This window comes from Typha angustifolia, chromosome 7, assembly GCF_048772165.1.
Source record: "Typha angustifolia cultivar Huaian chromosome 7, ASM4877216v1, whole genome shotgun sequence".
In the NCBI taxonomy this organism is placed as follows: domain Eukaryota; kingdom Viridiplantae; phylum Streptophyta; class Magnoliopsida; order Poales; family Typhaceae; genus Typha; species Typha angustifolia.
In genome coordinates this window covers 10,348,666-10,420,754 of record NC_133245.1, presented here as the reverse complement: position 1 = coordinate 10,420,754, position 72,089 = coordinate 10,348,666, and the positions used below count along the sequence as shown (strand labels likewise).

General features: G+C 35.3%; 2 protein-coding genes across 2 annotated transcripts; one reads left to right on the top strand and one right to left on the bottom strand.

Moving 5' to 3' along the window:
- Window positions 1-38,076: 38,076 nt before the first annotated feature.
- On the top strand, window positions 38,077-47,102 carry LOC140764058 (uncharacterized). Its single transcript, XM_073102507.1, has 6 exons — window positions 38,077-38,461; window positions 43,778-43,912; window positions 44,078-44,153; window positions 44,596-44,690; window positions 46,428-46,595; window positions 46,690-47,102. Exons 1-6 carry the CDS (start codon window positions 38,146-38,148, stop codon window positions 46,848-46,850), a joined length of 951 nt encoding a protein of 316 aa, XP_072958608.1. The 5' UTR covers window positions 38,077-38,145; the 3' UTR covers window positions 46,851-47,102.
- Window positions 47,103-48,643: 1,541 nt separating this feature from the next.
- LOC140763142 (heavy metal-associated isoprenylated plant protein 27-like) lies at window positions 48,644-49,654 on the bottom strand. Its single transcript, XM_073101203.1, has 3 exons — window positions 49,504-49,654; window positions 49,333-49,408; window positions 48,644-49,237 (listed from the first exon to the last, which is right to left on the bottom strand). Exons 1-3 carry the CDS (start codon window positions 49,582-49,584, stop codon window positions 48,927-48,929), a joined length of 468 nt encoding a protein of 155 aa, XP_072957304.1. The 5' UTR covers window positions 49,585-49,654; the 3' UTR covers window positions 48,644-48,926.
- Between the last annotated feature and the right edge of the window lie 22,435 nt (window positions 49,655-72,089).

The following is a 72,089-nucleotide window of genomic DNA, read 5'->3' as shown; positions in this document are numbered from 1 at the left end:
CGGATGGGTTCACCTGCAACGGAACCTGGTGTAACCATCATTGCTTGCCTCTGCCCATAGGGTGGTAGTAGCAGCAACTCTTGTGGTTGCAAAGGCTGAACATGTGGCAGTGGGTTCAAGGGTAAGGACTCGCGACGTGAGGTTGAGGGTGCGTTCTTGTTCGCCATTGCTTCCCTTGTCGCTCGTAGTTCCCGTATCATCTCTATCATCATTTGATTATTGATGGCTATTTGCTCGGAAAGAGACCCCAACACGGCTTGAACGCTAGATTCTTCCGTATTCCGATTAGATCGGGCGATTCCGTGGATGGAAGTCCCTGCAATCGTTTCCCCCTCCTCTATTGGCAGAATCTCTTCTTCATCATCTCGCTGTGCAGCCATGGTTCTGGTGGTCATCATAGGAAGTGCTTGTCCGAGGAACGGTGGCTCTGATACCAAGTTTGATACAATCTCGCCTCTGGCTGTGGAGCTTTGATACTAAGTTTGATACGATCTCGCCTCTGGCTATGGAGCTCTGATACTAAGATTGATACGATCTCCCCTTAGGCTAAGGTTTGATCTCTTTCGATCCTCAGATCTAGACTAGATCTAGCATGGAACTTTAAAATAAGATCCCGAAATATACCGTTGTTGGATCAATGTGAAATTTTGATATGTTGTAGCCCCCGAAAAGAGCTTTCCAAAAAATCTAGTTTTAGGTGAATCGGATATGGGGATCGCAAGATATTGTCCGATTAATAGACAAAGGTCAGGGTGGTCTATTTTGGATCCGTGGATGGAGGCACGTGATCGTAGGTGATGGTGGTTGAAGGTGGACCAGTGTTAATGGGGTGGCACCGATAAAAAGTGGTGGTGGAAGAGTTATGGTTGATGGAAGGGTTAGGGCAAGTGTTGGATAGATTGGAAGAAAGGGGAGGAGATGGCCACCTCTAAGGGACTAGGGTGATTGGCCGATCGAGGGAGGTTAGAAGTGGCGTCGCCGAGGATTGAGAGAATGGGAGCGAAGAAGACGAAGGAGGCAAGGCAAACTCAATCTCAATAATTAATAATCACTTTGGTTGCCATCCACATCCTTTTAGAGGCTAACCAACAACTCAAATTAACCCTAACAATACAATTTTCGCCGACCGCATTCGAACTCGCCCGACCGCATTCGAACGCACCGAGTTCGCTCCTCTGGATTTACGAACACGATGCAGGCGTTCAAACGCGTCTGTCGGTATTTTCGAATGCAATGCAGGCGTTCATAGTGCGTTCGAACGCACATTGCACTCTCTTCACCCACGTTCACAACCCCGTTCACAAACCGCGTTTGACCTCACTCCACCCGCGTTTGAACGCGACTTACAGAAAACTTATTTTAATGGAAATTAAACACTAAAACATGAAACAAAAATACTCCTAAAGTGAATCCATGCTTAAGACGACGGCGGTGAAGTCCGAATCGTATCACAATAACATCATTCATCAAACCTTGGAAGGTGGAGGGGGCATTAGTGAGTCCAAAAGGCATGACCTTAAACTCATAATGCCCATCATAGTGCGGAATGCAGTCTTATGCACATTCTCGGGCCTCATGCAGATTTGGTGGTAGCTAGTTTGCAAGTCTAGCTTACTGAAATAAGAGGTCCCTAAGAGCTTATCCAAGAGTTCTTCAATGACTATTATGTGATACCTATCCTTCACTATGATGGCATTGAGTACATAGTAATCCACGTAGAAACGCCATGTCTCATCCTTCTTCCACACTAGGAGCGTCGGTGAGGAGTAAGAGCTTCGACTTGGTTGGATGATTCCGTTGGCCAACATCTCCTTGACAAGTCTTGTGATCTTCTCATTTTGCACAAATGGTACCAATAGGGCCACACATTAGTTGGTTCCACTCCAGGAGTAATCTTAATGCGGTGGTCTTGGGGTCGAGCCTATGACATGCCACATGACTCCTCAAACACCTCGCTGAATTCTTTCAATAAGGCGGACAATTTAGTGGATACTTCTTCCTTTGTATGGCCTACTTGACTCTGGATTAGCTGCATTAAAAGTCCATGGCATTTGGCCTTTGATAGTCCCACTATTGATTGAAGTTGCGCTTTGAGCTGTAGTTGAATTACGTCTAATCGCACTCGCTTACCACTTTGTTTGAAGTCCATCCATATCTCCAAGAAGTCAGAGGTCACTGAGCCCAAACTTTGCACCTATTGCATCTCCAATACAATGTCAGCCCCTCGTAAGGTCAATAGGTGAAGATCCAAGGTGAAGAATCACCTTGAATCTTTAAAAGAACCCCTTGGCAAATGCCATTTGCCTAGATGATATGATCTCCCCTTAGGCTAAGATTCGATTTCTTCCAATTCTCTGGTTATTCCTCCAAAATCTCAATGTGAGGCTTGTAAAGTCAAATGTCACGGGCCCCAAGCTTCGAAGCCATTGAGTCCCCAAAACAATATTGGCATTACACCTTCAATTCCACACCTCCACAAATAAAATCCGCTCGCAATGTGGTGCCATCTCCAATCGTCACATCGAACCCTTCCATGGGTTCCGACTCGAGCACAATCTTCCTAAGAAGCCTCTTGTCAATGAAGTTGTGGGTGGACCCAGTGTCAATCAAGATTCTCACTGTGGTTTTCTTAACTACACCGTTCACCTGCAAAGTCTTTGGCATAGCTGTTCCCGAATAGGCGTGAAGGGAGATTTCGGCTATCATGTCCTCCACGGGTTGCTCCTCAGCTTCTTCTCCTTGATGTCCAGCCACACCTTCATTTTTAGCTACAAACTCATCCTCAGCCTCCTCCAATCCATCGATTAGCATCACCAATCCCATCGGTTTAGCGTAGCGATGCCCGGGTACAAACTTCTCATCACAACGGAAGCATAGGCCTTTGGCTCTTCGTTCCTCCACTTGAACAGGTGTGAGTGCTGGCAGCAGCGGCTCTTGTGATTGCAAATTCTGAACCGGCGGTGGTGGGTTCATGGAAGTGGACTCACATCGCGGGGTCGATGGTGCATTCCCGTTCGCCATGGCTTCCCTCGTCGCCCGTAATTTCCGCATCATCTCCATCATCATCTGGCTGTTGATGGCCATTTGTTCAAAAAGAGACCCCAACATGGCTTGAACACTAGGTTCTTCCGTATTTCGATTAGATCGGGCGGTTCCACAGGTGGAAGTCCCTGTAATCATTTCCCCCTCCTCTATTGGGAGAATCTCTTCTTCTTCATCTCACCGGGCAACCATGGATCTGGTTGTCGTCATAGGAAGTATGTGTCCGAGGAACGGTGGCTCTGATACCAAAGTTTGATACGATCTCCCCTTAGGCTAAGGTTTGATCTCTTCCAATTCTTTGATTTGGACTAGATCTTGCATGGAACTTTATAATAAGATCCTAAAATATGCCTCCGTCGGATTTATATGAAATTTGGATATGTTATAGCCCCAGAAAAGAGCTTTTCAACAAATTAAGTTTTAAGTGAATCGGATATGGGGACCTTGAGATATCGTCCGATTAGTGGATAAACATCAGGATGGTATATTTAGGATCCGTGGATGGAGGCACGAGATCCTAGGTGATGGTGGTTGGAGGTGGACCGGCATTTGTGGGGTGGCACCGATGAAAAGTGGTGGTGGAATGGTTATGGTTGATGGAGGGGTTAAGGCAAGTGTTGGATAGATTGAAAGAAGGGGAGGAGAGGGTCGCCCCTGAGGGTCTAGGATAATTGGTCTAGGGTAATTGGCCAGTCGAGGGAGGTTAGAAGCGGCATTGCCGGGAATTAAGAGAATGAGAGTGAAGAAGACGAAGGAGGCAAGGCAAAACTCAATTCTTCAATAATTACTTTTGGTTGCCATCCACATCCCTTTTAGAGACTAACCAAACAACTCAAAATTAACCCTAAATAATACAATTTCGCCGACCGTATTTGAACGCACCCGACCGCGTTTGAACGCACCGAGTTTGCTCTTCTCTAAATTTGCGAACGCGATGCAGGTGTTTGCACACTCTCACAACCGCGTTCACAATCGTGTTCAAACCAAGCCCTTTTGCTCTTCTCTCTTCAACTTGGGCTAGAGTAAGTCTCCTCATGGTAGTTCGGGAAGGTCCCTTCACTTTTGGTTGTGGTCATGGAGGTATTCTTGCACCCATTGCTCCTGGTTGAGGCGCCGACACATGATGCGTGGCTTTTGTTTGTCGAGGCACTCCTCTAGACTCCGTGGTGCTCCAGCCCCCTTTTGCCGCTATCTGCAACTCTCTAAGCTTCTCTTCCATCAATTGAATTGTTGCAAAAGCCTCCAACAATGTGGTTGGTCAGGTGGCCTTCACTTCGGCTTGAATGTCCCATCGAAAGCCACTAATGAAGGTGTTCTTGAATTGAGAATCTAACCAAGCCCGCACTCGATTGCTAACTCACTCGAACTCCTCTTGATATGCTCTCACCATAGTCCTTTGAGTTAGCTTGGTAAGAGCAGTCTAAAAATCCTCATAGCTAGAGGGTCCAAATTGAACGCAAATCGCATCAACAAACTCCTCCCATGATCGATAGGGTTGAGTTCAATTTGTGACCTAGTACTATCGAATGAAGGTGTCTTCGAGATGGAAAGAAGCCAGCAATACCTTTTGGGCATTAGGTGTTCTTTGGTATTCGAAGAACTGCTTTGCTCGGTAAACCCAATCAAGTGGGTCCATTGAAAGGTGGAAAGTTAAGGCAAATAGTCCCTACACGAACGCCTCGTTCTTCTTCTTCATATTGGTTGGACCTCCTTTCTCTTATGGTGTATAAGGGATAAGGATGAGGGGGAAGAAGGGGTTGAGATCCTAAAAAGAATGGAGGACTTGACAAATGAGAGACGTCAGAGGATCACCTACGTCAAGATGGCGCACGGCTAGGACTTGAAGGAAGGGGACGAAGATTAGGATAGGGAGGAAGATTAGGGTAGAGAGGAAGAAAATGGGACAGAACTCAATATTCATTCAACATAATATTTTTGGTTATCATCCACACCTTAAGAGGCTAAACAGACAAGTCAAAAAATAACAAATAATAACCCTTGAAATATTAGATTCTCATCGATCACATTCGAACGGGGTTGAGTGCGTTCGAACGCGCATTTCGTGTTCCTTGCCGATGCAAACGTATGCAGGCATTCACACGCGTGCGTTTGAATAGGGTTTGTGCATTCAAATACACAAATTGCATTCTCTACTGATGTGAACGCCTGTAGGCATTTGCAAGGGGCGTTCGAACACCACCCCCCCCCCCCCCCCCCCCCCCCCTCCTTCCTGTGTTCGTGACTTATAGAATCCTTATTTTTCTAAAATAATCAACTAAGCACAATAAGATCCCATAGGGTGTATCCATGCTCGAGACGACTTGGTGAGGTCCTTATCACATCACGATGGCAACGATGATGGTGTCAGATGACGTGGATGCAGATGATGTTGCTTAACTAGAGAAAGAGGTTTTAGATGAAAAGATTGTTGTCCAAAGACTTCTAAAAAGCAACAAGGAAGTCTAAGCCGAAATATCATTCCATGTTTATGCCAAATCCACCACAACGATTACTCTCCGGGTCAATGGCACCATTAAGGGCTATGTTGTGCGGATACTCATCGACACCGAAACACACCCGTTATTTTGTGGATGAGAGACTAGACCAAAGGATGGGCTTGACACCAAAGCCAATCTTATGCTTTAACGTGATGATTGGAGACAGCACGGCCTTTCGAGCAAATAGCATGTTAGGTATTCAATGGCTCTATGGCTTGGATCCCGTTATATTTGACTTCAAGGATATGTGGCTCAAATTCAAGTTTAAAGGGCAATATGTGCGGTGGAATGAGATTTGACAAGGTACGAGCGCGAATTTACAATCGATGGTTAGGCTGCCTCAAATCAAGTGTCATGAAGACTTATTACAGATGTTTGGGTTGTCAAAACCTCCTTGAGATGAGGAAGACACTCAGACTTGCCTCGGTCACTAGCAGTTCTACCTAAGACCAAGGTGTTACTCACAACATTATAGCGAGTCAAGTCAAATTCGTGTCAAATCGGGTTGGCCAACTTAGCCCCTCTTCCGAGTCCAAATCCTCCCAATAAATCAAAGTTTAAGGGAGCTTTTTATGATGGACGGATATCCTGAATTTGCACTTTGAGAATAAAGTGAGCGAAAGCATGGTGGAATGATGTGATTCGGACCACACTGAGTCATCTCGAGTATGGATACAACTTATGAGGATCTACTCTTATTTTATTCTAGTTGTTTCCTTAAGAAAAATAAAGATTCTATATGTCGTATTTGAACGCCCCGTTCAAATGTCTCCATACGTTGGCATCAACAGAGACCGCAAATTGTGCGTTCGAACACGCTTAACCTTGTTCGAACACTATCGATGAGAATTCATTATTTCTAGGGTTATTTTTTATTATTTTGTCTTGTTAGGTTAACCTCTTAACATATGGATGGCAACCTAAATAAGGATTATGAATGAATATTGATTTCTATACCTTCCCTTTCTCTCTACCCTAATCTTCCTTCCTCTTCATTCAAGCCCTAACTATTCGCCATCTCAAAGCCGGTGATCCTCTAATCTCTCTCGTCTGTCGAGTCCTCCCTCCTCCTTGAGATCTCAACCACTTTTCCCCCCTCATCCTTATCCCCTTAACAGCACAATCCATCCATCCCATCACTATTACCATCATCCGTTACCCTCACCATCACCTCCACTTTTGTATATTTTTGTCCCAATTGCAGTCAAAATCTGTGAAGGGTGTAATTACCAAAAATGTAGATTAGGAAGTTTCGAATTGACCACCTTTAGTTTTTTAATTTTTCATCTATAGTAGAACATTTAATGATTATTTTCATTTAATTACGCGGGCTGCTTTCTGCATTTAATCTTGATCGGGTAGCGGACGCTCGGTTCATAACAAAATGCCAAGATTTTTACTTAGAAAAACCTAAACAGGAAAAAAAAAACTACGAATTCAGACTCAGATTAAAACCAATCACTAATCTTGTAGTAGTTAAATATTAACTTATAAAATAATCCGTCAATCCCCACGACTTTGTTTCTCTCAGTTTTGCTCGCAAAAACCTACGATTTATCACTTCCCGTGATTGATCTCCAATCTCAATTGCCCTCGAGATTGATCCTTCATTTAAATGACCCTTAAGACGAAAAGCTTGGTGTGTTGTAGAAAAGTCGGATCTTGTTGGTGAAAGAATGTTGTAGCTCTAAAAAATTCTTTTTAAAAACAATCACCCACTCCTCTAAAGTTAGGGCATCCCAACCCTTATATAAATTAACAAGATATGGCCAAATCTAAGTCAAAATAGAACTCTTGAAAGTCCAAAAAGTTGCATGTTACATGGGTGAATTCTAACACGGCCCAAGTGTATTCAAATGACCAAAACGCGTCATTTGTATGTGTGTTTCCGAACGTACTATAGGGTACGTTCGAATGTGGCCCAAGTGCATTCGAACGCTCAGTTCAAAAAGCATACTAGACAGTTGAATGTAGAGTATCTGTTCCTTTGCCTTTAGGTAAAATTTCATACAATTTTAACCATCATGAGACCGGTTAATCACTTCAATAACGATTCTAAAATTGTTTCGAATACTTTGACTTTAAAATTAATCTTTCACTTTAATATTTTTTATCAAATATTTCATAATTTGTCATAACTTGTGTATATGCTCATACATAAAATTTAGACATATTACATAAAAAAAAAAAATATTTTGAAACATAATTACTAATTATATTAGTACAAATAAAACCTAACAGCATAGATTACTTTTATTGACTTGTGGTTTTCTTGGTGGGTTTGAGTGACCAACTTTTAAATTATTTGACCTTGAGATTTTTGTTCGTTGATTTTTTCACCTGGTCATGATCTCTACATAGACTTTGGATTTTGTGGTTTATATGAGATTTTGATAGCATGCCTTTTCCAATGTTAATATTTTCGTTTTCACCAGAATTCTTTTTCAAATTCCTTCAAATAAATATAGATATATAATCATCATATTCATCTAGTTGATAACTTTTGGAATTACATGGGATGTATATTTAATTGATCTACATGTCTTAACTTGTTGCTGTGTACCTCATGACATATCAATTAGACATGCTTATTACATGACTTTGATACATATTGATTTGTATTATGTTTGACTCGCTATTCATGATTTTGTACTCACTTATTGACTTATATTATGCAAGCATGAGATGTCTAAATTGTTTGTAGTTTGTATGTGAACCTGAAATTTATTAACACATATAGCTGAGATTTACATTTGCAAAAATTCTTGAAAATTCTAAAATCTGAATTTTATTTACTGAAATATGAATTTAATCATTGATGGAATTTTGTTCTTCTGAAATTATTATCTGCTTAGTTACTGATTTTTGAAATCAAATATCCTTTGGTGAATTAAAAGCTAGAAATTGCAAAAAATTGATGTGTTGAATTTCTGAAAATTTGAACTTAATTTTATTTCTAAAAGTAGAAAATATCTAAAAAGTATGAAATATAAAAATACTTGGATTTGGAATGGCAATGAGATTAAAAATTACATTTTGAGTCATATTACATATACACCTCTTTGATCATTATATTTTGTCTTGAATATATTATATTTGGACTTTTTGAAAAAAATGTTATCATGTTTCTGTCTCTGCATATAGGATTGAAAGTGCATATCTTAGATTTTTTTATTCGATTCAACCACTAGGGTATAGTCAGTTAAATTGAGTCAGCTTGACTCTAGTTTGTCACTTTTGTTTATTGCTTTTAAATTTAAATTAAAGCTAATAATCTATATAAGCTTAGTTTGGCGAGTTGGATTCAACCCACTATATCTCCAAATAAGAGTGGTCATTGTTTATTAGGAGGATCATGATGAAAGAATATCAGTTTAGTCAATTTCTTATTTTGATTTAACTCTTTAATTATAGTTGTTTATTTTTCTAGAAGTAAATCTAATTTAGAACCCTAATTCTACCTCTAAATCTTAGCCATCCTCTACCTCCACAAGACACCAACTTATATGGCCAACCTCTACCAACTCATGGCCATCCGCTATCCTTCGACAACCATTACAACGTCGAATTACCAATTTTGTCCCTTCTCCACTATTTCCTTCATAACCTTCTATCCCAATCTCGAAATCACTTCATCCAAAGCCATTAGATCCTAGACTCACAAGGCTACTTACACTAGAGCAGATCTAGTTCGTATCAACTAGTATTAGAGCCACCGTTCTTAGGTTGATGTTGAACACGCAATCTAAAGCAAACCTAAAAGAGATTGCAACCATGGAGGATTAAGAACTCATTTCTGTCACTAAGGAAGCTTCCCCAACGCCACTAACACTACCACCAACCACAATTATTGATGGACCACCCTTATGAGCGAAGGTGATATCAAATCCTTAAAGACTTTGTAGGATCTAACGAAGGAAGCCACAAATTTCACATAGAGAACAATCTCTCCCATGGTAAATAACACCAAATGGAGAAGGTGAGAGGGAGAAGCACCAAACTACAGCCAAGGTACCTTCTCTAATAGCGGTGCAGTCCCTCCAACCTCTACAAACTCACCTTGCTAGTGTAGCAATGCAAAGCAAGGCCCAGCAATAACCCTATCATTAACTTCCTTAGTCGCGGTGGAAAATAGTGCGTAAAAGCCAAGATCTCCACCTACACTGTTTCACAAACTTCTAGCCCAAACCATCACCACCAACATCTTCCTTGAGTCCTCCAAACCCAAGCCGTGGATGTTTGCACCAGTGCAAGCTGAAAGACCGGCATTGACGACCTTCCATGCTATAGCAAACTCCTAGCTAATGGCTTTGGGTTTGTCCCTTTTGTGATCACCAACAACAACGGCTGGCTTCCCCTATCCAATTACTAGCAAATGGTGGTCGTCATAGCCGTTGGTAACTGTCCGGTGGCAAAACCCAATGGCCACCTTTGCTACAAGATATCCCCTTATTACGGTGGTTTCTTTAGGCCTCTCCACCACTGTGGCTCCACTACGGTGGGGCCCTGTATACCAACCGCAGCAACCAAGGTTCGATAGGATCGTCGAAGATGTGTTATAGCTACCTATGCAGCAATTTGTGCTCGAGCTAGATAATTTTCTTAAACTACCAATTGCCGCCGTTTCACTGTTGTAAGTACCCCCCAGGCACCGACTAGCACTAGTGGAGACCCGGCTTAGCCACCACTGAGGCTATAGTGTCTTGTGGCAGTCCCCTAGGCAAAAATAATTATTTGGCTCTAAGTTTACGATTACCATAAATAACTAGAAGGGATGAAGTGCATACTTCTCGAGGCAAGTTTAATTTTTGCAAACTAGCTTGACCACCTTGCTTGACTCAGTTTTAGACTCATGAGCATGACTTTGGGTCTGAGTACGATCTCGAGAATGACTAGTGGAACGACTTGGTTGGCTAGTGTCAACTATTTGAGCACAACCTAAATGTGTCTCGAGCATGACGTGAACCAAACCCATGGGTCTATGACCCATGTGATTGGCATCGACCAAGAGGTTGTCCTTCTCACAAGAACATACTATATTTGGGAACTCAAGTTCGAATTGTGAAGCTAGATTTTCCAAAATTCTCAATAGGAGACATGCTAGGCTGTATGTACCTAGTGGAGTAGTTTTTTGTGTACCATGGCGCGCCTAACCTCTAAAAGGTCTAGTTCGCCTTGTTTCAGTTGTAGGTCATGGCAATCACATGATACTAGCTTGTAGAGCGAACTCGACCCTTTAAGTGTTGGCAATCATTTGTGGACATGATTTGTGCTCAATTCGATCTCACCCGATACAAAGACTTCTAGGTGATGTTGACTAAGCTGACTCAGTCAACAATTATTTGGGCTTATAGGGAGGAGTTCGAACTAATTTACAACTGGGTCACCAACTGGTATGACTCAGCGATAAAGAGCACGCTCATTAGTAGGCTCAAGTTTAGTATTCAATTTGAGGTCAAAGCCTTGAGGCCCTTCTAAGGGGGCCTTTTCACTAGTGATTCTAATGGAATCTAAATTGAATTAGTTGAACCAATTCTATAAGAAAGAGAAGACAAAGACAATCCAAGCCTAGAGCATACTAAAGGTTGTACTTAGCTAGCCCACCCTATATAGATGGCCTAGAAGAATCACCAACAATTGATCACATGCCATTTTTTGCCTAATGAGTTGGAAGATCAAAGGAAGAAGGGCTTGTGTTTCTACTATGATGATCATATTACTTCTGAACATAAGTGCAAACGTCAGTCGGCTCACGTCAGTTGGCGAATGAGAGAGATTAGAAGTTGGACAATACGTTCCAACGAGAAAGGCAGCAATGGTTGGTAAAGAGGGAGGAGGGAGATTGAGCCCGGCAGCCAAGTTGAGATGAGAGATAATAAGATGCAAAATAAAAGCCAATTAATCTTTCATTCATGCATATCTAAGATATAAGCTACAATGCCTTATTTATAGAGATTAAATCTCAACAGTCCTAAACAACTTAAAGAAACTAATCTTCCTTATTTATCTCGGATTAGTCTTTCATTTTGACGTAAATAGATTTCGAATCTGGAGAAGTTGTGAATACCGAAGTTTGATATTACTTGGACATCTGTGGAATATCGAATATTTTTCCAAAATTGCGTAAAGTTAGATTTAGCTAATTAAATAAACTTCTAGTCTACTAAAACTCTAATTAAACTAAATAAGCAAATAAGATAACTAGACTTAGTCCATTGAGCCCAATGTCCCTTTGATGTGATTTGATCTAACCTGATTCATATCAAATATAGTCTCTAATCATATATCTTTCATATGTATATTCATGCTAGAGATTAACTTGACATAAAGACATGATAACATAGTCATCTTTAATCACTTCTATATCATCGGCATACATATATCCAAAATCATTCTAATCAAATGAATAATAAAATATGCTTAATTATAATCATCTTTATATAAAATCATATAATCATGCTAATAGACAAAATAGAATGCAAACATATATTATATAATAAATCATAATATGAGAAAACTCTCTAGAAAATAAGAGTACTCATTGCCTTATTCGAAGAAAAAAATATGTATCCCTTTTGTCCATCAATCAAGCCTCAATTTGATCGCTAGTAGGATCTATAGGGTCTCAAATTAAGAGCTTGGGGTCTGAAAATATTTAGATGGTTTAGTTAGCCAGTTATCCAATTAAACTCTATTAGTGTAAAATATGATTATTTATTAAGTTCAAAATTATTTCTTTTATTTTTATTAAATAACTAGATCTATATTATAGATATAATACTGACACGATACTATTATATTATCATAAAATGTTAGTTAAAAAAAAGAGAATTATTATCTTTTATATAGAAAGATAAAAGGCTCAATATATATAAATAAAAATATAAGTATAGACAAAAATCTAGTAATAACTAATTTGTGATTCTTATTCTATTTTATTTATATAGGAAATATAGTCTTTCATTAATTATATTAAATAACAAATAAATAAATAAGCCTAGATATAATTCCTACCCATTTACTACTTTTGCTGCCGTACATAACCAATAATAAGAACTAAATACCCATATCAAGGTGAGTCAAGTAATCGTACTATCGTCTAGAGAAATCAATCCTAGAAATATTTTTATAAACCTAGAAATATTGGTAGGATAGAAACCTTATTGCATATATAGCAATTGGGTATACTGATTATATAATATGAAAAGTATGTCATTTGTCAATTGTATTATGTTATGTTCCAAAATATCTCAATTTTTTCAAATCTATCATTTCTTATATTAACTACAACCTCATTTATAACATAATTTCATAGTTACTTATGATAATATAATGGAAATTATTTAAATAAGTTATCTCCAACATCCGGTGATTATATACTCCAGTGTCCAAATATGTTTAATAGATCATCCTTCAATACTATCACTAATACGAGGTAGAACAGTAGATATATATTATATAATAGAATACTCGAAATACTAAATTCTTATTTAGTTTTTTACACACATTTTTTGCTAATTCAAATTTACATCCATAGTCATTTCGCCATCATCATAGACTTAGAAAATTATTCCGATCCTGACGTTAGTGTAAGTTCTCTTATCCAACGATATACTACTCATATACTTAAACCATTATACTATTTTAGAAAAAAAATATTAATATGAGAGATTATGTCTATTCATATAAGACTACAAAATCACATTATGTATTCACAATCTGTTCTTCAAAATAACATATATCTCATCAAATTTAACTTATCAATATTAATCATATTGCAACATCAAATAAAATTTATACAATCTTCTAATTCCTTATATTATCTTTGTCATTACCCTACAATACCTTGATAGTTAGATTCAGATTATATCTAACAATATACATAATAAAGAAAAGTTTCTAATGATCTTTCTACTTGCCGTTTCAAAATTATTGTTTCCCAATTCTAATTCAATCATTATTTACTCAATTAATATCACAACTAGAATGTCGTCCACCAAGAGTTTCACTTCACCATATTCATATTCGTATCCAATGACTATGCAATGAGTTCTGCCAAGTAATACAACAATCTTTTCAAGTAATATAATACGCATAAGTTTATAATACAAAATAAATATTAACATATACTCAATATCAACATAGCATCATGTAACTAACAAAATTCTTAGTATTTACTAATTCACTATATTTCAACTTTAGAATATATAAATGTAATTTAGGTAAGGCCATAAAATATATCTGTGAACAATAAAGCTATTAAGATTAATCTTTAGACTTATTCATACTATTATGATATGTCGATAAAACAATTAAAACTAATTAATTTATATGAATAATAAGACGTCCCAAAGTTACTAATTATCTAACCTCACTAGTATATCTTTTCTTTTACGTTAGATTAATTCACATCATTAATTTTGCTATTCATTAAGATATCAGGTTTTCACAAACTACAATAAAACTATCAATCATGTAATCATCATCTCATATTTACCTAAACGCCAACAATCAAATCCATAGATCATTAAAATTACTAAAATCAACATCATCATTCTAAAAATACTTGGTCAATATAATAGTTTAACACGTAAGCTTATCAAGATTATCTAATTTAAATAAAATCACTCCTTAAACATTACTATTTGTCTATCATCTAGCAATATAATAAATATTTATCAATACACTTTATATAAAATAATTAATAGTAAATATATTATTTTATCTATGAGTTAATATTTAATTTGATAAAATATTAGTTTATTAATATTATATTTTTGATGCTATTAGTACATATAAAGTTATTTTAATAATAAGATAATTTATAAAATAATAATTATATCAAATAAATACTATATTATTAAGAATTTTATAATATTTACATTTACATTTAGATATATAAATTTAAAACAATATTTAATAATAATAATACTTTTTAAAATGGGGTTACCTTAAGAGAATATTAAATTTTTTTTTATTTATGCTGTTTAAATTAAATTTTACTTATTTAATATAAAATAAAAAAATATGATAAGAGAGGAGTAGAGAGTCATAGGAGTGATAAATTATGATAAGATATTAATAAAAAAATTTAGAGAGAAAAGAGAAGTAATGAATTATGATAAAATATTTGAAAGAGATAAGAGATAAGTAATAAATTATAATAAAATATTTAAGATAAGATATAGTTAAATCAAGGATAAATTAGTAATTGAATTAGTATGTATTATACAGTATAATCTTAATAAATAGTATTTATATTTTAAAATATAATTATTTTGATGCTAACTATTATTTTAGAATAAAAATTTTAGTTATTTGTAAAATAAACGAGGACTAAAATGTTATCCAGTGTTTCTTTATTTCTGAGACCGTAGTTTCACTTGTTCATTTTGATATTCCAACATACACTTATTGAACAACCGTAACTATCATGGCCTTTAATAACACACGTCTGGTCCCACGCTTTGCTCTTAATTTCATGAATCAATTGCTCTCTCCAAACCGCAATATGATCTCTTGAAATCTGATTCAATACCTTATTAGCAAGTAATCAATCCAAAGCCTTGTCAATGGTTGTACCACAAACAAATTGTTTGAAGGACATACATGTAAAAAAATAAAAAAACCATTTGATATCAAGAAGAAATAAAAAACGAGGGAAGAAAGAAAGAATAGAATAAAAAGTAAAGGACATGCAGATGAATCAACGTAGCTGAGATAAATAGCTGCCTGAAGTATCACATCATCAGCTGGCGAAGAGGGGAGAACCGTGCGATTTCGATGCTTTGCCATGGAGATCTCTGAATTTTGCACCAGCCAAGGACGACGTATCTGCAAACCTATTGATGGACTGTATGTCCCATCAGTGGACCAACTCCATTATAGATCGCCAGTCTCACTAGTCTAGTCGTCCACACGACACAGGGTGACGGCATGGGCAAATCTTTTCCTTTTCTCCAACAATAATTTTGTTAATATTTGTTCTTCTCTTTCCTGAAAAGAAAAGAAAGGGTACCAGATCCTTCTCTCATGCCGGCACTGTTTGACCAGGGAGTTCGGGTGGCCTCAACGATGGCAACATATTTAGGTCCGTGGATTCTTGAATTTCTTTTCGAAATGGGTAAAATATATATTACCATTTGTACTTATATTTAAAATTATTTTATCTTTTTATATTTTAAAAAGTTCTAAATTAATTAAATAAAATCGTTAGTTTTATCCTCAAATTTAATTAAATGACATCAAAATAACTAAGATACTTAATAATAAAAAAACTAACCGTTCTATTTTAATCATAAGTGTAAAAATTCGTTTAAAATTTTTTGAAATACAGCAGATAAAATAATTTTGGTTAAAAGTACGAGAGTTAAAAATACAATTTATTGGAGGGAATAGTAAATTCAAACTATTTAAAACCAGGGCTAGCCGTTTCCACGGGAATAATTGTTTTTCCTATTCATGTAGATTAGTAGACCTTGATTGACGATGTCCGGTAAACATCATATTAGTTTTATTCTTATGTTAAAAACTATTCATCCAAATTAAATCTATATATAATATATATAAATCTAAGTATTATCTTACCCGTGATTTGATTAAAATTAATTTTAAAATTTTCTCTCATTCTTCTCTGCCACCCATCTATCTCATTCCTGATGCCAAAAATTTCTGCTTAATTTTTCTGCTCGAATTTTCCCTTTTAATTTTCGCTTTTCTATCATCCACCTCTCATTTTATTTCTACTCAAATATTTTCATGTTTTAAGGAAAACATGGTATTAATGTTTAAGGAAAAAATGAGTATAACATGTGAAAAACCAGATTTAAAGGGCAATATAGTAATTTTAGCTAAGAAAGCGGGTGCTAGTATTTTAAACCATATTTTGGAAAAAAAAATGTATAATATATAAAAATAAAATATTAAAATTAACTGTTAAAATGAGTACCAATATTTGGTAACTATATTTTATTAAAAAAACATGTATAACATGCAAAACCAAATTTAATTTAACAGTCAGAATGGGCATTAATATTTCATTATCATTTAGGAAAAATAAATCTAACATGTGAAAACAATTAGGTTTAAAGGCAAAATTAGTAATTTTATAGTTATATCATACGTTAATATTTCTTAACTATATTTAAAAAAATAGATATAATATGTGAAAACCTGGTTTAAAAGGCAAAATAGTAACTTATTCTAGTTTTATTCTAGATTTAACATGAATATAAGATAATTATTCCTAGAATAAAGGTGATATTTTGTGAGTAAGAAATATGAATAGCTATTCTAAAATTGATCATTATTTTCAGAGCAAATGAAGCGTTTCCTTAAACGAGGTTAGTGGACACTATCATGGTTTTGTAACAAAATACCAACTTATGCTAGAAATCAGATTCGTGCTAACCTAACATAGTTAGATTATCATTTTGATCTTAGTAATATATTAATTTAATTAATTATCATTTCAATCATTCTCTCATTTTTTTTCCTCTCAAGCCTTTTAATAATATATCTCTTTCCTCTGATATTAAAGATATTTTAGTCAATTATATAAGATATCTCTTAAACCCACTTCTTATTTTAATGGCATCTGTATTTGCAGTACATCGCTATGGATCTCTCCTTAAACTCCTTGGTGGTCAACAATGGTAGTCGTTATAGATGACTCTATTCAACTCCTCCGGTGCTCTCGGTTAACCTCAGGAGAGAAAATAACTTATGTAGATGGATATGCTCATGCTAGATGTGAATAGGGAAACCTTAAACTCCCTAAGTATAAGATTTGAATTATCTTGAGATCTATATGGATGGATGCACCCCTCTTCTCTAGTTAAGCTCATATCTATGTGCTGCATGTGCCCCTTTCCCTCTCTTTTTCTTTCTTCTTCTTCTCTTTCTTTCCCTTTTTTTCCTTTTCTTCTTTCTTCTTTCTTCTCCCTTCTAGTAGCCTTTTCTCCTTTCCTTTTTCCTACTGCATTGGAGCACCGCTAGAACCACCAACCCTCTAGATCGAAGCACCGGAGCTCCCTCATCCTCCAAGTAAGTTTGATTAGCAATTCGTTATTTAATTAGGATTTTTTTCTTTGATTTTTCTTCTCCTCTTGATCTCATCATGATACAGCTGACCAGCGTCCTCATGCCTTACTACGTTGATCCAATGAGCTTCCCCTCTTTGCAAGAATGCCATCAGTGGTTTCCTTTGGCGCTCTCATGGTCGGAGACGCCGGGTGGCCCCTCGCCTTGGCTGGCAACCAAGGTGAGGTGAATTCTTGCCTTTGGCATAGGTGGCCATGGTGTGTTTTCGACGGTCCCTCCAGCCCATGGTGGCTACGGTAGTATCAAGGGCCCCACTATAGCTAACTCGTGGCTGCAAAAAAAGCCCGAGGAAGTCGCTATGATGAGGGGATATCTTGTAGTGAACGTGACCGTTGGGTTCAGCCACCCATTAGTCATTGACAGCTATGATGGCCACTACTGGCTGGCAATTGAATAGACGAAGCTATTTGTGGTCGTTGGTGATCGTGAATGAGCTAGATCCAAGGCCACCAACTATGGGTTGGTTGTAGTATGGAAGATCATCGATGACGGTCTTCCGATCGATGCTGGTGTGACTAGTGGTCACGGCTCGAGTGCGGTGGACCCAAGGAAGCGATTGGTAGTAGTGATTTTGATCAAAAGGTCATGAAACCGTATGGCATAGATCTAGGGTTTGGGGTATTATTTTCCATACCGACTGGAGAAGATGTTGTCAAGGCCATTGCTCGAGTTGGCCCCAAAATTGCTATAGTGGCGAAAGGGGTTTGTAAAGATGGAATATAATGCCCCCGCTCGACATGGGCACATGCATGCCCACACAGCACGTGCGGCTCACACGATATGACAGGCGGGGCCTGTCATACATAGATACACTTTTATGCACATATAATCATGACATCATCAAATAATATCTGCTAACATATCCATGTTCACATAATTCAACACTAAATAAATCATACTATCAACCAAATAAACATGTTAACATATATGAATATTCAAGTCCACAATAATAGACACTAGACTACTACATAATCTGGCAGGACCCACACAAGTCACGACAAACCATCAAGATATAACTAAACAACTAATACATCAAGATATAACTAAACAACTAATACATGAGTACACTATAATCTGACATGTGTTATACAAATCATCGTCTAATATAATAACATACAAATATAACAAACAACGATACTTTCTATACAAATTATCATTTATATAGTCTCGCATCTATAGCTCACCTCATCAATCTAAATATCTTCTCAAGATACCTTAAGTCGTTATCATATACCACATATCTGAGGGATTCAGAAAATAAACAAATAGAGTCATAAGCAAAAGGTTAGTGCATAGACCTTACCCCGAATTAGTAATGCCAAATAAAGAGTAAACCATGTACTGAATAATATAAATCAAAAAGAGTATCATGTTATGAATGAGTATATGAATGTATCCTCCATAATATATAAATAAAATATAGATAATATGTCATAACTGATAAAAGTATATAATCTATTACATGCATACTCATGCAACAAATCAACTAGACATAAAATTATAACAATATAATCATCTCTAATCATCTTTATTTATCATCATCATATTCATATCCAAGATTAGTCTAATTATATGCATGATAAAAATATGCATACTCATATGCATTTCTCAACATCTCAGTCATCAATATCATCTTTGGATATCATCATCATACTAGGCTACTATGCATAGTCAATACTTAGTACCCGATCTCAACATCATGTCTGAAGACTCAAAGCATACTCTATCATTTGTAAAGAATATCTCAATCATAACTATACATTGCCATTCACTAAGGGTATCACCATCTATCTTGACCGAGCACCCTTCTAGCTGATAGAAACACATGAGGATAACTCGATACATATGCCCTAGCGAACAACGTGTGCCCAAAGTTGTTGTGCGCATAGACTAATGACCTCGAATGTAAGGCCATAGTATCGTGACTATGTCAAGTGATCAATCATCCAACAAACACGTCCTAACCCTCATGCCTACTTGGGTATCCTCACACTTTTTATTAATTATCCTATCAATCATATTTCATGCTTTCTTTCTAAATGATAGATCATATGCATTTTATCTAGTACTATAATAAGTCATACATATCAAGGATTTAGGTCGAAAAGGAGTCAAAAGAAATATATGGTGCGATGAAATCTTTAATGGTACATGTATCACATGCATACTCATGCTAAAGATCATCTCGAATCATAAAGTCATAACGGTATAGTAATCTCCAATCATTTCTATATATTATCAATATAGTCATATTCAAAATCAGTCTAATCAAATGCATGATAAAATATGCTCAATTGAAATCATTTCTAGATAAAGTCATATAATCATGCTGAAAGCCAAAATATGCATATACATAATTATATAACATATTCTAATTTTAAAAAGGCGTTTAAGGGATAAGACTATTCACATCTGATCAAAAAACCCAATACACGTATCACTCACGTCCATCGATCAACCGCCTGCTCATTGCTAGTAAGGACCATAGGGTCTTTAATAAGCGGTTTAGGATCTGAAAATATTTAAGTAGTATGATGTTAGCCATTTATCCAATTAAAACCCGTTCATATAAACTATAATAATTTATTAAAATTTGTTAAATAATTGGGTTTATATATATATATATATATAATTATGATAACCTTATTCTAATTATATATTAGGTATATAATAATTAATCTCTTTTGATATAAAACCATAAAAGAATCATATATAAAATAATATAATTAAAAATACATGTACATAAAATAACTAAGTATAATTCAATTATTTGGCAATGACTACTTTTACTTAACTAGTCACTAGTTATATATAAAATATTTATTATTTGTTTATATAAAAATAATTATCATAGCTTAGCATTTTATTTATAGAAAATAATATATATAATAATAAGATGCTAGAAATGTATTATATATATATGTAAGTACACATGAACATTAATGGAAACTTAGATAATTTGATTATCTTTAATATACATTAATCTAATAATGATAATAAAGCTATAAATACCAAAATACTTATAATTACAATTAATTATATTTGTCCTACTTATGCTTAGCTAATAATTATATTGTAAGTTGTAAATTTATCAAAATAATTAATTATCTAAATAAACTAATTTACCTTAAGTTTTGAAAATAAATTATATAATTAATAAAAAAATAACAAAAGGAAGCTTGCTATAGTGTTGGGCTTGGCCCAGCACCTCAACACTGTATGTGCTAGGCCGAGCCCAACACCACTATAGCCGAGGGTAGTAAGCCCAAGGAGAAAAAAAGGAGATGGGAGAAGAAGAAGAAGAAGAAGAAGAAAAGGAAGGAAGAAGAAAGAAAAAAAGGGAAGGAAGAAGAAAGAAAAAAAGGGAAGGAAGGGGAGGGGGCTGCACACCTGGGCTAGTAAGGAGGAGGCCGGTGGCTGCTGGCCGGCCTCTCACCGGCGGCTCAGCTCCAGCGAGCTCAAGCTCAAGGCAAGAAAGAGAGCAAGAGAGAGAGAGATACAAATGGAAAGAAAGGGGTAGTGAGAGATCTCACTAGCGGCGGCGATTCTAAGAGAGGTGGCAGCGAGCCGATGTCGGCAATGGAGAGAGAAGAGAGTGTGAGAGAGAGTAGAGTGAGAGGGTGACTAAGAGAGAGAGTGAGTGATTTAAAGAAAAAGAGAAGGTGATGGAGGAGGGAGGATAGTGGCGGCGGTGGAGCCCACCGCACTAGCTGGCCTAGCCAGCAGCACGTGGCGCCCCCATAGCCTACCTTGGCAAGTGAGAAAATTTTCTCACCTATTGGGCTATGGCTTAGGCACGAGGCCGGCCAAAACGTGGTTGCTACACTTCTAGCTCATGTTGTGGTCATGGATCCACAGGTTTACATGTAGGCCTAGCTTAGATAGCTAATGCAGTTCCACCGAGTCATTCCACTAGTCATCCTCAGGATCATAGTCAGGGCAGAAGTCATGCTCAGGGATTCCCAACTAGTTCACGGGAGGTGGTCAAGCTGGATTGTGAAAATTAGTATGCCTAGAGATACGTGCACTTCTTCTCTTTCACTAAATAGCCAAAATTATAACCTATGGTTGAAAATATTTTTTTGCCCTTGAGGCACCGTAGTGAGTTGTTTGGGTAGCAACAACGGCTGGACAAGGTTGCTAGCTAGTGGTAGTTAGCTAGTGGGTCCTCGTGGTGGAGCATTGGTGAGAGACGATAGAAGCTGAAAATCGAGCTTGGCCTAGGGTGTTACAGCAACAACCATGGCACGTCGCCGACAAGTCCATCAATTTTAGATGGCTATGGTTGGTGTCCATGGCCCCACTACAGTGGAGTAGAGGTGGCAGAGAGCCTCAATGAAGCCACCCCAATGTAGAGGTAGCACCTCGTGGTGGTAGTTGTCGAGTTTGAATACCCAAGGGTCGTTGGTGGCTTTGACAGCCCCCAATGGTTGATAGTAGGCCCAAGGAAGACAATCGTGGCTGTTGATGGTCGTGGAAGCCCTGGACCCATGGCCACTAGTCGTAGGTTTGCTACAGCAATAACTATCGTCGTTGGTGGTCTTCCAACTAGCTGTAGCATAAAAAAACCTTGTCGTGTCTCTGGTGTAGGTGGTCTAAGGAAGTGAGTGGACATGGCAGTTTGGGTTGGGATTGCTTGGATCACCACTAATGGAATGCTAGGGTTTGAGCCCTAGCTTCCACCACGGGTTAGGAAGATGACCCGAAACCCATCGGCTACTCAGCTCGGCCCAGCACCATGAGGCTGTGAGGTGCTGGGCTGAGCCTAGCACTGTGTGTAATTTATTTATTTACTATTTAAATTATGTTATTAGTTATTTAATTATTAAGTTAATCTAATGTATTTAATTTATATGAATTAAATCTAATTATATTATGGTTAATAAATAAATCTAATATAATAGGATTAGCAAAATATGTGTAATATAAATTACTATATTAATCATATCTATATATAGTAATTATTAGAGTTATGTACATATTTTCATATGCAATTACTTGATCTAATTTAATTCTTATTTTCTTAATTATCAAAGAGAATAAGAGGCAAATAATTATGTCTTAAATAAATTATTGGATAATATAATTATGGTTAATAAATAACAAAATTAATAAAGGAATTAATAGTATATGATTACAATGAGGAATTATCTTTTCATCGAGTTAAAAGACTGACATTATATATTATAAATAATTCTATATTCTAACCCCTTATTCAAGACCTCGTGGACCTAACTATTGAGGACTGATCATTGTTTTAGCAATGTAAATAAGTGGTTGTTTGATAATTATAGTTGTGGTGAGTTCTCTTATCCCCTAGATGGTTTTCTCAAATTAAGATATATTATATAATTATGTATATGTATATTTTAGCGAAATAATTTCAGTCAAGCATATTTTATCATGCATTTAATTAGGTTGATCTGAGATATGAGTACATTAGTGATATATAAAGATGATTGGAGATGACTATATTGTTAAGATTTTATGTTGAGATGATCTCTGCATGAGTGTCCATGTGATAGACTAGCTAAATTTCTAAATTGTATGATCTGTTATAGTACTGGATATATGCATATGATATATCATATATTAGAAAATCATAAAAATACATATGTATGTGATGTAATAGCTGGAACGATATCTAGTCTCAACTAATACCGGACATACTCTTAGCGTATGATAGAGTATGGTAATGGTTGATAGTTATACTCTTAGCGTATGATAAGGTACAACTATCAATGATATACCCTTAGTATATGGCAGGGTATGATTATTTACTAAAATACCTTTAGCATATGATAGGGTATGATTATCTTCTAAGATACCCTTAGCATATGGCAGGGTATTATTATCTTCTAAGATACCCTTAGCATATGACGGAGTATGATTTTTTTAAAGATACCCTTAACATATGACAGGGTATGCTCTAAGCTTGTGGCATGATGTGTATTGAGTTTGAGGCCAAGTACTGTGGTCCAAATTAGTGGTTGATATTTAGAGTTGAGACAGATGATTGTGATAGTGAGAAATATGTGGATTATATCTGACTTTAACATATATGATTATCTAGTGGTTGGCATGCATTATGCATCATCATTGATGTGAGTAGTATCACTGGATTATAATTGTTATACATTATATGTTGTTATATTCGGTGATGTTATATTATAATTTCATCATGAGATATATTTTTGGTTGAGGATATAATATGCTCATTCATAAGATAATATTGATTTCATTTATATATATGTTAACGAAGATACATATATACATACTCATATATGACATCATGCTTTTTATTTATTTATATTATTTAGTACATAATTTACTCTCTATTTGACATCACTGATTTGAGGTAAGGTCTATTCACTAAGCCTTTAGCTTATGACTCTCTTTGTTTTTTTCCTTTCCAAAAATCCAAGTGAACAAGTGTAGGATATTCCCTTAGAGGTCTTTCTAGTAGGTGAAGAGTAGAGTGTGTTGATTGTTATACGCTAGATGCGTTATATTATATGGTGTATCAGTTAACATTTCAGAGTATCTTTATCTTTGTCTTATATTTTAGTAGGTGATTTTGTATTTGTTGAATTATGTATATACCATCATTGTATATATGTAATATTGAAATGCTCTTGATAATGTGTTATGGCCTTGTATATATGAATTATGTATATACCATCATTGTATATATGTAATATTGAAATGCTCTTGATGATGTGTTATGACCTGTGTGGGACTCTATTAGTGTTATCGATATGTTGTTGATAGTCAGACTTGAGTTATTCTTAGTTTAAATATTGTGGATAAAATTATAGTGTTGATACAGGTTTATTTGATTGTCGACAACTAACTGAGTTGTCAAATATCTTGCACATGCTGTATGGGCTTGTGCCATGCACATGTTTAGGGTTTGAGTGTTACACTCTCCTTGGGTTAGCCGAAGAGTCTCCTCTTCATTTGCTACTCTATATTCCACCCATAGGTTAGATGAATGGTAAAGATGGTTTGGATAGCCACCTATATATAGGTGTGGTAAGCACCTATTTGAAGCAATGAAGAAAAAGAACGTTGAGCTTGAGCTCCCTATTTCTAATTTTATCTCCTCTCACTTGATTAGTCCCTCCTATGCACTATTGTTTGGCTCATATGAATAGTCAAACCTCCCTCCCATAAGACAATCCTTCTTCAACCTATCGCCATCTTTTTTGTTGATATCTCAAGATCTAATCATCCAAAACTCAATTCTTAGATTCTTCTGAAACCTCTCTAGAGAAATAACATATCGAAATTTCAGGAAGATCCAATGGCACATTGAATAGAGTTGTTACGATTCAGCTAGTTATGACTTTTATTTATTTTTTGTTTTACAAATAACTTTTGTTTTGGAAGAATAAGACTTTTGGTACGTGTATTCGAATGCGACTTCCTGGCATTTGAACGTGATTATAAAAAATGTATATATTCGAACGCGCTGTTCAAACGCTTGCACACGTTCGCAACGACAGAGAACGCAAAATTCGCGTTCGAACGCAATCAACAAATTGCATTATCTTAGGGTTTCTTTTAATTATTTTGTTTGATAGGTTAGCTTCTAAATATATGGAAGACAATCTAATTGAGGATTGTTGATGAAATATTAGAGTTATTCTTCCCAACTCTCTCTCTCTCTCTTTCCTCCAATGGCATCCAATATTGGATGTCCTCTTCTTTCTCCCTCCATCTAACCGTGCCCCCTTGCCTCTCAAGTATCAGTCCACTCTCTCTCCCTTCGTCTAGCTTAATGCCTACCCCACCATCATAGATACCATTTTTCACAAAACCTAACCATTATTTTCCTATTCTATTAGAGCATCTCCAACCGGGCTCCAAAACTCCAAATTTGGAGCTCGGTGGAGCTCCAACCGGGCTCTATATGGGGCTCCAAATTTGGAGCCATGAATAGTGGGGCTCCAAATTTGGAGCCCCACCATGATAATGGAGCCGGGCTCCATTTGTCATATCAACTTTTTAAAAATGTCAAAATTGCCCAATAAGTGTTATATTCAATAATTTTAATTTCATTTGTATCCTTTGTTAAATAATTTAGTTAGTTAAGCTAAGTATATAATTAGTTTTACTAATAAGTTTTTAACAAAAATAATACCATTGGAAATGTCTCATCGAAACCTTTAAAATGAGTCTAATATTAAATTACTTTTGAGTTAATTTTAATTTTAATTTTTTTTATTATTTATAAAAATGAGTCTAATATTAAATTATTTTTGTGTTAATTTAAATTTAAATTTTTTTATTATTTATAAAAATGAGTCTAATAAATTATGTATCCTAAAATATAATTACTCAAAATTATCCCCAATGTAAATATTAAAAATTAAAATACATTAGATATGAAATACATCAAACATGAAATACATTAAAAATGAAATACATCAAATAAAAAACATCTATTGCTTTTATTATGTTTGGTTAATTTCTGCTTATTTTAGGTAATGTAATTTTGATATTTTTAGTTAATGACATGTAATGCTTATTTCGATGTTTATTTCGTGTAATGTAATTTCGATGCGTTTAATTAAAAAATTAGTAATTTAAAATTACTTCTAAAACTATTGAATATTAATCTTATTTTAAAGATCTCGATGAGAGTTTTCTAACCATATATTTTTTAATAAAAAATAATAACGCTAAGATGATCTATTAAGCAATTTAAAATAGCTAATATAATAATATATATTATATTATTATTATAATATATATGGAGCCCGGTGCATTGGAGTGCACCGGGCTCTTGCTCCATTTTTGGCTCCATATTTGGAGCCCAAAGGCTCCAAATATGGAGGAAGCATTGGAGATGCTCTTACTCACGTTACCCCACACACCATCTGACCCACGGTCAGTATTTTCCTTATAACGTTTGATACAAGTCCGATCGACGGGATCTCGATTGTATTGGATTCCTTACTTCAAGAGGAAAAATCTATCCAAATTACAGATCAATTGGATGGTTAGATCTCCCCTGCAAATCGTTTCGAAAGTTTCGCCATAAGGAAAATTTTGGGCTGATCTTTAGATTGTTGCAATCTGATTATCCTTGAACCTATCAAGAGTTGACCATGAAGATTTCATCATTGACTCTATCCAAAAATCGGCATGAATTAGATCAAGTCGGTCAGTCTTCGACTGTAAATCATGGTGAACACCATGGTTTCCATATCTCGACAACAAGAGGCGACGACGGCCATGGCAACACACGAGTAGCCACCAAGTGGCTCGTGTCACCTACAACCTTAACAAAGTCAAATCTAAACTCTAATTTATCATATTAGATTTTGGAGTTCATGCAAAACATTTAATAACATATCATGGAGCAAATGGATGCAACCCAATGTAGCATAGAGATGCTCATGTAGATCTTCCTCAGCCAACGGCAAGAGTCCCCAACGAAAGGCATACCGTGGCAAAAAAAGGGCAAAATCTCCTACCCTTGCCCCGGTCGGCCTAGATGGAGGGGGTATCCTTCCTAACCCTCTAGAGCTATGGCTAGACCAACAAAGGGACAGGCCTAGAACTTGACCTAACCTAAATCAGACCATTGAATGTCCTAAGGCTTGGTGGGCATCCTCACTATTGGATGACCTTGAGTCCGATGATTGAGCATTAGTTCAGACAATAATGAGTAGTAGATTATTCTCGTCGCTACTATGAAGGTTCAGTTGAGTTGAATCTAGTTGGTTATTTTTCCTTATTGCTTTTAAATTTGAATTAAACAAATAACATGTGCATGTAAACCCAATGGGGTGAGTTAGGCATAGCCCATTGTGTCTTTACTCCTATAAATAGGAGCGGTTATTGTCAAATTTTTATCAAGAAATATATATTGGTTTAGCCACTAACATATCTCTCTTTTATCCTTTTAATAGTAGCTATTTATTTTTCTATAAGTAAAATTAACTTAGAAATCATAATTTCACCTTCAAACCCTAGCCATCGTCTACCTCCATGAACGACCCACTCATACGATGGATCTCCGCCACCTCACGACCATCCACCACCCCTCAACGATCGTCACAATGTCAGATTTACCTATCATATTTCAACTCTTCGTATCTTTTTACCTTGAAATCACTATATTCTAAAGTCATGAGATTTAAGACTCGTGATGTTCACAATAAAAACACATTAGTTACATTATTTATGGTTGTCAATATCGTTTGAATTTAATTCAAACTTGCACGAGTCTTTCTTCATAGGAAGCCACATAGAATTAACATATTTATCTGCATAAAGACTAAACATCATTTTATATATGAAATCAGAATTAAGATATCATATGTAGAGTTCTACCTTAGCAAGAATATTAGTACATAATTCTCTTTTTTAGTTAAACCAAGTCATTTAGCAATAACACCAAATTTAAATAAATGATTAGAAGACTTTTTCAAGTATATTTTGCTCTCTATAATGTTATTGATCACTCCCTTAAATTCCTGCAATCCAGCTTATACAATCAGATTAAAAATATGAGCATATTACTACACATGAAAGAATATATTTTCATAATACAAATTTTTTTTAAAATCGAAATTAGCTCTCAAACATCTAGCTACTACATTATTACTGAAAGCATTGTCTAGTATAATAGAAGCTATTTTATCTTAAATTTTTCAATCAAAAAAGCATCGAGAAAATTCCATTACAAATAACTGTACTAGTGTGCGGTGACTGATACAAATAAATGAAACTAAAAATGCATGTTTATTGTCAATCGGGATCAACGTAACGTGCTATCAAGTTAATGGGCTATTTACTATTGGATCTGACAAGTTATATGCATTTTCCTACGTGCCATAGTGTGTAAATCTTTGTGAAATGAAGTTAATGGGCTACAGTTATTGGATCAAGACCCAGTCAACTACTACAGTAACTAATGTTAACCAATACTTCACACATTTACCCTACTAATTACTAAAATAAATAATTGAACAACCAGGAAAATATGGCGTGACTACTGACTAAGACAAACCATCTTTGCTTACTCTGAAATTTTTGTCTCTCACGTCACCGTCCAATCCGTGGAATAATAGAAAAATATTAACTTTAGAAAGCTTGACTCCAGACTTTTTCAAATGGTTGTACCAGCTCTAAGATGGCGACATCAGCAAGGAAGGGGGCGAGACCGTGAGAACGAGATGGCGATGTTGGAAAGACTGTTAGATGGGGGTGGTTTGATAGTTGTGCGATGTCGGCAAGACAGTGAGAGTTTGCCAGTAATTGCTATTGTGCGACGTCGGCAAGACAGTGAACGATGTCGGAAAGGGCCCTCGGATTATGGGGGAGATTGTGAGAGGAGAGTGAGAGCTGCTGTGACTTGATTGTGATAGTGAGAGAGTTTGAGATGGGTTTGAGTGGGTTGGGATTAGGTTAGGGTTTTACAAAATATATTTAGTTCATAATATTTATTGGATTTGAGATCCAACCTTCTAATAACTCAAACTATGATATATCGATGCGAGCTCGAGAGAGTCCATGCTGGCTCGAGTTGGCTCAGTCACAAATTTGAGCTAACATAATTAGCTTGGCCTAATTTATTTAGAGCACGAGCAAAGTGTTCATATTCTAGAATGAAAGGTCAAACCAGACCTTTTTTTTTTTATTAAAATAGATTATCTATCAAATTTATTATTAAATAAAATTTAATTTACTGTAACTCTAATAAAAATGCTAAACTAATCGATCTTTTTAAAAATGCTAATCGGTTTAACGTTTTTACAGCAAGACAATTTTTTCCTTAACTGCTAAAAGATTAATTTAAGCAATTTATATACATAAAACATGGATCAATTTAACGTTTTAGGATCAAACAAAAATATTGAACTAATTAGCATTTTTACTTAGAGATAAAATGCTAATTAGTTTAGTATTTTTATTAGGACTATAGTAAATTAGATTATATTTAATAATAAATTTAAGGTGTAGTTTATTTCGACAAAACTAAATTATAACAGTCTTACATTACCGAAGCTTGTGGGTCTTGCCATTATCTTCTGTTTACATCATCTTGTTATATCGTGCAGCATCCACGTACACGTTAAGCGATTAGAGTACTTCATCCACATTTCCTTCCACTGCTCCTTCTAGTCCTACTGCTTCCACTTCTACTATAGATCGCTAGCATAAGTGATTTGGTCACATTTCCTCAAATAGGTTGAGAGTCTAACTTTCAGTTTGCTGTCTTCGGTAATGAGCCTTTTAGTTCTCCGTCTGTTTGCGAGAGCTGCAAGCACTCAACTCTTCTTTTGCTTTTAGCACATCTCAGTCACACAGTCCGTTTGATTTAGTGCATTAATTCAAACTTTGGTGGCCTGCTCGATCTTTATACGATAATAAAATAGAGGATTCCTTCGTTCCCCAAACCTAATCATCTCTCTTCTTCTCTCCTTTGTCACAGTAATTTTATTTAGTTCTCTTTTACCAGAGTTTCTTTAGTAAGTACTATTGTCTGTTAGTAACTTTATCCCTTGAGGCTCGATCGACACAAGTATGTAGCTATATCCCATGATGAATTTGGATTGGTGAGTTAAGAACATTAGATTAAATTAAAATATCAGAGATTAGAGAAAGAAGAAAAACATAATTGAGTAGAAAAGTCCCAAAAGAAAAACATAAATGGGTAGAAAAGTTACAAGATTTGTAGTAAGACCTAATATGCATGCTGAATAAGGTGGGCAAGAGCTTTCTTATGAAAATTTCAGACTAGTTCATAGCAGGATCCAGCCTGGCCTCAAATATATATTTACTAATCACATTCTTCCGAGGAAATAATCTTCAAGTTATGTAAGCTTACCAATGAGATAGTACTCAGTTCAATGTAACCTTATCAATGAGATAATACTTGGTTAAAAGAACTCATGTTGTATAAAAGTTTTCTGAGTTCGAATTCTATCTACGTAAATCATGTAAACTTATAAGTTGAATATTCTTAAATAATTCCAATTGTGTCAAAATAAATGAGTAACGGATACCTAATCATCTGATAATACAAGCAAAAGAAATCTTAATTTTTGAAGGTATCTTGAGCCTCCAATAAATTGTTTTGAGGAGGAATTAAAGGGAGGATTTGCACCGTAAACTATTATAATTTGTATTTTTATACGCTTACCAATTCTACTTTTATTTTACGATTTTAACCAATTTTTTTGTAAAATGATTATAACACCTTTTTTGTTAAATATATTTTAGTGGAGAGAGACACCGTCACCTAAAGCATTAAATATTTTTTATCTTTTCTATTTTTTTAGTCATTATGAAAGAGAACATATATCTTACAAGAGAAGAGATAGAGATAAACAGAGAGAATATATATATATATATATATGTATGTATATATATACGAAAATCCCATAAACTTTTTTTAGGTTACATATCACCCCTAAATATTGGAGAAATTTCAATGTCACCTTTTTGTTAGTGTGCCATGAGAAAAATTAGGCGCGTCAGCTTACGTGACACTCATATTTCCTAAAAATAAACTAAATGTCGTCGTAAGCCCTTTAATTAAATTAAGATAAAAGATATATATTATTATAATTAAGTTTAGCTTATTATCAAAATTTATAGTCTTCTTCCCCATCCATCATCCTTCTCCCTTCACCATCGCCGACAGCCCCTTCACCATCGTTGACCACCCCTTCACTATCGCCGACCACCAACATTGCCTCCCCGCCGTCGACTTACGACAGCTAGGAACCAACAGGCCAACCTCCCCGTCGTTGGGTTGCCCTCCTCCCCCTTCCCCCATCTCACCGTCAGTAGTCGCCCATCTCATCATCGGCAGCATTGGCTAGGAGCAACGCCAGCCTCCGCAACGGCAGCAAGCAAGGGTGCGGTAGCGAGCTCGCCGCCGCCTCCTCTTTACATGCGGCGCAATAGCGAGCTCGCCGCGACCTCCCCATCCCACGGCCTTGCTCGTTGCCATTGTGGAGGCTCTGCGATTGGATGGTTCCTAACTATCGACATACGTGGAGGATGGCTGGCTAATTCCTGGCTATTAGCGTAGGGGGAGGAGGGCAAGCCGACAGCGGGGAGGTTGGCTGGTTGGTTCCTGGTTGTCACAAGCCGACGCTGGTGAAGGGGCTATTGACGATGGTGAGGGGAGAAGGATGATGGATAGGGAGTCGACGGGAGAGAGAAGAGAGCAAGGAAAGAGAAAGAGAAGAGAGTAAGGAAAGAGAAGATATAATATATTTAATATTTTAATTTATTTTTTAAAATTAACAATATTGTGATAAATTAATTAGGGGTACAGTTAGTCATTATGCGTTTTTCGTCGTTACCGTTACTTGTTTCACTTTACCCCAAAGTTTAAGGGTGACATTGTAATCTAAAAAAGTTTAGGGGGTCTCCATAAAAATCAGGTATAATTTAGGAGGTGTCAATGTACTTAACCCTTTATTTAGTAAAATTAACAACTTTTTACTAAACTCTCTCTCTTTCACCTTTCCAATGAAAACTCATAACTAAACAACTTTACCTTTATACGCTCATGCTATAGTCATTTTTCATATAAAAAGTGTTATAAGAATAGATGAGTATAAAATATTATTTTATTATAAAAGTGAAAATACTAGTCACTCATTCAAAATAATTCCATCATGCTAAAAATGAAGAAGAAATTTTATAAATTAATAAAAGAGCATCTAGATTAATATGATACTGTTATTAAATATCTTTTACCATCGAAGTAAAATAATCTTTTACCATCATGCTTGAAATATCCCCATATTTCAAATAAAAATATGTATTTGATAGTAAAATATATAAACAAAGAGACGGACCAAGATAATATTTATAAATTTTATAGATATAATTATAGATTTCATAAATATTTATTTTTAGATTATGTAAAAATTCATCTTTTGATTCTATAAATAATAGATTATATAGGTATAATTATGGATTCTATAGATATAATTTAGGAACCTAACATTAGTAATTATAAAATCTATAATTGATTCTCTAGAATCCATAATTAATTCTCCAGCATCCCGTAGCTAAATCTCCCAATCCCTATGAAAGCAAGTAGGCACAACACATCCCCACCGACCAAAAGACCCACCTGTCTAAAACACTAATACCCAAGACTAATTACGGATTCTAGATAATTAATTATAAATTTTTTAATCACTAACTATAGATGTAACATCCTGTATTATTTTAACTGCCCAAGTGGATTAACTGCTCTCTAATCTATTTCATTTTTACTTTAATCTTTTTGTTTAGTTAATTATGCCAAATTTGAGCTTTAGTATTAATTATTTTTAGGGGATAGCTTTGTTAGTTATAATAATTGTTTTCAATTAATATTATTAAATAAGGCTAAGCTTGAGAGTGTCATTACTAATTTCTCATAGCCGGGATTTAACTCTAATTAGAGTTTAGCGTGGTTTATTATAATATTGGTTAAATTAATTTTGACAAATGAGTGGGTGATCTAGGTATATATGTATTAATTGTTCTTATTAAATAATCAATGCGGGGTTATTGAAGGGAAATTATATTAAGCAAGGTTTATTTAAGAAAAGTGATTAATTAAATGTTGTCTATGTGATTTACTGTAAATCAATAATAGTGATTTAAGCAATAACATGAGGAGAATAATTTTAAAACACATTTAATAACCCGTCATGTTTTGCTTAAGCTATGCCAGCTCTACTGGATTAATAAATATAAGAATTTTTAGATGGACTTACTCAAGCATATAGTGAATGTTAGTAGAATTACTAGATTAATTAGTGACATGAATGTTATGCTTATATTTATTACTTTATTATCGAGGTGGACGCCATACCATGTCAGACAAGTAAAACTTCTATAGTCTAGGAGTAGTGTAGAGAATGAGCCATCTTACTTTTTAGCATCATTGCATTCATAGCATGCATATGTAGGTATTTACCTATTGTTATTAATGCATGTGGTGCATGTTAAATTTATCTGCTATTCAGTATGATTATACGTATTATAATTTCTATGCATACTAATGGTGTGATTATGTATAATAGCATATAATACATGATAATGATCATTGTTCCATTATACTTGTCTATATGGTATAATATCATGCCACTAGCACATATGCACAACCATAAAAGAAAGTGACTTTCGTATCTCCATAGTATCCGAGACCTCCTCAGCTAAGGTTAGGAGTGGGAGATACTATTATTCTTATATATTAGAGCTCACACTTAAAGTTTTAGTCTATTGATACCAAACAATCAACCAGTCATTTCGTTCGGTGATAGGCAATTACTATTCATCGACAAGAGTCAAACCTTTTAGAATATTTAACTTAGAGAGAGATGCTAGGATGACGTAGATCTAGCAGTACCTAATGACATAAGGTGAGGGCGTCCATGAGCAATAGCTCATAACTTTTCGCACGGTGGTGAGATGATGTGGAGCCAAAAGCTCTGAGGGTAGTATCAGGTGAGATATTGACTCATATGATGGGCTTACGACTAAGGTTCTTAGTTTGCGATAATTAACAATCGGTTATATTGTTTGTTGAGTAATAAATAGACGATTCTATCGCTAGAGTCTACACTCCCTTCGGGGGCGTCTGTGTGGTTATGTGTGAACATTGATGTGGCTATGAGCGTGACTCTATATAAACCTAAGTTAAATACTTGATAATTTAAAGTAATGCATATTTTGTTGTATAGTATTGACAAAGCTTATAGGCGAGTTCAGTGTGAGCTTGAGTTTGAGTTTAAGGACATAATACTCCAGATTGATATATATCATGTTATAAATTGCTAATACATTCATGCATTAAATGAACATGATGAATATGTGATATTAATATATTGATTGCAATCATAATATGTATATTCATTTTACCACATTATTGTATCTTTATTTATACTACTTGTAGACTATTAAAAATAGATATTTGCTAGGCTTTATATTCAAAGCCTTTTGGTGATATTTAAAGATTTGTAAATAAGCCCAAGTTCGTGAAAAGGTTGACAAGGATTTTTTTTATGATATTTTCATTTATTTATTCTTGTAAATTAAACTAGATGGCTTGCAGCTTTGCATAGGCATTTGTATCTATTCATAGATATATATTTTGTGGCTTATTCTGGCCTTGGTGATATAGGCTTCTTTTCGCTTATATTATTTATAGAAATCTTAAGTTTTATTGTGTATATTATATTAAAACATTAATCAATAAGTTACGTGGAAACCACGTGGTCCTACCTATGTGAGAGATATATGTATTTTATGGTGGGTGTTATAATAGATTCCTAGAATATATCTACGAAATTTATATTTATAGAATCCAATAATATATTTATGGAATTCGATGATAATTTTTACATAATCTAAAGATGAATATTTACGGAACCTATAATTGTATCTACGAAATTTACAAATATTATTAGTCTATCTCTATGGTTATACATTTTATTTTGAAATAAATATATATACTTTTTAATATATTTGGCATATTTCAAACATTAACGAGCGATCTTCATCTTCAATAATGTTAATAAAAAAATTAACTTATTTTGATGGAAAAAGATACCTAATGACAATATCGTATTCATCTAGATGCTTTTTAATTAATTTATAAAATTTCTTCTTCACTTTTAGCATGATAAAATTATTTTTAATGTGTAAAAATTGAGTTTTTCCCTTTCCACTTCATAACAAAAGAACATTTTATATTCATCAACTATTATAACACTCTTTTTTATGGAAAATGATTATAGTATTACTATATAGCAATGAGTTTTTATTAAAAATGTGAAAGAGAGAGTGAGTTTGACGAAAAACTCTTTATTAGAACTAAAAAAATGAAGTACGATTATATTATTGCAGGAGAAGAATATATAAATAATATTTATTCTCTTTCTAAAGTATACGTTCTTTTTTATAATAATTAGAAAATTAGAAAAGACAAGCTTTATTTTGTAACCCCCACTCCCGCCACTTTAAAAAAAGAGAGGGGCAAGGCACGTGCTCTACTTGTGCCCTCCCTCACCCTTCTTTTTTCCCCACTTGATGCTTGCTTGTCAGGCTGAGGGCGATGGACAGGCAGACCTAACACCCTAGGCATGCAGCCAATGGTGTGCAAGGTGGTCGGCCCCTCAGGCAGAGGGTCACTTCATGGCAAGAGCTAGTGAACTCATCGTTGTTAGTGTGTCCTCCCTTGTTTCTTTATCTCAGCAACCATTTTTTTTAAGTTTAAAAGGGGTGGTGCTTTTGCCACTATCCTCGCTGATTATGGGTGTGCCAGGGCTGAAAAGCGAGCATACTTACTTAGTCTGTTTACCACGACAAATATGACTAAGTACCCCCTCACGAAAGGTAAGCCTTTAATGAAATCAACAGAGATGTCCTCCAAAATCCTCTTTGGCATGGGCAAATATTAGAGTAATCCTACTAACTTCAAAGAGTCCGTCTTCCTATCGTACCCGAGGCCATGTACTTTAGTATAGCAAAAAGCTTTCAAAATATATTGCTTCATCATCTCACAACCTCACATTATTTTTGCAATATATTGTCAATTTCTCGTAACTAGAGCAATGAATTATTAATTTTCTCATAAAGAGCAATTTGTACCTTGTTGTTGCACTCTTTTCAAGTAGCAAAATCAAAACTTTACAATGAAGACCAAAAATAGAAAAGATGTTAGATAGATGCATTGAACATTTATAAATAGTTTGGACAAAGTTATTTACCCTTTAGATTAGCCAATCTAAATCTTAGTCGGTTGAATAAATAAAAGAACCAACAGATTCCTTTGTTGAGCCAGTATAGAGAGTATAAAACATAAATAGATCATATTAGAGGAATCATTTCCTAGAAGAACATAAATATATCATATTAGAAGATACTTAATTCATTGATTATCTTGCATTTTGGCTTTCAACCGATTTTGAAGGCACATCAAAGCTTGTAGATTTTTTGGTTGAAGTTTACTCTTGTATGGATCAATAAGTCATCCACCAGTGCAAATAGATAATTTATGATAAAATAGAAAATTGAGATGAATTATGATGCCACCAATTCAAGATATTAAAGTTATCTTCCCAAGGATGTAATGCTTCTTCGAGACATAAATTCAAGTCTATTTTATGATGTTGTCCCTTTGAAATTTATTGAACGAATTGTACAAAATCTTATCGAGCTTTGTTCGCCATTAGAAAGAACTCCACTAGACGTGCTGAGAGCCAAAGTTGAGTTAAACAATCAATTTTGTCTTGTTTTTTTGGACATGAAGCATCCTCCTTGTACATACTTGCAAGAGCACTAACAACTTCACCTATATATTCTTGAGCAAAAGCACTATAAATTTGTGGATAGTAGCAACAAGCCAATTTCAATCTTATAGGCCTAGTGTTGCTCCTCTTTCCATTGACCTATAGCCATTGTATATACTTTTTTATTTTTATTTTGAAGAAAGTGACAATTGATCTAGTGTTAATATATTTCACAAAATGCTAAAAGGAATATTCATAGTTGGACAATAAGTGTGATGAAAAATTACTCAGATAAAAAGGTCTTCAAACATTTGCAAAGAATTTCAGCTTGTTCCTAATGATCAAAAGGATATTTATCATCCTCAAACTAACTAAATGTACCCCCAAAAAAAAAAACTTTAGTTCTTGTACTCCAAAGTTGTTTGTAAGATAAGATAGGTAGAATTCAACTGCATCCTTATAAGGTAAGATATTTTAATTAAATAGAAGAGGGTTGTCCATTAAGCCATTGTTTACTTTAGAAATAAGACCAATTTAGAATAAATATTTTTCTTTGCTATTCTTAAAATGAAGCCTTTATTTTAGGATTAGCTATTTTTATATACACTTATATTTAAAATAAAAATATAATAATTATTTTTGATATGACATAAAGTAAATGAAAAGATGAGAAAAATATATTTTACTTTTTATAAATTATTATGAATGCTCTTTAATTTGATATAAATTGAGGAGATAAATTTTAAGAATAAACTAATACTTAGGTTAGTGTGCCGTATAAAATATAATTTTAATAAATAGTATTATATTTAGAATAAGATTATTACGATGTTTAATTATTCAATTTTTAGAAGTAAATTGGCTAAAAGAATGGCGTTGGATCTATTAATTGCTTCCAAAGCAACTACTGTGGTGTGTCCTGAAGCGAAGTGTTAGAAATCTAACCACTCCTTTAATTTCCCTACGAGTTCCGTTGTCCCGCACTTACTATTTAGAATAGAGAGAAAAAAAATGATAGTAAAGGCTATAAAGTATTCTCCACCTAATGGCTTCTGTGACCTATATGGCTATCTAGTATGATAACGGAGCCCATTTCTCTTATTATCGTATCCCGCAGGACACCACAACTAAACCCTTCTTCGTGCTCCACAAGTTACTCTCGACTTCCGAGGGTTTAAGCATCCTAGTCTCCCCTTTCTTCGTTTACGACTCGCAAAAGAGATCGATCGAGAATGAGAAGGGCCCAAAGCCTCATCTCTCGGACCCTCGTCGTCCCCCGAACTCTTGTCCCTTCCGCGGCGGCGTCAGCGGACCGAAGAATTGGCGTCGCCGACTCCTGGTCGCCGCGTCCTCGGTGGTGGTTTCCGCACTCCGCCGTAGCGTCGTCTGGGTCAAGGTCGGTCCCCGTGGGTTTCGCCGGAGCCCTCTCTTTCTCCTTGACTCTGGTTACGGCGGCGGAGGCCAAAGAGCCGCTGTCGCCGGAGTTCCTTCCTAAAGATGTCGTCTTGTATCAGTACGAGGCTTGCCCTTTCTGCAACAAGGTTAGAGGTATCAGCCTTTCCCTTTCGCTCTCTCCTTTTGGATACTATTCAATTTTGTCAAAATTTTTTTTAAGACGTATTAGGGGTTGATGGTTATAAAGTGAAGAACTGGTTAGGAATTGACGCCATTATCTCAGCCAGGTTCTATTGATCATGTCCTCGGAGGTTTTCTATCGTTTTCTTTGACTGTTAAGCCTCACCATTGGCTAATGGTTGGATCAATACTTGGGGAAGCACAAGCATCTGTAGAGAGGAATGTATCAATAATCAACAAGATAGCCAGTTGTTAGCTAGAAAAAGTAGGAAACTTGTGGGTTTGATTCGGATGGTTGATCTGGTCTCAAACTTTGGTGAATGTGATATTTAAGTGCGTACTTTGTCATTAAATTTCTGGTGGACGAAGATGAGTGGATTTCTGATGCTATGCTTTGTTTGAATTTGGCAGTTTTAGATTTAGTGTTTGAAATTATGCTTATTAGAAGATTAATAAAAGTAGAGACAGTCTATAGAATTGACAGAAGATACAAATATATATTACTTATCATATTACCAAGAAGTATATTGATTTGGGAGGCAACTTGAATAATATAAAGAGCACAACCAGCTATGTCTTTTATATGGGGAATGCTGAATTCACATGGCGTTTAAAGAAGCAACCAATTTCTACTCTTTCTATGTGTGAAGCCGACTATATTGCTGCATCTTATGGAGTTTATTATGCTGTATGGCTAAGGAAGTTACTCAATAAAATATGATTCCCGCTAGAGCATCCTACACAGTTATTTATTGATAATAAGTCTTCTATTGCATTAGCCAAGAAACCTATCTATCATGAAATAAGCAAGCATATTACTATCTGATTTCACTATAGAAAGGAGCATGTGAAAAACAAGGAGATCAAGCTTATTCATGTCAAGCTAAAGACCGAGTAGTGAGATGTATTTACAAAGCCTCTCAAAACCGACATCTTCATGAGATTGAAGTTTATGGTTGGAATAGTGGAATTGAAGCAAGTTTAACTAGGGTGCTAAAAAAAGAAGTAAAGTAGTAAACTTGATTCTAGTGATGTGGCGTTCAACTAAGGTTAAAGCTATGGTTATGATCAAAGTCAGTAATACTCTTAAGAGTCATGGGTGACTTGGAAAAGTATAAGTTATCAGATCCGAGAGTCAAAAAGTTTGAGAATTACCATTTGATTTTGTCATAAAGTGGGGTATATTAAAACGTTGAGGCTTATAAATTAAGATGTATTCTAGCACTCAGATTAAGCAAGTTGCATGAAAGCTTATATTCCTTCTTCCAAATTGTTCCACCTTCCACTTTTCTTTTGCATGTTTGCTTTGCTCGAAAGGGAATCAATTTGAGTATCTCTGCTCAGCTGGTAAAGGTTGGAACATGCAGACACTCCATTATTTGCATTGAACCTAATTGATCCAAGCTTTGATGTCAATGAGGACAGACAGGTGGGACTGCATGATGAATATGATTCCCCATTTTGATTTAGCCCGAAGAAGGAGAAAGTTTGTGGAGACTCAACTGAGGTAGATCTGTTTCCATAGTAGCTGTAGATGGAAGTCTTGCATGTTTATTCTGGACGCATAAAGAGGAATGCTAAACCTAGAGTTAGATCTGTTTTCACAGTAGGCATAGATGGTGGTCTTGCACGATAAAATAGGAGATAGATAAAATAGACAACTAAGGCAAAAGAGGAAGGTCGAATAATTTGGAATAAGAAAAATTCTAATCTTTCATTTCCAACTTGTAAGGACGTTGAGCCGATTAATCTTGTCATGACTGACTGATTGACAAGCCGTTCACTTCTTAATGCATTTGCTAAAAGACTGCATCCACGCGAGAGCATACCTCACCTTTTCTTTCTTACGAGCTAGTTTCCAGCTCCAACTTGTTTGCTCTACCTACACAGCTGCTCACACACACTTCTTTCTGAATTTCATCGCTGTCCTGATGGCCTATTCTCACGGACCCAAGCAAGAGGAATTCCACACTCATCCCACACTGCTGCTTGGCTCTCCTGTTTGTAGAATACAGTTCTATTTAATATTTATAGGCCTCATGGTGACGTTTCATTTGTAACTCGTGACTTTTAATATATCCCACTACATAACAAAATTAAAACCATAACTCTCAAGCTTTATGGACTCTTGAATCTTGTAACTTATGCCTTTCTAATTTACACATGACCTTTACACTACTATTGACTTTGATATTAACCATAAGTCCATAACTTTGATATTGACTCTAAGTTGGACATTATGTCAATAGAAGCTTGTTTACTTATTTATCCAAGACAACACTTTAAACTTAATTCTTCTCCACTATTCTGGACATAATCTTCAATGTCATTAAGACATAGGCTTTGAGAGGCTTTGTAAATATATCTGGTAGTCTTCAGTCTTGATATGAATGTGCTCGATCTCCTTGTCCTCCGCATGCTCCTTTATTTAGTAAAATTGGGCATTAGTATGTTTGCTTCTTTTATGATAGAAAAGATTTTTGGCTTGTGCAATAGAAGACTTGAGTAGCTTCTTTAGTCACACGAATAGCCTACAAGATCAAAATTTTTAATAAGAGAACAAAGTAAGCCTTGGCCAATGCTACTTTTGATGTAGCATCTTTGTGGTTGTCAAGACATGATTTTGACTTCTCCATGTGATGACTCACAAGTACAGTGCAATATAGAATATTTGGTCTTGTGTGAGTTAAGTGGCGAAGGCTTTCAGCTAGGCTATTGAATGCACTAGGGTCAACATTTTCTCTATCACTATGCTTTGCTAATTTGATGCTACATTCTATGAGTATATATACCAGAGTGCAGTCCTTCACTTCAATTTTTTCCAAAAGAAATTTTTCGCATAACTTTATTGAGAAATGAAATTTTCTTTTGTAGTTTGCCTCACTTCTTGCTCAAGAGATAAGATAGAAGGCCAACGTCTATCAGTTTGAATTTATTAATCATAGGTTCCTTTAAATTGCATAAACATAGCTGCATTGCTTTAGCTACATGGCATCCTGTATGTATCAAATCATCAACATAGAAACAAACAAGCAATATATCTCTATTTCCATTACCTTTGTATAAAGAGCATGTTCATAGAGGCACTTAACAAAATTATTTGTAGGAAAATAAGAATCAACTATTTGCTTCCAAGCCTTTGTGCTTGCTTTAGACCATATAAAGTCTTATTTAGTTTGAAGACTTTATCTTCTTCTCCCTTTTTTGACCTATATATCTTCATCAACATCATGGTTTGCCAGATCAGCTGATTTGGATAGGGATCGGCCAAACCCAATTCCGATCCAGGCTAGCTCGAAACTCTCTCTTTCACTCTTTCTTCTCTCTCTCTCTCTCTCTCTCTCTCTCTCTTTCACTCTTTTCTTTTCTTTTTCTCTCCTTACCATATAGCTATTATTTTTCTTATAGAGATCTAGTTCTAACGAATTTCGGCGACACAAATCTAACTTCGACGAAATATGGTATGTAATTTTTAAATTTTATTTCTTTATTTTACTCTCAGTTTTTTCATTTCATCCACTCTATCTTCTTTTCTTCTCTTTTCATCTTCTTTTTCTTCATTGAACCATAATTTTTCTTTCTTTTGATTGATTTTTTTTCGCTCACTTTTTTCCTAATCTCCTTTTCTTTTCAATTTTCACTTCACTATAATTTTTCTTTCTTTATTTTATTAGTATTTTTATTTTTTCTAATTTTTTTAAAAAATTCAACATTTTAAAATAATATTTAGAATTCACGTAATTAAAAAACCCCGATTTGATCTAGGCGATCGATACAGTCAATTCGACTGATACGTATTGTTTTTTCGAAAGACTGATCCCTATCCTGATTTCGATCCTGATTTTTCAAATCATGATCAAGATAACCATTCAAAAATGCCAATTTTCCATTCGTGCGGAATATTTGCCATTTAAATTGAGCTGCCAAATAGAGAATCAATCTAATAATTTCCACACAAAGAATATGAGCAAAAGTTTCTTCATAGTCAATATTGCATCTTTGATTGTATACTTTGGCTAGCAACCTTGCTTTATACTTCTCTGTCATTTTTTGTATTCCTCTTTTTTTTAAACGCCCATTTTGCATTCCACTTATGCATGCATTAATTGTTCTCATTAGATTCAGTTAAATGTTTATAGGGTGCATTAGTTGTTCCCAAGTTATACTATGAAAATAGATCTACCCCATATTTAGTCTCAGCAGATTCATTTTGGGGTTTATTAGGGTGCATTAGTTGTTTCCAAGTTATTCTTTTCTAGAAAGGCCCTCCTTCTATTTGACAACATATACCCATATTGGTGGCAACTCCTATTTGGATGGTGTCATGTTTAGTAGAAAAAATAAAAAATGTTAGTAAACTTATCATGTAACCTTGGGTAACCATAAGGGGGGATTTGATCTACATGGCTGTAAAAGATTTCGTTTGTATTTGTTTTGTAACTTTATTTTAATTTTAATTCACAAAATGATGCAAAAATGGAAGAATTTGAAGAATAAGAAAATATGGATAAAAGATAGATATAATCTACAATTGTTTTTATTCAATACTTGGTCATAAGCTACACTTGTATTCACACATTGGGAATTCTTAATAACCTGAAGATTATATTTTAAATTTTTAGGATAATCATACATGCGGGGCTAGTTTTCCTAAAAAATGAGTACAACTCGTTGATCAATTTTCTAAAAGAAAAACATTGTTTTAGTAAGGAAAACAAGTTTTAGATTATAGTTATTCAATAGGAGGAGTGCTTCCATATCGACATTGGAATTCATTAATAAATACTTAATATGTGAAAACTCTTAAAATATTCATTAACCAATAAAAAAAAAGATTATAGATTTGAGAAGAACAAGTAAGAAAAGTAGCCAAATCTAGGGAATCTACCAACTGGGGTGTCAGAATCTATCGACATTGGAATTCATTAATAAATACTTAATATGTAAAAACTCTGAGGGCCATGACTGTAGCTCTCTTGTGCCTATGAGAATAAACGTGACGAATAGTGATGTCCACACTATATCTTATTTGTGGTTCAACCACAACCATAACATTATGTATATGAGAAAATATAATGAAGCCAATGCTTATATAGGAAGTTGTAAATCATGCATATGTTCTGTTTCTCATCTCAATTGCTTGTTCAGGTTGATATTTATAGTGTTTTAAAGCTAAACTATGAATGAGCCTTAAGTTTCTGTAAGGACAAAATGTGAAAGAGACTTGCTAATATTTTTTATATTCATTTTGTAATTTAAACTTACCGTCCCATATTGGTTGCTTTCCAGCATTTCTTGATTACCATGATATACCATACAAAGTTGTGGAGGTGAACCCTTTGAGTAAAAAGGAAATCAAGTGGTCTGACTATAAGAAGGTCCCAATACTGGTTGTGGATGGTGAACAAATGGTTGACTCATCAGGTACCTATGAATTATTTCATGGAAGAGTTGATTTTCTGGTTTTGAAAAAGTAATAGTTCTGATATTACAGTTTTCAGTACATCTGGCAAACTCTGTAACCTAGTATTTCATAATATTATTAGAAGTTTTGCTCTCTACCGTCATGCACATGCTTTTTTGTGCCAGATATAATTAATAAGTTAAGCCATAGAATCAAGCCTGATGACTCCGTCATTGATGAGGAGGAGACAAAGTGGTGCAGGTAAAATCTTGTTTCCTACATTGTGTCCTAAGTGAAAATAGTCATTGTTATGTGTAGTACTTTGATGCACTCCATCGATGTAATATTGTATATTAATTTTGTTTGCTGCATATTTTGATTGCTTGTTAGCCATATTACTCTGACTGAGTAGTTGATTTTATTAGAGCTTGAAGTTTCAAATCTCAACATCTAAAAGTATTAGGTAATTCCAGGTTCACTTATATGGCATGTTTTGTACTTTCTTTCTTTCTTTTACGGAAAGGACTTAAATTTTTTGTTTTTGTTGACACAAGATAATATGCACAATGATGTTTTCAATGTCTTGCTACTGTTAATTTCCATTTAATGATGACTGTATTGCTTCGGTTCCATGCAAAATGTCTAGTCTACAAGTAGTCAGGCGCATCATTTGTTTTTAACTGGTATGTTTGCCATGTTTTAGGTGGGTTGATGGTCACCTGGTGCATGTCTTATCACCAAACATATACAGGACTACCTCAGAGGCTCTTGAATCTTTTGATTACATTGCTAAACATGGTAATATTTTGTAATTAATGTCCTCACTTATAAATTGAGCTGCCGAATTCTGTCCCATGCTTTTGATAACATTGCTAAACAGGACATATTCTAAATTGTTTCCTGATCATGTACTTATAGACTTAATGCTTATAAGAACTGAGTTGTATTAGAACTTAATACATGTTGCAAATTGCAGGAGCTTCTCTCTTAACCAAAATTTGCAACAGGCACATATGTCATATCCTACGTGAACTAACAAAGTGAATCATCACATTACCTGTATATCATGTGTGATGCAGGCCATGGGCTGCATGAATGTTTTTAGGGTAGTCAGCACTTCAAATTACTTAGTAAACCATCCAACCAATATCTTGTGGAGTTGTAGAAATAATGAGGTTGCAGCATGCAAAGTCTACTGTGGTTGAACATAGAATAAGATTGAGAAAATAAGAAAGAAGAGAATGATAAAGAGATGATAGGAAGAAGTAGGAGATTAACCAGGTGAAAGAGGTGAAGCTTGGAGCAATAATTAAAGCATAAAGTCAATACAAAAAAGGACAATAGAAGTATTTCAAATAAATTGCCACCTTTTTTAGTAATTGATCATAGTTGGTCCTTGGATTCATCAGATGTCCAAAGATAGCTGTAGCCTTCCTCTTCACCTCTTCTATACATTGTTGGTGCCACTATACATACCATGGCAAAGGTAAAACCCTGTTGATGTGATGGAAGGAGAGGGAGGAAGATTACTCCATAGAGATGTCCAAGCGGGGGTAGAGCACATGTCCTCTCCCTTAGATCTCTTTTTGTGCACTTTATCATGGTAATAATGTTTATTGATGGTGGCATTGGTGACCAGGGCTTAAATCAACTCGCTTATATCTATTGAATTATTTTTTCTTGACCAGGGCATAGATCAATTCATCTAATCTCTTCTTTTGCCACTTTACCATGGTAATAACATATATTGATGGAGGTGTTGGTGACCAGGGCTTAAATCAACTCACATATATATATTGAGTATTTTTTTTTCTCGACTTGTTTGGTGCATTCTCTTGATTTATGACTTTGATCCCCTATCAACCTTCCTACAGGCTACAGGTATTTAAGGATAACCATCCCTAACAGGAAAACTTTTTGGAGAAGTGCTTTAACTTAGCATGTGATCAATTAACCACGAAACACATGGGCTCTTTGCATACCTTCCTTTTACTACACAAGTAATAAGTTCTATTATAGAAGTGACTAACTAAACTTTAACTTAGTGTACTCTAAATACCAGAAAAATTAATGCTATAGGATTTTAAATACTGTTATTAGCTCTGCGTCCTCTCTTGTGGAAATCATTCCATGTGGCTGCCTAATATATTGAATAATGAATCCCAATGTTTCTGCATTCACTTTTTTGTTTTAGTGCTTTGCCATTCTGATGCCTTCAGAGATTCAGTCCTATATCAATACTTTAAGTTTAATAATTCGTGCGTCACCTTTTTCTTGTTAAGCTTATTCAAACACCAAATGCCCTTAACATTCTGCGGAGATCCTGCTTGCTTTCTATGCATACTTTCATTGGAGATGCCTGACAATTTTATATTATTTTTTTTGGAGTCACTAGATGGACATTTATGGGAGAATTCGTTTAAGTATAGTTAATAATTGATCTCAAAATTTTGATTAGTACATGTTTCCGTTCATGCTTCATAAAGGTATAGAAATTGATAAATTGACATCATGTTCCACCTTTTCATATTGCAGGAAACTTCAGCACTACAGAGAGGTTTACTGTAAAATATGCTGGAGCAGCAGCAATGTATATGATATCAAAGAAGCTGAAGAAGAAGTACAACATAACTGATGAACGTGCTGCTTTATATGGAGCTGCAGAAACTTGGACCAAAGCTCTTGATGGGAAAGATTTTCATGGTATTCCAGTCTCATTCTTGATCTAGTTAATATGCAACAACCAAGTATTACTTCTCTCTAGTTAAACTGTATTTTCTCATGCAAAATTGTCCAGGTGGTTCTAAACCTAACTTAGCAGACCTTGCTGTCTTTGGTGTTCTAAGACCTATCCGATACCTGAAGGCTGGTAGAGATATGGTGGAGAATACTCAAATTGTTGACTGGTTCCACAGGATGGAAAATGCTGTTGGAGACTCATCGAAAATCAAGGTTTAGCACACAAACAGTTTGATTCTTTTTCTTCGTTTTACCTTTACACAATAGATAAGCCTTTGAGGAATCACATCAAGTTTTAATGTGTGCTGTGGCTCTTCTGAATTGTTTGAATTTTAATTGCCACTAAGGCTATAAATAATTTTGAAACAAATTTTATCATCTACGAAGTCAAGATTTATTTGGTGAAAAGTTTGTCTTCTGTCAATTAAATTCTTGTTGAAGAAATAAAAAGAAAGTCAGCTGAGTTACTTATTTTCTTTTGCTATGCTTGTTTTTTCACGATGTGTTTTAAGATATGGCTCTGTTACCTGAGAAGCTAATGACTTCATCAGCGTGCTTCGTAAATTCGATGCCTTTTGGAGTTCTTTATTGCAACCTTTGACTTGGTTTCTTGTAACTGTTTGTTTCCTGGATGCTCCTCAATTCTCGTTGCACAGAAGATATTATTACGTTAGTTTTGATGCAAAATTCTCTGTGAAGTACTTGTCTGCAGTTGTTTATTTGTTCATCCGTTCACTATGACATCATTTAATTTTTTTACCTTAATATATATAAGTAATAAGATGATCAAGGTCTTGGAGTTTTCTGTTTGCTCGAATGCGTTCACCAACTATTCTGCACAATCAAATCTAAAAGGTAATAAACTCAGTTGATACCTAATGTTGCCTGCTTCTTTCTAGTGGTCATTTGAATTTGACGTAGATTTTATTGGCTTCAGTCAGGTTTAAATCAACACAAGTACACACGATTCGTTAATTAAACTGGTTGTGTTTAGAAAATTATGATTTTAGTTAGTTAAATAGATTAGATAACACGAGTTTGGATTAGAATTAAATGGGTTAAAGGAGTAGACATCTTAAACGGCTTAGAACGGATGGGAAGAAAGGTGGATTTTTCTATTGATATTGACATCGATTGCTTGAGCCAGTTAACAACATTTCAACAGCATTAACAATAAAAATAAGTTTAATCTCAATTAATATGGCTAAGGACGTGTGCATGATCACAAGCTTAGCTTTACTTTACTATCAAGCACCTTATCCAAACGTTAGCTTCATGAATCCCATCTTGCAACTGTTTCTGATATTGATCCAAAGTGTTCTTCTCACATCTAACCTTGGACCTATTGGCTCAAAAAGTGATTGACTATTTGGCACAATTCGGTGCATGCACCAGATCAAGTTCTTAAGCATATGTTTACACGTCGTTTTCTTGATGATATTAGCTTTGTACACGTCTACAGAGAGGATCTTAATTGCTCAACTGGCTGGTTTGCATGTAGGACAAATTTTTAAGACCTTGACTAATTTCTTAATATTATATTGGTTTTATCATTATCTTTTAGAGGATAATTCATCCTCGAACTGATTTTTTTTTTTTTTAAATTTTACTCATCTGCGATCAAGACATTTAAAGTTTTTGTGAAACTTAAGATTTACTGGGTTAATGATGTTCATTTTGCCTTCAACAATTAGCTTCCTTTTCGATCAATAGAAGAATGATAATATTTTTGTCATTTATGTATTTTTCTTGACTATGCTTTCTTGTTACTTAATAGGAATTTATTTTGCAAATCAAAAGTTAAATACCACGAGGCCTTTGTCTAACCAAATTTTACTTACCCCGTGACAAGTGGTATAACATTCATTACATATATATATATATATATATATATATATATATATATATATATATATATATATACACACACACACACACAGAACAGTGGTAAAAAGGGCCGAGTTTATAGCTGTGAAGGTAACCCCATGTTCAAAGTTTAATAAGATGAAAAATATTAAACACAACTCACTCAATTAAAGAAAAATCTCAACACTAAGACCAAAGCCACAATCCCTGCATGAAATATAAAATCAGCAATATATCACATACAAAATCCCCATATTTCGACTATCAATCTTCTCTCTCTCTCTCTCTCTCTTTTTTTGTTTTTTGTTTTTGATAAAATTAATCAATCCCTCTCTTAGACTAATTAACTAGTTGCTATCCCCTCCGAATTAATTCATTTACACCATTAATCCTTCTCTTGCATGCATATATGCATGGTCATGGCCATCATCACATAACCGCGCAAGCGTTGGGGTTATCATCGCTGAACGCGAATCTGTACCTCATTTCCATCGAGCTCGCACGCACCAGCCGCGCCGCCGCGGGATCGGCCGCCACGTTCCGGACGTACCCCGCCGGCGCCTTCTTATCGTACGCGCCCGGCGCATACGGGTTGGCCACGAGGTCGTACGGCACGTACGGCCACGGCTCCACCTTCTTCCCCGTCTTGTACGCCACCCGCCGTATCACCTTCCCGGCCTCCACGTACCCCGTCACCGTCACCTTGTTCTTCTTCGCCTCCACCTCCACCGTATTCACCCCTGCAAAAGGACGCGGCGCCATACAGTTTGAATGAACTAAATTTTATTTTGCATCTAACACCCTACCTTAACGCTTATTTACGTGGGATGTCTACCTTTCATGGTTTCCAAAGCTTTCTTCACCCTCCTCTCGCAACCTTCGCAGTCCATCTTCACCTTTATCTCCACTGTCTGAAATCCATACACATCTCGTTAATTAGTGTTAATTGTTATAAGAATTTTACAAGGAGTAGTATGTATATATATATCTATATATCTATATATACCTGGAACTGCTTGCGTTTGTGTGTCTTGCCATAGTAGTTGGGCAATGAGCAGAGATCGGACAATACATCAACAATACCCATCTATCTTCTCTTCGTAGTATGCTTCTCTTCTATTTGCAAAGTAGTACGCTGAATACACTTAACAACTAGTCTGCAAAGGCCCCCTCTATATAGCTTCCAGAGAGAGTGGACTGTCCACTTGGGTGGTGCCACGTAGAAGGTGGAAGTAACACACGTCGGATGATAGGTGGGGGACATAGCCTGCTTGGTTCCACCTGCCTTGTTCTAGTAAAGAAGGCAAATTTAGTTCAAAATTTTTATTGGTTACTGCGCGGATGTGCTCTGTCTTTTTCTTTATGTCACCGACGTCTGAATGAATGAGATTGGATTTGGGTCTTTCGATAAATAGATTAGCTTTCTGGTCCATGGAAGGAGACAAGATTTCATGCAGGTGCCGATCGTCTGCAGCCACAGTTGCACGAATTTACTATAGTTCGGGTACTTGGCAGGTGCGGAAGATGGTAATTGGAAGAGTAAAGTCCTGCAACCGTGGGTTAGGAGTTAGGAACAAAGAGGTCGTTCGAAATGGTTCGGAGCTCGGAAACTGGTCAGTTTGCGGCCCCACCCACGTGTGGCTCAAAACAAAGCAAAGTATGAACACCCATTCCTCCGTACACGCGGTGCGGTGGTGATCAGTAACCTCCAGACTCGCATCTTCAATAAATTCAAAATATTTATATATATATTTATTATTATTATTATTTTGTTAAAATGCCTTTTAAGTGGTTCGTTTGCAGAGTGAGAAAGGCACGGAAAGAGAATTTTAGTCATAAAGTTAAGAGTATATATTATGTATATAAATATTTTTATTCCTTGGGAATGATAAGAAGGTTAGTTTTCTTTAAATATACCGAAAAAGGAGGATTAATTACATTGCAAACATGCAGGGGATTTTCTACAATACGTGTGAAATGTAGGTTGTGATATGCACAAAAAGAATCCTACAAATGAAGCTTTCAACTGTACCCGGCTCTTTGTAATGGTTGTTGTAAAGCTTGTTGGACTGGCCCATTATTGAAAGCAATTGTATACAAGACTTTTTTTAAAAAAAAAGTAATAATATATATATATATATATATATATAGAGAGAGAGAGAGAGAGAGAGAGAGAGAGAGAGAGAGAGAGAGAGAGAGAGAGGAGTAGGATCACTCTCTTGCCTGGACCCTGGTTATTGTGGTTGTTACTGTCCCGTGAATAATAACTTTTGGCAGGTCTTTATCTCCAAAAGAAAAAAAAGAAAGAAAATCTTTTGCTAGGTCGGCATAATTTGATTGGGACCTTTTAATTTTTGGATTCTTAAGAAGGGAGTTTCTTAGAAAGCTTCCACAGGTTCTTAGTAGCACAATAATCGAGATTTTGGGGGTCCTACCAAACCGCTAAGAGGTTATAAGTTTTTTTACATTTTATTTTGTCGAAAGGCAACTGTATTAACCCAAAATGCAACTGTACCTCAAATATTGTGGTCGATACCAGAGGTATTCCTATACAGTATAACTAAAGATTAGGGGCAGAAAGAATCCACACATATGAGAAACCTTAATTGAGAATTTTCTTATTTAGCTAACAAGTCAACAACCTAATTGGCCTTCCTATAACAGCAAGGATCATGCAAGAAAGAAAATAAATTAAGAATATTATTATTAGATCTTTAGTGTTGACAAATATGTACAAAATAATCTAAGTACTTTTATACATTTACATGGATATTAATATAAGTTTTAAAAGTATTCGGACTAGAGATTTTTAAGATCTAGAAGAGCCATGTCAATGCGTTCACATCCCGTTCAAACACACTCAGATGGCGTTCAAACATAGGCTAAGGCATTCGCATATACAGATAATGGGTTATGGCTGTTCAAAGCAGAGAACATATTTCGGTCATTCGAATGCGAACTCAGGCGTTTGTACATACAGAGATGGTGTATTGACGATTCAAACGCACCTTGCATACGTATAAGGTATATTTATGATTTAGATATAAAGAAGCGAGAAGATAGTTGGCTCTAAAAAAGAAGGGGGAATGATAGATGAGGAGAAAACAGCTAGCCGAAGGCTACGATTTGAGGGATGGGGGAGAAGATGACTAACTTTACTAGACTAGGGGATCGATAATTGAGAAGAAAAGGAATGACATTGGCTTGATGACATCGGCCTTGGATTGAAGAAGATTGAGAGAGTTGGAGAGAGAGAGAGAGAGAGAGAGAGAGAGAGAGAGAGAGAGAGAGAGAGAGAGAGAGAGAGAGAGAGAGAGAGGGGGGGGGTTGAGAAAGAGGATAGGAAATATGATAATAATATGTAGGAAATTTTATAAATCACACCCTATATTTTATCTATTTTGTGATTCACACTCTTGTCTTTGAGATTTTTATAACCAGGCCCTTACTTTTTTCTTATAATTCTCATTTAACACCCTATGTTAATTTAAACAGTATTAGCAAGATGACGGGTTTGGACCCGTCAGTGGCAGTGCATCGCCTCGGTCGTTTAGGCAGATCTTACCCTTTTTATTCGTCTTTGGGATGTCCAAAGTCTCGTCGTTGGAAAGGACCGACATTGGTTGCTTGCTCATTCCCCAAGTAGACTACCTTTGCTTAATATTCTGTTATAATATATGAAATAATTTTTACATACCTAAATTACCATGCCTTCTTCAGAGAACGAGTAGAGAGAGAAAAAATAGTAGTGAAAATATTTTAGTAATTTAGTCGATATTAGTTAGTCAAAATAACGTTTAGGTGTTAAATAAGAATTATAAAAAAATGAGGGGTCGGATTATAAAATCGTCAAAGACGGTATGTGAATCACAAAATAAATAAAATATAGGGTGTGATTTGTAAAATACCATAATATTTAATAACTCAAAAATGGCTGCATTTGACAATTTTAGAGGCTAACCAAAGTTCAAAATAATTAAACTTAACCCTAACATAATGACCTTTGTGTCGGGCGTTCAAATGTTGTTGGACATACATTTGAACGCTGTTGAGCGACTACACTCTCGAGTTCAAGCATTCGAACACTATTGTGCGACATTTGAATGTTGTTGAATAAAGTTTGCTCTTGGGTTGGGGCATTTGAATGCCCGTTGGACAGGCATTTAAATGCTTCAACGACGACTGCTCTCGAGTTGAAGCATTCAAACACTTACGTGTAGGCTACTTTGGTGTTCCTTCGTTCGAATAGTTGGTCGTGCATGTGACCATATGATAAACATGTTTGATCCAACGAATGCAATCTTCCCCGATGACTCAATTAGGCTCGAACTACATCACTATGAGGTTGAAGAAGCCACAATCACAAGCATGAATGAGGGCATCCTTTAAAGCTTTGGTTTCGGCTTGCAACATGTCATCTACATTGGCAAAGAGGGCACAGGCTATTGCGAGCAATAAATCCTCCATACATTGGGTTACACTTCGTCGAGCCACATTGTATTAGAGTCGATTGGCAACAAGAGCTTTGATACCAAGTTGATACGAATGTTTTAAGAGTCCGAATTAAGAAACGTCAAATATGAAATTACACTTGAAAAACTATAGTAAATTGTAATTTTTTTCTAAGGTGGAATTGGACATGTAAATAGTCAAAATATATGAGAAGAATAAGGGGAAAATGAGGATGGTAGTGGTTTGGTGAAAAGAGGTGATTTGGTAAAAAAAATCTAGGGATAAAGTTTATGTGTTAAAATAGCAGATTGTGAAAGATGTGCATATGGATATAATGGGTTATTGTGAGGGCGAGTGGACAAAGAGGGAGAAATATGTTGGCCTTAGGGATGACGGGAACAATCAGACGAAAAAAATCTAGAAGTTAGATGAGAGAATTAAGGAAGAATAGAGCTCTAGAGGGTTGAAGGAATATAGAGACTTGAGAGATAGGTTTTCAACCAAAATAATTCATGCCTTCTTTTCTTTAATTAGGGTTGCACTCTACATGTATATAGAGTCTAGTTCTAAATTTATTCATACTAAGATTTGCCTTAAAGGCTTACATTAAAAATAAACATAAAGTAGAGATAAATATGATTTAGCTAAATCAGTCTTTTTTATTTAGCTTAGATTAGTTCTTCATTTTGCCATAGATAGTGTCCGAACCTGAGAGAGCTCAGAATATGAAAGTTCTAGATTAGGATATCGGCAATATTTTTCAATAGATTTCATAATATTCGGATATTTGATGAATATCTTTTAAATATTTTTTTTCAAAACTATACAGAAGTTAACTAAATTGAAGAGAGCTAATAAAATTACTTTCTAACCTAGTTAGACTTAGCTAAACTAAATAAGAAAATAAAATAATTAGATTCGATTTATCCAGCCCAATATCTTTATAATGTGATCCAATCTAATCTGAATTGCATCGTTACATGCATGTCAAGTAATGCTTTGTGGAGAGAAATCTAGAGGGGTAAAAGATATTTAAAAAAAGCCAAAGTGTTAAACATGTTCGTGGTGCTTCCAAAAGCAGAGGCAACGAATTGAATAAGATTTCTCAATCAGAATAATGTCAGTGCACCTTGTTGGGGCCGGGTGGTCGTTCAAAGTGATCTACAAAAGATAAATAGGCTAGGAGGATCATTTTTGAAAATATTTGTAAGACCCTAGCCTTGTTGTTTTGAGCATATTTCATGGATTTCTTATGTTTGGCCCTTCAATTGAAATGTTTTAGATTTTCATCTGCACTTGTTATGTCTTGGTAGATTTTTTTCATTTTTGTTTTTGAAATATCGAGATTTAATTTTTTACTATGCTATACATTTTAGTCTGTGTTTCATTTTTTTTTGTCTTTTCATTTTTAATCTTTTAATTTTAGAAAATAAAAGACAATGAAAAACTGAAGATACCAGAAATATTCGAGTTGAAACATGGATTTGTAGTCGCATTATATATGTTTCTTATTTTGATTTCCATACTTACTTTAGATATGTCGTATACTATTCTCAAGTAAGGATTGTCTTATTTCGAGTTTTGGGTATATATATATATATTTATGCCACATTTTGATTAGTATAGATTGACCTATAGCCTAAGTACATTTGCATGCATTATAGAAAAAGACTACCTCCTCTAAGGTGTGAAAGAAACATTGACATGAATTCATGTTCAATAAAAATCTTGTCTCATTAATGCTTCACAAAGTTAAGAAACTAGTTGAAAATCAAAAGAAAAGTCTTATTGAAAAAATTGCATATAGCTTAGTTAAAAGATTCAAGAAAAGAGCTAAGAGTGAGAAACATTGATTGCACGTCAAAATTAGCTATATGGTTGTTCTACTTCTAGATTGTATGAAGTGTCAACCTGAAGTGTCAACCTATGTGATAGTTTACTACATGGTTGGATTATCATTCAAAATGAGCACTTAACGTCTTACATTATGGTAAGTGTTAGATTTTGGGTGCCACTAGTCGATTTTTTGATGTCTCCGATCTGAGTATCTAATTGAGTTAAAAGCTTCTTCAATCAATCTAAATGTTACAAATGACATAAGCATTTTTAAAAATATAAAATTTCAATTTGGATCTTGCTTGATATAGTATTTTCATTTCTACACTATTCCTTACTCTGTATTAATGAATTTTGTCTTCTAGACTCCTCTGTTTTTGATGGATTTTTGAACCATTGAATTTTAGTGCTATTTGGAAAATTTTCATGGATTCAATCAGCATCCTGCTTGGATGGAGAGAATATGAGAGAAGAGAGGAGAAAATTGAAAGATAAAATAAATTTCTCATGTTTGGATTGAACTTTTAGGAGATAAATAGTGAGAGAAAGAAAAAAAACCTCTAAGGGTCACTTTTTTTACTTCAAAAGTGGAGAGGAAGGGGTAGAAAAGAAAACAAAGATTCCTTTTATATCTTTACATTTTAAATATGCCTTATTCTAATATACTATTTAGTTAATCTTTTGAGATTCTATTAATACATTTAAAGAAGAATAATTAAATTATAGATATTATAGCTTGCATATACTTTTATTTATTATAAAGATTAATCTTATGGATAGTATAGCTTTTCCTATATTATTTTAGTAATTAAATATTAGATGAAGGGTATAATAACAAACATGTTATTTTCTCTTGTTTTATCTCTTTAAGCCAAACATAGTAAATTTATTTTTTATTTTTGGCTTCTCTTCTCTCAATTATGTCCAGAGAAGATGAGATAAAGTTATTTGTCTTGATAGATCATAACCGACCCAAAGAAAACAGCATCAAAGAAGAAGGCAACCACTTCTCCACAAGTCTTCCTACACGATGTGGTGAAATGGTTGTATGAGATTAGTTACCGTTGGTACTCAATGATTATGAGGTGGTTATTGATGATTTGGGAGATTATGATTTGCCTCATCTCTTTGGAAACAAAGGATGGACTAGTATCTTGAAGCCTCAAGGTGATTGATGCCTATGAAGAAGTAGTAAGCGAATTTTATTCAACATTGCTTTCCTGAAAGGCCAAGTTTATCTTATATTCGAGGAGTTTATCTGAGCGTGACGGTGGACACATGTTGGAATATATCATCTTGCTCTTGTGAAGGACCCGAAGTATCCTAATGCTCCGACTTTCACACTGATAAGAACGGAACGTCCTCTTTAATATCTAGATCGGTTGCAGAAAAGCAATCCGCATAACCAAAGAAAGATATTCACATGATATTATCCCGTAATTAGAAAATTACAAAACTAGGGGTGGTCGATCCGTAACTTCTTGATCTACGTTTTTAGTATTTACGCGATCTACGTTTTTGGTATTTACGCCCTTTGCAAATTCGGACTACAACTGGGATGAAAATAAGCAACAGTGAGGGTGATGGTGGTGGTGACGAGTGGAGGTGATGATAAGGTTAGGGATGATGGTGGAGATGAGGATGGATAGTTTGTGGAGTTTAGGGAATAAGGATGAAAGAGGAGAAGTGGTCGAGATCCCAAGGAGGAGGGAGGACTCGACAGATGAGAGAGATTAAAAAAACACTATTGTCAAGATGGCACACAGCTAGGGCATGAAGGAAGGGCAAGGGAGATTAGGGTAGAGAGGATAGAAGGAGATAGAAATTAAGATTTTTCATCATAATATTTTTGGTTGCCATCCACACCTTAAGAGGCTAACCAAACAAGCCAAAAATAATAATTATTAACTCTAGAAATAGTGGATTCTCATCGATCGTGTTAAAACGGGGTTGACCTCATTTGAACACACAAATTGCATTCTCTATTGATGCAAACATATGTGAGCATGTTCGAACGCACAATTTGCGTTCTCTATCGATGTGAACACCTGTAGGCATTCAGAAGGGTGTTCGAACACGCCCTCTTCCGCCTTTAAACGCAACATACAGAAACCTTATTTTTTTAGAAATAAACAACTAATACAATAAGAAAAGACTTCAGTAAGGTGTATCAACCCACTACGCTTCCCCCACCTTGTCCTCAAGGTGCAAAGTCGGGAAAAAGCTCAAAGATGTCCTTCTCTAGCTCCCATGTCATCTCGTCGAATAGTTTGCCAAGCCACTCGACTAGGACCTCCATCTCCAATCTGATACCATGATGTCATCGGTGCCTCGCAAGTACATGAACCGGCTCTACAATCGCTGTCTCCTCCAATGGCTCAGATAGAACCGATCCCACGACCTGGTGATCTCCAATTCGCTACCTCAGTAATAAAATATAAAAGACCGAATTTACTCTTGACCCCTCGGGCAGCTCCAAGCGATATGCAACCGGATCGATATGCTTTAACACTCAAAACAGACCGAAATAGTGATGTGCTAACTTCTGGTTTCGTATCGAACACAAAGTCACCTATCAGTTTGGTTGCACCCCCTACAAACACCCAATTGTCGATGTCGAACTTCTACTCCCGGTGGCTACGATCATAAACTTATTTCATGCGGTTTTGAGCAAGTTTAAGATGGGCACGCAATCTCCTCAATGTGGTGTCTTTATCCATCAATGACAAGTCCACCTCTGTCCGATCCACAGATGCCACAGGGTTATAGGTGTGTAATATCGAAGCTGTGCGTCCATACACCACCTTAAATGGAGTCAAGCCAATATTGCTGTGGTGGGCGGTGTTGTAAGACAACTCCGCTCACGGTAAGAACTCCAACCAGCGTCTCGACATCTCTCCCACAAAGCACCTCAAATACTGTTCAATGCCTCGATTGACCACCTCGGTTTGACCGTCCTTCTATTGATAGTAGGTTGAACTGAGGTTCAATCGAGTCTCCTGCAATCTGAAGAACTTCGTCCAAAAGTCACTAACAAATACACAATCACAATCGGATATAATTGTGCGTGGCATGCCATCCAACCTAGCAACATCTCTCACAAAAATTTTAGCCACCGACTTGGCTGAAAATAGATGCGATAATGGGAAAAAGTGCGCATACTTGCTTAATCTATCAACCACCACAAAATTAACGAAGTAGCCATGTACTACCAGAAGATCTTCTGTGAAATCCATAGAAATATCTTCCCAAACACGGTCCGGTATCGATAAAGGTTGAAGTAATCCGGCCGATTTCAATGTGGTTGCCGTCGCCCTTTGACAGAGCAAGCATGGACAAAAACCTCACATCTCACCTCAGTCCCAACCACGTGCAGCTCTGTGAAAGCCTCCTATAAGTCCTCAAAACACCCTCATGACCATCCTCTGGAGTTTGGTGTAAGTGCTCCAATAATTTCTGTCGCAATCCGTTGTTCACATGCACCCGGATGCACCCGTGGTCCAGTAGTAAACTGCCTCGGTTCTCCAACTCCCAATGGCGCTCTAGATCATCCAACACCTCCTACACGAACCTCCTAACATCTCGGTCAGATGTACATGCATACCTTAGCTCGTCAAGAAAAGGAAAAGTGGGAGAAGAATAGGTTGCGAGCTTGACGGTATCAGGTTGACACAATAGTGCATCCACCGTTCTATTTTTTGTCCTCTTATTGTACTGAATTTCATAATCATACCTCAGCAATTTTGTGACCCACCTCTGCTGTGCTGAAGTGTGAATACGCTATCCCATAAAATATGAAAGAATCTTTTGATCGGTACGAAAAATAAATCACCTACCAATCAAAAAAGGCCTCCACTTTGTCACCTCGTGGAGGATTGCCAACATCTCCCTTTTGTAAGTCGACAATTGCTGGAATTTCTGTGATCAAGCTATCAAGCTGCGCAGTTCTGCAACCATCGAGTGCCAAGGATAATGTCCACTCCTCGCAGCGCAAATAGAGACAAATCTATAAATCCTCGTACCCGTATACCGACCCAGCGGCATAAGCTCTCCGCCTAAAGCTTCATGCCGTCTCCAATAGCAACCTCAAACTGCGCAGTTGGTTCAGCGTCCAAGCCTATCTTCCTCACCAACCTCTCGTCTAAAAAGTAGTGTTTACTCTCAAAATCGATAAGGATGTGCACACAATGCTTTCTATCGAGTCCATTCACCCGCAACATCCTCAACGCAGGAGTACCCGAATATACATGCATCCATATCTCAACTTGGATATCTTTCTTCGCGCCCTCCTCCACGTCCTCCCCATGGACCTCCTCTGCATACTCTCCATCACCAACAACCTCATCTTTCCCCTCGAGACCGTCGATGAGCATCACACTCTCGATCAGTTTAGAATACTAATGACTAGGAGTGAAACATTTATTACATCGAAAGTAAAGCCCTTTTGCTCTTCTCTCCTCCACCTAGGCCTGTGTGAGAGTTCGAACTGGAGGTCTTGCGCCTCCTCTAACATTGAAAAATGGTCTCAAGGGTGGTCGTGCCCCTTGTACTAGTAGTCGCTGCCTTTGAATCTACAGAATTTTCAACCAGTGTTCTTGGCAAAAACCGCCCATCTCAGCTGCCCCAACTTATCTTTGCTGCCATTTTTAGAGCCTTATGCTTTTGCTCCATCCTCACGGCCTCCTCAAGAGTGGTAGGATAGAGAGCACGAACGTTCGCCTGGATCTCCTTCCACAACCCAGAAATAAAAGTGCTCATCAATATCAGTTTGGGCCAAGGTGGCTTGCACCGACTACTAACTCTTTCAAATTCTTCTTAGTACTTCGACACAGTTGTTTTTTGAACTATTTTGCTTAATGTGGCAGCAAAATTTTTATACACCATTGTCCCAAATTTGCATGTAATCCTCTTACAAAATTCTACCATAAATCTTCCACTTTGAACAGTCGATCGATACTAATACAACGCCGTTCCTTGGAGGTGAAAGCTTGCCATTGTCTTCTTTGTGTCCTCTGCTGTCCCTTGACAATCAAAATACTGTTCCACTTGAAACAACAAATCCATCGGATCCCCGCCTTGGAATTTTAAAAAGTCAAAGCGTGCGGTTCTCCTCTGAATACTATTGTTGGGCTCGCAAAAAATCCTTGGTTCAGATCTGAGTAGCTGTGGTTGTTGCTCTCCTTTCCAAAATCCTCAAAAACGTCCAACACCATCTCCAAAGAGATCGACATATTCGTCAAAGTTCTAATCTTCTTCACCGATGAAGTGCACCAGTGCCGCGCAGCTCTTGGGTTTTATCACCATCGGCCTCGGTTGGTGTATTGAAGGTGGGGAATGTTGTGTAGGAATGCGTAAAAGCGACTCACTAACATTAACATGTCATACCTGGACCTGTAGGGTGTTGGTTCGGTGTGATTCCACCCCAAGTCTTTCTTGCGGCACCGATCTTCGTCGAGAAGATGACAAAATCGACTAGTTCATGGCGTATTTCTTCAAAGCATTATGATTGTTCTGCATTACATCCACACGATACAACAATATTTGGAACATGCCCCTAAGTTCATCCGCCAAGCCCATGCTTATACCCACAGATGTCGGTTGACTCGGTCCTACCATGGCCGCACTAAGGGGATCGACCTCTCGATTAGGGTTTCCATGGGTTAAGTCTTCCGTTGTCGGTGTGCCCTCCATTAATCTCCTTGATGATGCCATATTCCTTGTCTCCACCATTAGTGGAGGTCCGTGGTTCGTCAGGCTATGAAACCACTGATAAGAATGGAATGTCCTCTTCAATATCTAGATCGGTTGCAGGAAAGCAGTCTGCACAACTGAAAGAAAATATCCACTAGATATTCTCCCATATTTAGAAAATTATGAAACCAAGGGTGACCGATTCATAACTTTCTGATCTACATTTGTAATGTTTACGCCATTTGCAGATTCGAACTGTAACTGGGATAAAAATATGCAAGAGTAAGGGTGCTAGTGGTGGTGACGTGTAGAGGTGATAATAAGGTTAGAGATGATAGTGGAGATGAGGGTGATGATTTATGGAGATTAGGAGATAAGGATAAAGGGGGAGAAGTGGTTGAGATCCCAAGGAGGGGGGAGGACTCGACAGACGAGGGAGGTTAGAAGAACAGCGTTGTTGAGATGGCGCACGGCTAGGAGAAAAAAAGAAGTACCAAAGGCGAATGGCATGATATTGTACAGCTACTTTGGTATAGTTACAAAGGGAAGGGGAAGGGAGATTAGGGTAGAGAGGATAGGAGATAGAAATCAAGATTCATTCATCATAATATTTTTAGTTGCCATTTACACCTTAAGATGCTAACTAAACAAGCCAAAAATGATAATTATTAACCCTAGAAATAGTGGATTCTCGCCGATCGCGTTCGAACGGGGTTGACCGCATTCAAACGCACTTTATTGATGCGAACGTATGTAGGCGTTCGCAAGGGCGTTTGAATACGCCCTTTCCCGCGTTCGAATGCAACATACATAAACCTTATTTTTTTTTGGAAATAAACAATTAGTATAATAAGAAAAGACTCCAGCGAGGTGTATCACACACCAAATTTTTCTAACATACATAGAGTCAGTTTGCATGCTCACCCTCAACATCATACATGATTCAATAGGGGGTCTTGATAGTGCATTATCGAATGCTAATCTTCATTGTCTTCTACAACATCTAGCTGAAAAAGAAGACAAATGCCTTAGATCATGCATGCCATTGTAGAAGGTGTCTGTATTGAGTTAGCCTAATGCATGTTTGAGTACTACGATCATTGCAGCCATACCATCAATATCGACCTTTGAGAGCATTCCGACTGGAGATTTCATCTTTGTGTTATATGGAATGAAGGGAGTAAGTATAAATCAGTGGGAGTCTAAAGAATTTCAATTGAGGCCGATCAACTCTACTTCAATTAAGAAGAGCTCCACTAAGCTTTAGATGGAGAACTTGACAAAAGGTAGAGAAGCCACAAGATGAAGAGGCATCTACACCTTGTATTTGTAATCAAGTTGAGGATTTTGTAGAGATTTGATCTTCTATTTAGCAGCTTTTTCTTTGACACGATGAGATTGACGCAAAGATCTTCGAAATATTTTCATACATGCAGCAGCACTTTTCACTCCCATTCTAGATTAGGATTTTCTTTATTGTATTTGGAGTCTAGGTTAGAGGGGAAGTCAAGTTATGCTTCTGTTTTTGCTTATGTTTGTTTAATACTTGTGTTTGCCTTGTGCACATGGTTTTGTATTCACTCTTTGATATATGATATGCAATCATGATTTGTGTTGCACTTGACATGTAAAAATTTGAGAAATACATATGGATGTGAAAACTAAAACTTTATGAACATATGCGTTAGGCTGAAGCTATGAGGTCTAGGTGTGAGTTGTAATGGATACTAGGATTAAATCTGTTACAAATCAAATTTAGACCGATTCAGACATAAAAAATTATAAAAATTTAGACGGTGGTAACCTCAGAAGTTAGAGTTTTAATAGTTTTAGTTTCACATAAATTGGAGATCGAGATGAAAAGTTATATATAAATAGTAGAGGAAGGTCAAAACGGGATAGATTGATAAATATCTAATGTTTCAACTATCGTCGGATGGTGGCAGATGCTAAGGATGGTAGTAAATGGTTGTAAGGTAGGATGACTCGTGGGGGTGATGGTGATTATGGGTTAGAGATAGAATTAGAGTTTCTAACATAGATCTACTCCTAGAAAAATAAACGTTTATGATTAACTTACTTCTTACTCCTAAATTATTTTACTCTTACTCCTAAGATAAACTCAAGACTAAAATAATTTTTTAATATATGGATGTTTGAATGATTAAATAAAGAAGCTTAGCCTCTTTATATATAGAGGTTGGGTACAATAAGTCTTACTCGAACTTAGCTCTGAAGACTAATACGACTTAAACTAAGACTTGTCTTTGAGACTTACATGACTTAATTGAACTTGCCTTAGATTCTTACATAACTTAGTTGAACTTGTCTTAGTGGCTTATATGACTTAATTAAACTTATCTTAGTAGCTTATATGACTTAACCAGACTCGCCTTAGTGGCTTACATGACTTAATTGAACTTGTCTTAGTGGCTTATATAAAAACTTGCCTTAAGGATTTATATAAATATGAATCAATTAAAAGATAAATAGACTCGATCCATCAAACCCAATGTCCTCATGATATGATCCGATCTCACCTAGTTCGCATCATTATTCTTATAAATAGGAGTAGACACATGCTGATTAGAATCATTGAATGAATTTGAGTTTAACCAAATTATTCTTTTCATCTTTATCTTTAATCATAGCTGTTAGATCACCTTTAATATTCCATAAGTAGATCGTAATCATAGAACCCTTCCAAGCTTCTAAATCCTAGCCACAATTTTCCTCCATTAACCACCCTACTCTACGGTCGTTCACTACCATCCTTGGTCGTCTGTCATCCTCCTACGACTGTCGCAACGTTGGTATTTATAGTTCTACCCCGTTCTGACCTTGCTCTATTCTTTTGTTTATATTTTTTCATCCCAACCTCTGATTTAGGCAAAACCAAAGCCATTAGAACCGTAACTCAAGAGGTTTCCCTTTTCATTCTTACCTTTGATTGAGCATTTCTGAGATGTCCCATCCTCATGGAGTAGCTATCATGTTGCTTGGCTATCTTCATTTTCTTATTGTCCAAATGTTGAGTTTTCCAAGGACCCTCCATTGTGGTGTCCGGCCAACCATTCACTTATATTTTTTCCTTCGAGCTTGAGGTAGGCCGATGGCTCTGAACTTGGTGTTATAGCAAGGTCATGAAACTTTGGTTTTAGGAGCTTGTAAAGTTTTGGTTGTAGGTGTTCATGATAGTCACTTTGAATCGTCATTTAGGCTGTCTGCCACCTTGACCTTTTTGCTTCATTTAGGATGTCCATTGGAATCAGGTCTCCTTCCTTTGCAGCTAGGATGAGGGCTATCATTTTTTAGAGATATTCTATAGGTAAACCATGGAATTGCACCCAAAACTCCAAGTAAGTGAACACCCATGCCTCAACTAGGACGTTGGCCACGAAATGGCGCAAGGTGAATAGGTCATGGTTGAATGACAATAGAGCGCCATACTAGACCTTCCACTTGTCAACTTGGAGTTCAAATATAAGAAGGAATATGCTCTTCCTAATGCGAATAAAGGTCAGATTGAATTGCATCACGAGGCTCGATAGATAGAGTCTATTTATCTTTTAATTGATTCATGTTAATATTTTATATAAAATCTTAAGGCAAGTCTAATTATATCATATAAGCCTTTGAGGTAAGTCTAGTTAAGTCATATAAACCACTAAGTCAAGTTCAATTAGGTTACGTAAGCTACTAAAGCAAGTTCACTTAAATCATGTAAGCTTTAAGGCAAGTTCTAGTTTGAGTCGTATAAACCTTTAAGGCTAAGTCCAAGTATGACTTATTATATCCGACCTCTATATATAAAAAGTTTGGGCTTCTCTATTTATTCATCTAAGCATTGAGAATTAATTGAGTTTAGTTATTTTTTTATTACCGTATTTACTATTTTATCATAGCTGTTAGATTGTCTATACCTATCTAGGAGTAGAAGTAAGTTAATTATAGCCATTTATTTTTCTAGGTGTAAATCTAAGTTAGAAACTCTAATACTACCTCTATATTACGAACTACATCTAGAATCATCTAGATGTAAGAAAATCATGAAAATTTATCTAGTGGTAGCCTCACAGATAGGGTTTTAATGGCTCTAACGTCAATCGAATGTTTGGATAAAAAGATATAATTAAAAATAGTATCAAGGTTAGAACTGGATAGAATGATATATATTCGATGTTGTAGTAGTTGTTGGAGGGTGACGGATGGCCAAGGATAGTGGTGGACGATCGAATAGTAGGGTGGCTACTGGAGGAATGTGGTGGCTAGGATTTGAGTGCTTAGAAGGATTCTACGGTTAAGATATATTTTTATGAAGATAAAAATGATGTAATGACTACGATAAAAATAATAAATGAAATAATAAAAATATAACGAAACTTAATTAATTCTCAATGCTTGAATGCTTGGATTAATAAACTAAGAAGTACAACCCCTCTATATATAGAGGTCGAGTACAATGAGTTCTACTTGGACTTAGCCTTAAAAGCTTATACGACTCAAACTAGGATTTGCCTTAGAGGCTTAGATGATTTAAATATAAAATTCATAGTTTAAGTGCAAATTTTGTAATTAAATTATGAAATTTATTATGCACAGTTTTGGAAAAATATTCAAAAGATCATTATTTGACATCTAAAAATTATGAAACTAATTGGATAAAATCCATGACATCATAATTAAGAACTTTTTATTTTTAGAGTTTCATGAGATTCGAAATCTATCTACAGCAAAAAAAAATTCATAGTTTAAGTACGAAATTTATAGTTTAAGTACGAAATTCATAGTTTAAGTATGAAATTTGGATCGTAATTTAGTTTTTAAGTACCATAATTTATTTGCAACATAGATTAAGTTCTCTTTTTAAAAATATTAATTATAGAGTTTTATTTATTTAAACTATCTCTAATTAGTTTCTTACTATATTCATTAAAGAGCGATTAGAGAAACTTATATAGAAAAAAAAGAAGAAGATTAAGAGATAGAAAACAAATAGTAGTAGCAAAATAAGAAAAAGAAACAACAACAAAAAAGAAGAAAACAAAAAAGAAAAAGAAAAACCAGTAGTAGCACAAGAAGAAGAAAAGAAAAATATTTTTTTATTGTTTTTTTAACAATTTACATTGTTTTTCCTATACACTTTCTATACACTATGGAATTTACAAATTTTGTTATTATAATATACATAGAAACAAATAATATAAATACTTGTATAAAAAAAAAGGAGGATTAAGAGATAGAAAAAGGAGCAGCAATAGCAATAGAATAAGAAGAAGAAATGTTTCGAAAACTTATGAATTAGAGTTCAAATCAATGTTTCAAAAAGAAAACTTAATCTATGGTACAAATAAATTACAATATCTACTTAAAAAACTTATGAATTATAGTTAGAACTTAAACATACAATTTCATACTTAATAGATTCATAATCTAGAAAAACTCTAAATACAAAAGTTGTAGATCATGATATTATCGATTTTATCCAATTAGTTTCATAAATTTTGGACGTCAGATAATTATTTATTGAATATTTTTTTTGAAACTTTGTAGAATTCAAATTTTACGTTTAAGTATGAAATTCTAACTGTGATTCATAATTTCATATTTAAACTAGGAATTAGTCATTTTGCCATAGATAGATTCCTAATATGAAAAAACTCTGAATACAAAAGTTGTAGATCATACTGTTACAGATATTATCCAATTTGTTTCACAATTTTTGGATGTCAAAATGATTATTTCTAAATATTTTTTTAATCACGTGCTAAACTAGTATGAAAACTATGTTACCCATACCCTTTTCTTCATTTTATTCTTCTTTTTATGTTGCTGCTGCTTCTGCTTCTTCTTCTACTTAAAAAACTATAAATTACTATCAAAATATCATACTTACATTATGAGTTCTTTGTTGTGCTGTAGATAGATTTCGAATTTGAATAAACTCCAAATACAAAAGTTCTAGATCATAATGTCGCTGACTTTATCCTATTAGATTTATAATTTTTGGATATCAGATGATTATCTTTTGAATACTTTTTCGAAACTATGCAGAATCAAAATTTTATAGTTTAACTACGAAATTTATATTTAAAGTATGAATTTCATACTTAAACTACGGAATTCTAATTTTGCATAATTTTGGAAAAATAATCCCTTACATATTTAACCATTGAAATTTACATAGAAACAAAAATAATCATAGAGATTTATGTTTTTAGTTATTTAACTAATCCTAATTATATCACAATAATCTCCTATTAATCTGTTATTTTATTAATTATAAAGCGATTAGAGAAATTTGTATAGAAAAAAAAGGGAGCAGTAGCAATAGCAGACGAAGAAGAATTAACAATAACATATGAAGTAGAAGATAAAGAAGATGAAGAAGAAGAAGAAGAAGATGATGATGATGATGATGATGATAATGATGATGATGAGTAAGGGGCCATTTTTATAGTATCTTATCAATATTTAATAATGCATTAAATGACAAAAAAGATAAATTTGAAAGAAAAAAAAAAGTTTAAAATGCAAGAGAAATCGAAAATGACCCTGGCTCATTAAATAAAAACCAAGTAGTTTTTGGTGCAAATAACCCAACAAACAAAGCTTACATAAGTTGATAGTTAACATATCTTTGATTGAATCAGAACTAATTTCTGATTTTTTTGGGTATTCAAAGTCAATTAGTTGACAAAAGTCTTGCCGCTGTACATTGATTTTGCAGCAAACCTTTTGGACCACAGATCGTAAGGTTAACTTGTATTTAACTAAACTAATAACAATATGACAATACGATGATATCTAAAATAAATTAGATTGCATAGAAAATTTTAAGGTGAACCAGAAACGATTAAACGACTACGAAAATGTAGTCTAATTACTCTTGTAATTAACCTAAACCAAATCTATTTCACAATAGAAGTTAATCAAAACTTCCTCAGTTTAATCTATGTTCAAACTAATTTGTGAGTTCATCTAATCTTATTCAATACAACATAAGATATACTTCACTTGATTTGAGATTTCGTCTAATTTGATTCCAACCTACGTAGTAGTAGACCACATTCAACAAGTGAAGAGAATCAAAGTTTAAAAGTGAATTCAATGAGCAGCATGTTTACATTGCTGATTAGCCATGTTAGATAGCTACTTATCTAATCCTCACATGAAGAACTACACATGGTTGAATATTTTTATACATGAAACATGCAGACATGCATACATATGAAGCATACATCTTTATCAAAGTAGTGCAAAACCATGTGAGATTCAAGTTAAACATCATTAATTAACTATAGCAGTTCAAGTTATGAAAAGATAATACGTGCACTAAGTAGTTACTTGCCACATATTAATATCTATTTAATTTAGAGGTCATGTGTGCATTATCTGTGATACTACTAAAGTTTTCTGTGAACCTTTGAGTTTTCTACTTTCATTACAATTCCAATACAACATTCACTATGAGGACAATACATGCACAAAAACATCAATCTACCTTAGATTATGATTTAAATAAATAAATCATAAAATTCTATTTCTAGAATAATCATTGACCAAACAACTCTGATTTGATGAAAATAGACAAATTTACCAAAAATAGAATGTTTGGCCCATACCTATAAACATCTAGTCTAAGTAGTTCCAAAATCTACACAGAAATTTATAAGAGAAATAACTTTCTTTTAAAATAACCAAACTGCTTATTGAAGATCTAAATAACAAACTACCTTATAGTGGACTAAAGGCTATATTACTTTTAATCCTCTTCGCCTTTTCCACGGCTGTACCAAGATTCGTCCAGTTCTAAGTCAGTATCATATCTCCAATCCTAGCCAAACTATCAAACTTCGTCGTCTCCATCTTATCTCCATCATAGCCAAACTATAACTCTGTACACGTTAAGTTACTGCTTCTTAATTGACATAAAAAAATGCCCATCACCAATACGACAAGAAGCATGGACTTAGGACCTCGAAGGGTTAATGACCATGCTAAATATCTAAAGCCATTGTCATTTTATTGGATGGTAACAACGAGAGGTGCAAGTGGGAATAAAGATGGACAATAGTCATTTTATTGGATAAATAAAGATGCTATAAGCTTCCTGTTTATTCAAAGATGAGTATAGAATTATCTATTTATTAGGAAAAAGATTGCTTGTCAGGTAACTTATTAAGTCCTTAAAATTGTAGCTTTAGAAGCAAGAGAACCAGAATACAATAGACATACCTTTTAAAATAACTTTGGGCACTTGCAAATAATTTAGTGCATCCCAAGAACAAAAGAATGATAAATTAATCACCTTGCTTGCAGACTAATTGCTGTTTTGGAGAATATCATTAGTAGGAGTGTCATTTAGGGAATATTGGATCCTCGTCTTGACTCAATTTGTGCAAAGTTTTATTAACATTTAACTATTAAATTTTGAGTCAGATGATTCATGTTCTGATTCAATAACAATCTCGAAAAACCTTAGTGGCATTGACACGAATAGCAAATATTCAAAACATCTAAAGCCAAAAAACAAAATGAAAGAATATATTGATAACATGATGTCAATGCACTATAGTGAAGCATGAGGTGTTCATCAATCTTATATTATTATTACTTCTACTACTATTATTATATTATATAATATAATATAGGGTTAATTATACTTAAACTGCTGAACTATTAAGAATGTCTCAAACCCATTCCGTTAGGTTTTCACTACAATTTTCATCTATAAATTATCATTTGCAAGTTACAGTAGCAACTATATGACATACTTATCTTTATATTTTGAAGGGAAGAAGAAAGAAGAATTTTAGTTAAGCAAAATACTCTTTTCTTCCCCGGTGATGTTTTAATATTTTCAACATTTTCAGAAGGAACTCAGACCAAATATTCTCTGTGTAAGTTGTTCGCAAGAAAATTAAGGACACAGAGAAGTGCATAAGAGAGGTATTACAATTTCAATTCAAGCTTGATCATAGCTCGGCTCAATCAAGATCGACTCCATCACACACCCTACTGCCAACAAACGAGACCTGATTGCATATGATATTAATGCCTCTACACTATGCGTCGTCTTCTCTGAGTTGGTCTTCAACATTCTCCTTCGTAATCTTGTTTGCTCTCTCCAATAACATATCCATATATCGATCATATGCATCTTTTTTTCTCTCTATATGCATTCCCACCTGCCAACAACATCGACCAAGGATTCAAGTTAGTGATCAGTCGACGCATCACTGGATAAAATTGCACACGTACGTACCAGAAGAAATTAGAAGAAAAAATAATATTTTCCAACGAATTCATGTCATTGTAAACCTTGTTAATCATTATTTCCATCTCATTTTCTGGTACTTTTATTTCTAACAAATGAAATATAACAACAAAAAAGAAAAAAAGAAAAGAAAAAGGATTACCTCTGTTTGCTTTGCTTGGCGCTCCGAATCCAGCAGCTGATCTTTTTCATCCTCGAAGTCAGAGTTCCAAAATCTCTTCGCTGTATGATGATCCTTCTCCATACGGGTTATTGTATGGCGAACAAATCAAGCATATGCCCACATTTATAGTGTATAAAAAGGAGCTTTGTTGCTATCGTCGATTGCCAACTAATTAATTAGGAAGAGGCATTGAATGGAACTGGTCTATTGCTAAGACGGCCAATCACAAACCGTATATATATATATATATATAATCTAATTAATTTTTCAGTAGTTACACTATAACTAATGGAGATGTATTCGAGGATTTGCAGGGAAGGTTAACAAGATGACACCTGGTGATTGGTTTTAGCTTAACCAACCTAATATTATATAATATAACATAAAAAAAGTTTCTTATAATCGAGATGACTAATTTATAAAATATTTTAGTCTTTTTGTTAGAAATAAACTGTTTGTATGAATATTTACTTGAAAGACGAGGAATATAGAAATCGTCTATCCACAAGTTGTGCTAATGTACCCATAAAATAAAGTTGATCCTGACAATAGGCAAGAACGATATGAACGGAGTGCCTGGTCCCTTTTTGAACTTTTATACCTTTTCTTCATGTTAGTAAGTTGTGCTAACGTTGTTTGGAGGTCCGTGCTTAACATATATTATGGATGACTGCAAGAATAAGAATGCTTGTATCTTTTAAATTATAAAGTTCATGAAAATAATAACCATTCTCTCGTTTTGCTTGTTTTTTGCACTTTCGACTCTCAGGGAATCACAATTTTTTTTCTTTTTTCTTTTTTTTTTTTTTTTTTTTGAGAGAGAGAGAGAGAGAGAGTGGGAATTTCCGGCGTTCAGAACTGTCTTAATTAACCACTGAAATACATATCGCTTTTGAAGACAAATAATAACGAAGAGAAAGATTAAATACGTTTTACACTTATATTTTATATCTTTTAAACTTCATTTTATATCACCACCCCTGTTTACACAGATGACAAACTGAATTAGATAACCCTTAACAGCCTACGCTAGCATTTGAAAGTTGTCTCCAGTTGAACCGATGCTTAGTTCGCTATCTTGGTCGAAAGCCTTCTTATCTTTAGCAATCTTCTGCCAATGATCCCTCTCTTGGATAGCTACTCTAAGCTGCGATTCAAGCGAGATAGCTCGCTTCTCAGCCTTTGTAAATTGATATGCTTTCTGTCTCAATTTGGAGGAGATTTTTGATTGGATAAGCCGCAAAACAGCGGTCAAATGCTTCTTCTTCCTCTGTCGGAGCTCCCTTGTTAGATTTGTAATCTGTTGGAAACTCTTAATTTTTTATAGGCTTATAAACTATCAAAAAAATAATAATAATAGTAATAAACGTAAAAAAAAAGTTGACATGAGATATAACTTGTTCACAGGTGTACTGATCCATCTCAGCTTCTTGTCTCTTCAAGAGGAAAGCTAACGAGTGGTACTGATGAGACTCCAACCTTGGCGTAGAAGAACGCATACTTCTTGCGGTCGCCGTCATCAGAGGAGGACTAGGGTGAAGACTCACTTCGTTTTGCTGCAGCTGCCGCTGCAGCTGAGATCTATCGGCCATTGACGACAACGAAGGATTCATTAGGTAATAAAGCGATTACAAAAGAGTCCCGAAGTGAAGATTGACGACAACGAGGTTTTAGAGTCCCGAAGTGAAGAAGAAAACTCACCGTCGTCATTTATAAAGGGAGGGGAGAAACGAGTAGCAGCGAATAGAGCAGAATCCCATACCGAAAACTATTTGGTCTTCGTCTCCGAGAGCTATTTGGTCTCTGTCTCCAGAGCTATTTGGTCTTTCCTTTATCGACCATTGGTGCACGGGAGAATTAAGGGGCGGATTCTTCAGTCGACCAGATTCCGTGGTTTCTGTAATGAGATTTGATTAATTTTACACATGCTTGAAACGAAAGTTAAAAAACACTACGGTGCTCTCAACTCTCGTGCAAAACTATGGAATTTATGGAAAGTATTGAGTTATGGCAAGACTACGTATTATATTTTATATCTAATCAAAGATCTCCTTCGTTGAACCTTTCTTTAATATTCTCGATTGGCAAGGCCAAAGCCACGTATGTTATTCTGCCTCGTTACAACTGTTACGTTCCGAATCTGAAGAGTTGTTGGGCATGGGCGAAGTGA

Bases quoted from the DNA above. Each gene is read 5' to 3' on its own strand.
- LOC140763142 (XM_073101203.1), bottom strand. From the start codon at position 49,584: ATGGGTATTGTTGATGTATTGTCCGATCTCTGCTCATTGCCCAACTAC. The intron at 49,409-49,503 runs GTATATATAGAT...TATGGATTTCAG, and splicing joins ACAAACGCAAGCAGTTCCAG to ACAGTGGAGATAAAGGTGAA. The intron at 49,238-49,332 runs GTAGACATCCCA...GTCCTTTTGCAG, and splicing joins AGCTTTGGAAACCATGAAAG to GGGTGAATACGGTGGAGGTG.
- LOC140764058 (XM_073102507.1), top strand. From the start codon at position 38,146: ATGAGAAGGGCCCAAAGCCTCATCTCTCGGACCCTCGTCGTCCCCCGA. The intron at 44,154-44,595 runs GTAAAATCTTGT...GCCATGTTTTAG, and splicing joins GAGGAGACAAAGTGGTGCAG to GTGGGTTGATGGTCACCTGG. The intron at 46,596-46,689 runs GTATTCCAGTCT...AAAATTGTCCAG, and splicing joins TGATGGGAAAGATTTTCATG to GTGGTTCTAAACCTAACTTA.